This window comes from Dermochelys coriacea, chromosome 2, assembly GCF_009764565.3.
Source record: "Dermochelys coriacea isolate rDerCor1 chromosome 2, rDerCor1.pri.v4, whole genome shotgun sequence".
Taxonomy (NCBI): Eukaryota; Metazoa; Chordata; order Testudines; family Dermochelyidae; genus Dermochelys; species Dermochelys coriacea.
In genome coordinates this window covers 37,431,567-37,503,655 of record NC_050069.1, presented here as the reverse complement: position 1 = coordinate 37,503,655, position 72,089 = coordinate 37,431,567, and the positions used below count along the sequence as shown (strand labels likewise).

General features: G+C 43.6%; 1 protein-coding gene across 6 annotated transcripts; it reads left to right on the top strand.

The window, feature by feature from the left end:
- The first annotated feature begins 12,662 nt into the window (after positions 1-12,662).
- On the top strand, positions 12,663-68,658 carry FZD6 (frizzled class receptor 6). Of its 6 annotated transcripts, none has more exons than XM_038392033.2 (7): positions 12,663-12,851; positions 14,069-14,464; positions 48,526-48,722; positions 56,760-57,777; positions 61,505-61,653; positions 62,984-63,424; positions 65,553-68,658. In XM_038392033.2, exons 2-7 carry the CDS (start codon positions 14,285-14,287, stop codon positions 65,719-65,721), a joined length of 2,154 nt encoding a protein of 717 aa, XP_038247961.1. In that variant the 5' UTR covers positions 12,663-12,851; positions 14,069-14,284; the 3' UTR covers positions 65,722-68,658. The 6 variants fall into 6 exon arrangements, with proteins under 6 accessions (XP_038247961.1, XP_043363400.1, XP_038247958.1 ...); XM_038392030.2 differs by having other exon boundaries at positions 12,820-13,381; XM_038392031.2 differs by lacking the exon at positions 12,663-12,851 and adding an exon at positions 13,413-13,480.
- The last annotated feature ends 3,431 nt before the right edge of the window (positions 68,659-72,089 follow it).

Here is a 72,089-nt window from a genome sequence, read left to right as displayed (position 1 = left end):
TAATATTGCCTTAGCATCCCCCTAGTCAATTTCTGAAGCACAGGACAAAAATCAGTCAAACCCTATATCCAATGATCAGTAACATATGTATGTATGTTAGATTTTCTCTCTTGCTAAATGCTGTGGCAGACATTACATCTCTACTACTGCCCAGGAGAATCACACAATCCTGCAGCTATTAATCAACATCTGAAATATTTGTTAATAGAACACAAAATACTAAGGCATTCTTTTAGGATTATGTAACGGTCTTGGGTTTTGCTTTGCTTGTTTCAAATATGTTTTAGGATTTCTCTATGCAATTGACACAAATTCCCAGCAGCGGGATTAAATAGTAGAGCTTCTACTCACTATCAGGTCTTGGGAGAAAATTGTTTTATTTATAAACTGAAATGTTTTCATCCTTGTCTATTTTTGTATCTTAGTTAAAGTAAATAGTCCTAACACTCTGTACTTTCTTCTTGTATTTTCAAAAATGTATTTGGAAAAAAAAAAAGACAAGGATGACTATTTTTTTTTTAGTTGAAGTCTCACATCAAGATTTACTGGTGGCACCTACTGGTTATTTTATAATGCTTGTTGTTTTTAAATGAATAAAATGACAAACAGTGTATCTCAAAAGTATAACAAAAACATTATGAACTTATAAATGAATTAGCCAACAATAAAATGTATTTAATTGGTAAATCTATAATAGCCAAAGTAAATTATTCCAGGTTTCAGTACAGTACATCAATGGAAAAATACAGTTATGCAATTTTTACTACTGCCCAGGGTGAAATTTGATATTATGCATAAGGCAAACACAAGGCCTCTACACCTATTTAAATCTCACTTAAGTCCGACCTTGAGGACTTTGTGCTGGTCCTTGGAACTAGTGTGACTATTACAGCTCTTCCCCAGTGCATAATAACCATGTAATGCCCTATGTTTCACTTAAGCTCTCTGTAGCATAAATTGTTTTAGTATAAGTATGTGAGGCAATGTACAGCAATATTACACTGGCTGAAACATTACACTAATTTAGGATCCAATTCAGCAAAGCACTTAAGTGCATTAAATTTAAGTACATACTTAAGGGCTTTACAGAAAAAAGATGAGATTACTCACATGCTTAGCTTAGCCTAAAATAGCTAGAACTCAAACTTCTTAGATCATGATTCTGAGAATCTTGATTCCTTAGTTAATAGTTTTCTAAATTATTAGGTTTTGGTTAAATGAAATATAATAACCTGATAGAACAATGGTTTATGGTCTGATCTTTCTGGTAGATGATTATGCTATATGACACACAAGAATCCTGGTAAAAAACCTACATGTTCTTGCCTTAGACCCTAAAAAGGGTTAATTATGTATAAAAATTCACCTGAGGGAATGAGGGAAGCCATTACAAGTATGTATAATTTCACTATGCATATAAGTACACTACAAAAGGGGATTTTAAATTACTCCAGCAATTGCCATTGAAAATATTACTAAGGGCTAGAGACTGCAAATGGAGCTGCACAAGTGAACCACTGTGTTCACCTGGAGCCCCATTGATTTCATTGGGGCTCTATATGGGTTTAATGAATTTCAGGATCAGAGCCTAAATTGGGGTGCTTCACTAGACTATTGTCTAGTGTTAAATGATTGAAATAATTGGCCAGTTAAATATTGAAGACACTACAAATAATGGAAAGTGATGACATTAGCACAAAAAGAAAAGAGGGCATGACATTGCAGAAAGTAGGTGTGACATTGCACTCCATATGATTTTATGAAGATATGCTAATGAGTGTGAATATAATGTAAATGGAATATGCTTCATGCAAAAGGTCTCTGTAAGGTATCATTACAAAGCTTATAATCTACTGAGCGTGGTCATCCTATTTGCATAAATGTATCATTCTTGTATCTAAAACTAGAAATATGAAATATAATTCTGAGATCCTATTGTAATTATGCAAAGTGTGGGCCATTAATGGTGGTTTGGAATCTTGATGGTTCCCATCAACTAGGACAATTGGTTGTAAATGGCTCTGTTTACTTACAAGCCTGTCTGTGAGTCAGGCCAGGAAGAATGAAGGCTTGGGGTCTCACAGGATATGTGACCACGTCACTTAGTACTGGAATCCATCTTAAACCTGGTGCTTTTCCATTTAGGAGGGGTGGGGACCCAGAGAGACAAAAGATTCCCACCTTCTGCCAAAGCTATATAAGGGGGTGGAACAGAACAAAGGAGGCTGCAGTCATGAGAAATTCCCTAGCTACCACCTGAGCTGGAACAAGGACTGTACCAGGGGAAAAGATTGGTCCCAGACTCGAAAGGAGTCTAGTCTGTGAAAGAAGCTTATTGGAACATCTCTGAGGGTGAGATTTACCTGTATTGAGTCTCTTAAATGTATTAGGCTTAGACTTGTGTATTCTGTTTTATTTTGCTTGATAACTTACTTTGTTCTGTCTGTTATTACTTGGAACCACTTAAATCCTACTTTTTATACTTAATAAAATCACTTTTGCTGTTTAATTAACCCAGAGTAAATAATTAATACCTGGGGGAGCAAACAGCTGTGCATATCTCTCTATCAATGTTATAGAGGGTGGACAATTTATGAGTTTACCCTGTATAAGCTTTATACAGAGTAAAATGGATTTATTTGGGGTTTGGATTGCATTGGGAGTTGGGTGTCTGGGTGCTAGAGACAGGAGCACTTCTTAAGCTATTTTCAGTTAAGTCTGCAGTTTTGGGGGACGTGGTTCAGACCCGGATCTGTGTTTGCAGCAGGCTAGCATGTCTGGCTCAACAAGACAGGGTTCTGAAGTCCCAAGCTGCCAGGGAAAATGGACTCAGAGGTAGTTTCAGCACATCAGGTGGCAGTCCCAAGGGGGTTTCTGTGATCAAACCCATCACAGTAGTGTTATAGCAATTTTACAACATCTAACTGTAGCAGTGTTGACTCACCACCACGGCGCCTCCTGCTGGACATGCTGGGAATTAGCTCTCTTGGACCACCGGAGCACCTTTTACTAGCAGTCGCCCTTATTATCACTTCCTCCATCATCTCAACCATCTGGACCCGTGTTGCTCCCAGACCGCGGTGTCCCCCCAGCTTTCGAGAGACAGGCGGTCCTCAGTCCTTCCACTTGTCTCAGCGGCCAACTGCAGTCTTTAGTCTAGCCTCTGGCTTTAGGGCCAAACTGCAGCCTGAATTTAGGCCACTCTCCTCTTTGGCAAGTAAAGAGAAAAGGGGGAGGTGGGACCCAAGCCCGCCCGCTACCCTTGGTCCCAGCCCAGGGACCCTATAGCTGGCAGCCACTTACTGCCCCTCCTCCTATTCCCGCTGCCTACTTTCCCTGGGCCACTTCCTCTGTAGCCCTAGCACCTTCCCTGCCCTTACTTCAGGGCCTCAGTCTGGCCATGGTAAGTCAAGAGCTCCCCTATTGCTCTGCTACACTGCCCAGCACTGCAGTATCTCCAGTCTTCCTCAGCAGACAGTTCTTCCCCCTTGCCCTCATGGAGAGACTGCCTTTTGCTCTGCTGAGCAGCCCTTTATATATGGGCTGTTTCAGCAAGCCTTCTCCTGATTGACTCTCCCAATGAGCCCTTTCCTGACTGGCTTGGTTCTGTGCAGCCTCTCTAAGGCTACCTTACCCTTCTCCTGCCTGCCACAATACTAACTCATTCACACATTCCCAAGAAGCAACATTAGGACATCAGTCATAATAAAAAAAAGTATTATAAATATGTATTAGTCTGAAATAATTTATTAAAAATTATATAGACATTTCAAGATAATATACTTTTGATATAGTGAATTGAAGAATACGCTTCCTTATTCATACTGACAATAGCAACTAAGTTATGTATCACTATATATCAGTGGTTCCCAAACTTGTTCTGTCGCTTGTGCAAGGAAAGCCCCTGGCGGGTCAGGCCGGTTTGTTTACCTGTTGCGTCTGCAGGTTCGGCCGCAGTGCTCCCAGGGGCCACGGTTCGCTGCTCCAAGCCAATGGGAGCTGCTGGAAGCGGCAGCCAGTACGTCCCTCAGCCCGCGCTGCTTCCAATGGCCTGGGGCAGCAAACCACAACCACTGGGAGCCGCGATTGGCCAAACCTGCAGACGCAGCCAGGGGCTTTCCCTGCACAAGAGACGGAACGAGTTTGGGAACCACTGCGATATATAAATACTATATTATAGCCAGTGATGGCAGAGATGCTTAAAGATGATGAACAATTTGCCTAACATTTTCCAATATAAGACCCTGTTTTCAGTTGTTTAGAACTTTAGCAAACATTTTGGCTGAGTTTTTCCATGCCTCAGGGTGATGTTTTTCTTTAAGTTTTAGCCAAAAAAAAGATCAGGTGTTTCAGAGAATGAAAGTATGGGAAAATATGTCATTTTATCCCTGTTAAAAAAATATGTACAACTGTTTCATTGAGAAGTTCTAGCACCTCCATTCTTTGGAGAAGATATTTGACATTTGGCAAGGAGATGCTCTAATGTCAGGGATGTGCCTGCATTGGTTCCCATGAAAATCTACCCACATTCAGTCAAGGTATAAGCATCTGAAAAGTGGAGCTTGCACATGCTCAGAAGAGGCCGGTTAGAGTTTTGCAGCTAAATTCTCCTAAGATTCCAATGGCACTGAGTATGCGTTATTCCCACACAGCTCCTGTGTGCTGGCCTGACTGAGTATGTGCTATGCCCATAAAATGATTGAGCATCCTCTGTCATGGGGTGACAGGGGCTGAGCAAGACTTTTTGTTTCTCCTGGCTGCCAGGCCTGGTGTGCTGCCAGGCATCAGAAAAGAGAGCAGGGAGACTCTCTCTCACTGACCCCACAGCTGGAGCCCAGGCAGCAGGAGGCTGTTGGAATCCAGGAGAAGAAGGATGCACTCTTCCTGGAACGCAAAGAGGTAAGGATCTTGGGGGGCCAGGGAAGAGAACATTCGGATAAGAACTGGTAGGGGAGAAGAATTGGGACAGAGACAAGCCGAAGAGGGCAAGAGAAGAAGAGCACAGAGGTGGATGGGTCTGCAAACATTAGGCACGCTCCCCGCCAGAACCTGGAATTGAAAGCAGGATTGTTCAGTCTTTACTTATGTGACTGGAGGCCAAGGGAGAGGCAGCTGATGTCACTCAATTAGGGTGAACTGCAAAGAATGGGGCACATAATCCCCAAAGCTGGTAGATATGGCAATACTTAGATTTACCAAGCCAGCACTAAACAGCTTCTGTTATATCTTACTGGTTACTCAGAAGTCCAAAACACAGTTCCTTTAAAGTAACCCAGCCTCAGGCCTCCACCCAGATACCCAAATCAAGAATGATGAAGATTACTGAAAATCTTTTTCATCATATAAAAAAAAAGGTTCTACCAATCCCAAAGGATTGGACACATTACCTCCCAGGTTAATCTTACTCAAATACATGCTTACAGCCAGTCATTAACTAAACTAAAATTTATTAAAAAAGAAAAGAGAGAGAGTATGGTTAAAAGATCAATATACATACAGACATGAGTCAATCTTGGGATTCAGATTCATAGCAGAGATGGTAAACTGGTAGTTGCAAAGAGTTCTTTTAGAATTTAGTCCATAGGTTATAGTCCAGTGTTTATCTTCAGGGCAGTCCAGTCAGAACTGGGATCTCAGTGCTGATGGCTTAGGTTTCCCCTGAATGAAACCTCAAGCAGATCTGAGATGACAGAATCAGGACCCAAGGATCTTTTATACAATTTCAAGCCTTCTTTGACAAGTTGGAGTCCCTTGGCTTACAATAGGTAATCAGGTCGACTTTGAAGTAGGTCCATCACCGGTACTTAGCTACACGAATTAACATAAGACAATTGCCTGTTTTTCTGCCATTTGAAGATATACGTTTAGAAGAGAGATGAATACAGTGACATCCTCGTTTATAGTTCATTTAAATGTTAAGATTTTTTTTTATCTCAGAATTAACAGAATACAGCATAGACAGGAACAGTTGATTACATTGTTAACCACTACCAATATATATGTAAATATACAAAACCACAAACATTATCTCCCCATATGTCTTTAAAGATTTAATTTGAGTCATTTATCCTGCAGGATAAATTATCCTGCAGTTTAATCCTTTCTGGCCATGCATCACAACATTCCTCTGCTGTCATCTATGGAATCCACTAGCAAACTTGAATCTCAGATGTCTCTAGTGGCTGGTCCACTGTGGATAACAACCTATTACTGCTGTCAGTTATTCTGTCAGCTCAAGTGGCAAAGGTCTGTGCTGTTAAACCTAAATATTCCAACCCTGCTAATGGATATCATTATGGCTGCATATGATGGAATTTGTTTTAGCTTGATTTAAAAAAAACAAACAAAAAACCACCTTAGGATATTACATACAGAAAAGCTACATTAAAAGAATGTTACAGTTACAAAGCCAAGCATGAAAAGTTAGGCCAGGTCTACACTATCCACGTAAATCGGTATCAATACATCACTTAGGAGTGTGAAAAATCCACATTCCTGAGTGACAGTTATACTGACCTAACCTCAGTGTAGACAGTGCAGTCTTCTCTTGTCGACATAGCTACCGCCTCTCATGAAGGTGGATTAACTATATCAATGGGAAAAATGTCTTCACTGAAGCGCTACAGCGGTGCAACTGCACTGGTGCAGCTGTGCCACTCCAGCATTTTAAGTGTAGATCTGCCCTTAGGAAATGCCAAAATTAAGATTGCCTGAGCAACCTTAATTTGGTCCCTTTGTGCATATGCATTATGATAATAATTAATTTCATGATTACATACCCTTTTTTTACTAATTGAATTAGTAGAGGAGCTGTGCCTCTTTCAGTGTACAGAATGGACAGCGCTCAGGAAATGAGTCAGGGTTGTATAGGGAATGAGGCTGTTGTTTGTAGGGCCTGAGCCTCATTTGTTTCAGAACTTGAAAGGTGTGTAGTGGAGAAGCAGGAGACTGCAGGAAGGGAAGAGATGGTCTCATGCTTTAGACACTTGAAAGTAAACCTGGAGAATTGGATTCTGTCCCTGCCTTTGCCTGAGTTCCTCTGTGATCCTGGGAAAATCACTTAAGCTGAACTTTTCATGGGTGGCCACTAACTGCGTTACACATTTCTGTGTTAAACTTGGCACACCTGGGCTTGATTTGCAGAAGTGTTGTGTTGTCACAGCTGCAACTTAATTCAATGGGATAAGAACATAAGAAAAGCCATACTGGGACAGACCAAAAGTCCATCTAGCCCAATATCCTGTTTTCTGAAAGTGGCCAATGCCAGGTTCCCCAGAGGGAATGAACAGAACAGGTAATCATCAGATTACAGAACAGAGTCTAGGGACACCATCCCTGCCCATCCTGGCTAGTAGCCATTGATGGACCTATCCTCCATGAATTTATCTAGTTTTTTTTTTTAACCCTGTTATAGTCTTGGCCTTCACAACATCCTCTAGCAAAGAGTTCCACAGCTTGACTATGCGTTGTGTGAAGCTGTACTTCCTTTGGTTTGTTTTAAACCTGCTGTCTATTAATTTCATTTGGTGACCCCTAGTTCTTGTATTATGAAGAGTAAATAACACGTCCTTATTTGCTTTCTCCACACAGTCATGATTTTATAGAACTCTGTCAGATCCCCCCTTAGTCGCCTCTTTTCCAAGCTGAAAAGTCCCAGTCTTATTAATCTCTCCTAATACGAAAGCTGTTCTATACCCCTAATCATTTTTGTTGTCCTTTTCTGAACTTTTTCCAATTCCAATATATCTTTTTTGAGATGGAGCGACCACATCTGCATGCAGTATTCTGCAATCTCTGCTCTGAATGTATAAATGTTAAATATTCTGAAAAATCAGGCCATAGGCATCTTAAATTAGGCACCATCCATCCCATGCAATGAATTGAGGAAAGGATCCTCTGGGAAATACAATATGTGATCATGTAATTAAAAACTGTATCATAATGCATATGCACAAGGGACTGAACAGGCAATCTTAATTTTGTCTTTTACTATTTCTGAGTGCTAGATTTTGCAAATTTAATGTTCTTTTAACATAGTTTTTGGATGACGTAATCATAATTACATACAGCCACCTTTAATTATTTTTGTTCTGACTATGGCAGACATTCAAATATTATGTTACCAACTCCCTGTACCAATTAACTTTTGAAGGAGTGACAAATAATCCAATATATACTTTATTTCAAAAGCTATTATCAAAAACAACGACCACCCTTCTGCTATACCCATATAAAGCAATATATATGGTTTCCACACTACTCCCTCTGTTGTTAAATTCTGAATGTTGCACACTTAGGCCTCAATGTTTCAAATACTTATGCACATGCTTAACTTTACTACACTCATTGTAGTAAAGCATACACATTTTTCAGGATTGAGGCTTTAAAATTGTTCCTTGGCAGTCCTAATGGACCAGATCCACAAAAGGATTTAGGAGCATATCTCCTGACTTTAAGCACCTTATGCCAAAATTTAGGCACTTTGCTTAGCTGCCACTTAACTCTGTAGGCACTAAACTGACTCAGCACCTATATTCTGCTGTGAAAATCCCTTAAGATAGGATAACCTCGCTGGCACCAGACCACAATGACCAATGAGGAGACATGATACTTTCAAAGCTGGAGGGGGGGAGAAACAAAGGGTCTGTGTTTGTCTGTGTGATGCTTTTGCTGGGGACAGAACAGGAATGGAGTCTTAGAATTTAGTAAGTAATCTAGCTAGATATGCATTAGATTCTGATTTCTTTAAATGGCTGAGAGAATAACCTGTGCTGAATGGAATGGATATTCCTGTTTTTGTGTCTTTTTGGAACTTAAGGTTTTGCCTAGAGAGATTCTCTAAGTTTTAAATCTAATTACCCTGTAAGGTATTTATCATCCTGATTTTACAGAGGTGATTCTTTTTACCTTTTTTTTCTATTAAAATTCTTCTTTTAAGAAACTGAATGCTTTTTCATTGTTCTTAAGATCCAAGGGTTTGGGTCTGTAGTCACCTATGCAAATTGGTGAGGATTTTGATCAAACCTTCCCCAGGAAAGGGGGACAGATTAACAATATTACCCACCCAGGAAAGGGAGTGTAAGATTTGGGAGGATTTTAGGGGGAAAGACGTTTCCAAATGGACTCGTTCCCAGTAACCGGTGTTAGACATTTGCTGGTGGCAGCGAAAGTCAGCAGTATTGTCTGGCTATGTAGACTCCCTCCTCAGGCCCTATGCTACTAGCACTCCCAGCTACCTTCAAGACACCACAGACTTCCTGAGGAAACTACAATCCATCTGTGATCTTCCTGAAAACACCATCCTGGCCTCTATGGATGTAGAAGCCCTATACACCAACATTCCACACAAAGATGGACTACAAGCTGTCAGGAACAGTATCCCCGATAATGTCACGGCAAACCTGGTGGCTGAACTTTGTGACTTTGTCCTCACCCATAACTATTTCATATTTGGGGACAATGTATACCTTCAAATCAGCAGCACTGCTATGGGTACCCGCATGGCCCCACAGTATGCCAACATTTTTATGGCTGACTTAGAACAACGCTTCCTCAGCTCTCATCCCCTAATGCCCCTACTCTACTTGTGCTACATTGATGACATCTTCATCATCTGTATCCATGGAAAAGAAACCCTTTAGAAATTCCACCATGATTTCAACAATTTCCATCCCACCATCAACCTCAGCCTGGACCAGTCCACACAAGAGATCCACTGCCTGGACACTATGGTGCTAATAAGTGATGGTCACATAAACACCACCCTATACCGGAAACCTACTGACCTCTATTCCTACCTACATGCCTCCATGTAGCTTTCATCCAGACCACACCACACGATCCATTGTCTACAGCCAAGCTCTACGATATAACCGCATTTGCTCCAACCCCTCAGACAGAGACAAACACCTACAAGATCTCTATCAAGCATTCTTACAACTACAATACCCACCTGCTGAAGTGAAGAAACAGATTGACAGAGCCAGAAGAGTACCCAGAAGTCACCTACTACAGGACAGGCCCAAAAAAAGAAAATAACAGAACGCCACTAACAATCACCTTCAGCCCCCAACTAAAACCTCTCTAACGCATCATCAAGGATCTACAACCTATCCTGAAGGACGACCCATCACTCTCACAGATCTTGGGAGACAGGCAGTCCTTGCTTACAGACAGCCCCTCAACCTGAAACAAATACTCACCAGCAACCACACACCACACAACAGAACCACTAACCCAGGAACCTATCCTTGCAACAAAGCCCGTTGCCAACTCTGTCCACATATCTATTCAGGGGACACCATCATAGGGCCTAATCACATCAGCCACACTATCAGAGGCTCGTTCACCTGCACATCTACCAATGTGATATATGCCATCATGTGCCAGCAATGCCCCTCTGCCATGTACATTGGTCAAACTGTCGATTACAGACCTGAGAGTGGCTATCCTTCAACAAAAAAACTTCAAAAACAGACTCCAACGAGAGACTGCTGAATTGGAATTAATTTGCAAACTGGATACAATTAACTTAGGCTTGAATAGAGACTGGGAGTGGATGGGTCATTACACAAAGTAAAACTATTTCCCCATGTTTATTCCCACCCCCACCCCCCACTGTTCCTCAGACGTTCTTGTCAACTGCTGGAAATGTCCCACCTTGATTATCACTTCAAAAGGTCCGCCCGCCCCCACTCTCCTGCTGGTAGTAGCTCACCTTAAGTGATCACTCTGGTTACAGTGTGTATGGTATCACCCATTGTTTCATGTTCTCTATGTATATAAATCTCCCCACTGTATTTTCCACTGAATGCATCCGATGAAGTGAGCTGTAGCTCACGAAAGCTTATGCTCAAATAAATTTGTTAGTCTCTAAGGTGCCACAAGTACTCCTTTTCTTTTTCCGTCCCAGAGCTGTCGCAGCTGGGGGAGAGGCGCCTATCCCCCCAGCCCAGGTGCTGCTGCAGGGAGAAAGAGCTGTGGGGAGTCCTCTCTCCCCACTGTAGCCACGGAGCACCCTCCTGCACCCCAAGCCCCTCATCTCTGGGCCCACCCCAGAGTCCGCACCTTCAGCTGGAGTACTCACACTCCTGCACCCCAGCCCTCTAGCCCAGCCATGAGTCCCTCATCCCTGGCCCCACCCCAGAGCCTGCAACCCCAGCTGGAGTACTCACACCCCTGCACCTCAACCCTCTGCCCCAGCCCTGAGCCACCTCCTACATTCCAAACCCCTCAGCATCACCTCCATATCCATGCAAATAACAAAATTCATTCTGCACATGGGTGCAAAAAATTAGAGGGAACACTGCCCTCCACCCACATTTAGGCACCTAAATCCCAGAGGGGGCAGGGTTTAGGACACACCTCTGTCATCACCATCTGCTATTAGTTAGCTTAGGTAGCTCATTGCCTAGCATGCTGGCTTTTGTGAATCTCATTCTCAGGTGTTTATCTCTTGCCATATATTGGGAGCCTAGGTGCCTAACTCAGGCTTTGTTCATCTCATTGATTTTCTAGATGTCTAAGTCCCTTTGTGGATCCAGGCCAATATCTAAGGCCCTGATCCCGCAAAGACTTATGCACATGCTTAACTTTAAATGCTGAGAGTAGACTCATGCACTGGAACGCGACTACTCACGATGCATAAAGTTAAACATGTGCATAAGACTTTGCAGGACTGGAGCCTAATTCAGGTTTACAAATGTTATACATGGTCTTTCATATTGTAAGTTGTTTGGGGTAAGGACACACCCATATACTGTTCCAGGACAGAGTTGCACATGCAGTATATGGGCAAATTATTCTTTCTTCCATTTTCATATAGGCATGAAAAACCTTCTGCGGGAGAGTACGCATGTTACACTTACAAATTAATTTACACGTGTTCAGTGCAGTATCCTGAACTGACTCACAAAAGACTGGCATGACATGATCACCTAGGGTGACCAGACAGCAAGTGTGAAAAATCAGGACAGGAGATGGGGGGTAATAGGTGCCTATAAAAGATAAAACCCCAAATATCGGGACTGTGCCTATAAAATCAGTACATTTGGTCATCCTATAAGCACCTTTCCTTTTTCTCAATTATCAGCCTCACACTCCACTTTGTAATGATCTTCTTTCAAGCCCTCTATTTGATGTCTCAATGCACTTTCCGTACCCCAATGAAGCAAGCTTCACAAGACGTCTGTAATGTATTTTTATCCCCATTTTACAAATGCAACAAGTGGTTATGTGATTTGCCCAAAGCCATGCAACGGATCAGTGGCACATGAGGAAATGGAACCCAGGAGTCCTGATTTCCAGTATTAGGGTTTATTGCCACCAGAAACTGGCACTGGTATAATTTACAGCGGGCAGTTAAACCGGTGCAAGAGATTATTGACATTCTTAGTTCAGTAAAGTGTGGCTCATCTCCGGGTAGCCTAGGGGTAGGTTTAACAGGACTAAAGGGCAGTAAGCCATCCTCACGCCCAATTGCGGTGTTCACACGGGAGCTTGCACTGGTTCAACTATTATAGGTTTAAAATCCGATTTAAATTATCCCTGTGCATCGCTGGTTCCCAGGTAGCAAGGGCCAGGCCTGCCCCGCAATGGGGATGGGTCTGGGCCTGGGCCTGGGCCTGCCCGGGGCTGACAGGCAGCGGCTCGCGATCGGCGGACGGGCGGGCCGCCTCGCGCCGGGCTGTGCGTGCCACGCGGCCGTGCGGGCACCGCCCCCTCACGCTCCTGCCCGCCGGCTTTCAAATATCGCGGGATTCTGCGGCCTGGGGTGGAGACGCCACGTCCTGTCGGTGGTTCGCAGCGGCCATTGGAGGGGGGAGGAGCCGCCGCCGCCGCGCGTGGCTGAGGTGAAGAACGGGCTTCTGCGCCCTCAAGGGCTGAGCCACCCCGCCGGGTTTTTTCCCGGGGCGGGGGGTGGCTGCGCAGCCGCGGGCGACTTCCGCCCGTGGCGCGGCAGGGAGGGTGTGAGGGCGGGCACGTACCGGGGAGGGTGGCCCCCTTCCCCGCAACGCCGCGTCGCGGCTCCCGAGGGGCGGGGGCGGGGCCCGGGGTCCCCGGATGGCTTGGGGGCAGGGTGCGTTGTGCCCGCTCCCTGGGCGGAGCCGTGTCCATGCCGGCTGGGGCCGCCTGGAGCGGGGCCGTGGAGCAAGTTCCGTGGTCCTGCCCCAGGCGCAGCTTCCCAGGGACGGGCTGGAATCCAAGCCCCGGCGCGGGGTGGAGGCTGCAGCTGTAGCTCCGGGGCAAGGCGGTAGCTGAGCGGTGTCAAAGCGAACCGATCGGGGGGGGGGGAGGGTTACGCTCAGCCAGTCCCGGCGAGCCAGGTACCGGAGCGCGGAGCGGTGTGAGTGCAGAGCCCGCGCCGGGTCGCCTGTCTGCTGTACGTATTCCCCGCTGTAACCTCAGCGGCTGCGTGGGGGTGGGGGAAATTGATTTCTTGTCTGGAAAGTCCCCTTGCCTGCTTGGAGCCATTGGACAGGTACTGGGTGTGATTGAAGATTAAGCTGCCGCTTGACCTCCCCGCTCCGCTTCGTTGGTGGCTCTTGACTTCAGATTTAGCAAACCTGACCCACTGTGAAAGATTAAAAAAAGTGGGTGTGCTTAGTGTTGACAAAAGAAGGGGAGGCAAACACTTGTTGTCAGAGATGATCTAGCTTGATTTTTGTCCTGCAACAGCATAGGGGCTGGACTTGATGGCTTCTTGAGGTCTCCCTTCTAGCCCTGCATTTCTGTGATTCTGTGGAGTTACTTTTTTCAGAGTAGCGGCCGTGTTAGTCTGTATTCGCAAAAAGAAAAGGAGGACTTGTGGCACCTTAGAGACTAACAAATTTATTAGAGCATAAGCTTTCGTGAGCTACAGCTCACTTCATCGGATGCATTGTGGAGTTACTCTTCATTTACACCAGTATCAAGTAAGAGGAGAATGAGGCCTGGGAAAAGTTGTCTTTTCATTTTGCAGATTTATAGAAACCTGCTTTCTCTGCTAGAAAGTCTACTGTTTCATGTCATTTACTGGCTTTTGTACAGATAATTACCACTGAGCTGCAATGTCTTTTTGTTTTTACAGTTCACAAATACGGAGAAAAATTTTTTTCAAGGAATCAGGATTGTACAGATTGGGAAAGTCCCATGAGAAGCAAGGAGCTTGATCAGCTTTTCACTGCTCTTTGTCCATGTTCTTCTGGAAGGAAAAAATGAAGATGAAGATTGACTTCCATATGGAAAAATAATCTCTGTAACCACTGACCAAAATTATGTGCTAAAATCAGAAATCTTGACAAAAATGGGAATATTTGTGTTTTTTGTGATTTACAATCTAATCTTAACCCTGATACAAGGGCACAGTCTGTTCACCTGTGAACCAATTACTGTTTCCAGGTGTACAGGAATGACCTACAATATGACATTTTTTCCAAATATGATGGGACATTATGACCAGGACACTGCTGCTGTCCAAATGGAGGTGAGTTGCCCCTCCCTGTTTTGTAATATTTGTTGCATTCAAGTAATATAACTGGGAACAATTGGAAAGGAATGATTTATAAACCGATAAATCTTTCTGCCATCCTATAATACTTGGAAGGAAAGGTAGGTAATGTAAAACTAGCTGCCCATTTGAACACTTAGGAAGTGCTTCTCCACCCTGTTGCAGCCTCCTGGATGTGCAGATAAGGTGTATGACAGCTGTATGCTGTCCTGTGCAGACCCTTGCAAGCCAATAGTACACATTACTGTGGCTATTCTGGGCCTCTCTGGGTTGCAGAGCCAGGATTTCCAAGATTTAGAGCAACTCCCTGAAATGCCTAAATTATGTCCAGTGACAAGCAGAACCTTGATCAGGCCAGAATCCAAAGGGTATAAAAGTAGCTTAAATTTGCCTTTCCCACCCCTCCCGAGATGCTTTGTTGTGTGCTGTGCATCAAGGAGACTGAGCACATAATCTCATGCCTACTTCCCATTCTTTGTTTCCTGAGGTCTCCTGACTGAACTTTTTTTTTAAAAAAGAAAACTGCATCTGTTTTGAAAGTTGACAAGAAAAGAAGCACTTCGTACACCCAAATAAATTGTTTCTGAAAAATTATAATACACTTAGTTTTTTCTGGGAGCTTGCCATCTGAAGAAAAACCTTGTTAGTTGTAATAGTGGTAGGAAAGCTCTTGTTGAGAGACTTGTAAAACAAGTTTCAAAGCCGTTTTTAAACAGGAGGGGAAAAAGTCATCAAGTCCATTGAAGTACTTACCAGACATGTACTTGCCAGAGGCTAATGCAAAAGATGGAAGTGGCAGAGGGGCACAAGGAAAAACTTGAGTGCTTTTATCGGGGGCTGAGGACCCAATAATGATGCTACCAGCAGGCTGATTGAGTAACTAAAGCAATAAGGTGGGAAGAAAAAGCTCTTTTGTTTTTCCAGTACATTTGAGACCATGACCATCCTCTAGTCAGTTTCACTGCTATGTTGAACCCTTTGTCAGTTCCACTGCTGCCCAGTCATGCCAATTACTTAAGCTTTTCTTGGGATGAAGACACAATAATGGATGCTGGAAGAAGGGTAGAGCAGCAGAGCCCCAGTCCCTCAACAGTAGGTCTATGGGGCAGCAGTGAAACTGACTAGAGTTGTTTAAGGTTGATTCTGCTGCTGCTTGGGACAGCTTTGTCTAGTGGCAGGTGCCCTGGAGTTGAGAATAAGTTAATGCTTGGATGGTCATCTTTGTAACCATAAGAGGTAGAAACAATTCATTTTAAATGAAAGCATAAATTCTGCAGGAACTTGTCTTCATCCCCACCATCACCACTTGCCATGAAAATAATCCTTATCATTATGCATAGCTATTTGGATTTTTCAAGACCCAGAAAGCAGGAATGTTTAAGGCACTGGCTCTAAATTAAGGTGATTCAGGGTCTAATCCTGACTTTGCCATAGACTTGTGTGACCTTGGGTAAACTTGTGCATGGAGGGGACCCTCTGTATGCAGCTGTCCCCAGCTTTGTGTGCAGAAGGGGGGGTCTGGTCTCCTTTGTTGGCCCTATTTTCTTTTGTCTCATTACTTTTGACCTTGTGGAGGCCTCCACACAGGGTCCCGCTTGAGAATAATGAATGGAGACTTGACAGGCCACTAGGGAGGAGTGGGGTGGTCCAAGGATGCATATCATCCTCTCTGTGGCTTTGTAAAAAATCTGTGGTACAGATAATGGAGCCACAGGCTATATTACTGTATCTATATAGCCCACCTTGACTTTTCCATGGCCATCTACAGGGGGAGAGGAAGTTTCTTGTATAGCTTCACTTGAGCCAGGAAGATATGCTGGGGGGAGGGGCAAAGCTAATGCTGAGGCACAGGGCCTCTGCACCGGTGGCTCTGCCTTCCCCTTTGTCTTATCCTTTCCTTTGACAGGGTGATTTTGGGTATTCTCTTTCTTGAGACCTTTCTCCCAAAAGAGAAGATGTGAGGGTGCTCTGCCTCAGTTCACCATCTGTAAATGGGGATGCCACTTCCCTACTTTGCAACAGAGTTGTATGGCTAAGTTCATTAATGTATGTGAGGAGTTTCTATTACTGTGACGGGTGACATAGCAAAGCCTATTAATAAATTGATACAAAATTGGGCCCTGAAGATTCCCCGCTTTCTTAAATTACCGTGAAAACAGACTAAACTGTTCTTTCAAAAGTTTACAACTGAATATTGACTTAATACAGCTTTGAAACGTTACTATGCAGAAGAAAATACTGCTCCCCCTTTTTTTTAGTAATTTAACACAGTACTGTACTGTATGGGGGGGAGGGGGGGCGGGGTTGGTGACTGTGCTGCTGCCTGATTGTGTACTTTGGTCCCAACTGGTCAGTTCATAATACTGGTGTTTGTAACTCTGAGGGCTTCCAGCAGAGGGTAATGAAGATTATTAGGGGCTGGAGCACATGACTTACGAGGAGAGGCTGAGGGAACTGGGGTTGTTTAGTCTGCAGAAGAGAAGAATGAGGGGGGATTTGGTAGCTGCTTTCAACTACCTGAAAGGGGGTTCTAAAGAGGATGGATCTAGACTGTTCTCAGTGGTAGTAGATGACAGACAAGGAGTAATGGTCTCAAGTTGCAGTGGGGGAGGTTTGTTGAAACAAAGAACGTTGCTTCAGCTCAGACTCAGTAGAGAAAATACTAAAACATTGTTTTTGTAAAAATGTTCTGTATTGTGGTATTATAGCTATGTTGGTCCCAGGATGTTGGAGAATCAAGGCAGGTAAGGTAACGAACCAACTTCTGTTGAAAGACAAGCTTTCTAGTTTACACAGAGCTCCTTTTCCGTGTCTGGGAATTGTATTTAGCTGGGACTCTGAGTACAATGTGGAACAAAAAAGGCTTCAGAAGTGATCCTTGCAATTATAGGCCAGTAAGCCTAATGTCAGTACCGTGCAAACTAGTTGAAACTATATTAAAGAACAAAATTGTCAGACGCCTAGATGAACATGATTTTTGTGGAAGAGTCTGTGGTTTTTGTAAAGGGAAATGATGCCTCATGCATCTAATAGAATTCTTTGAAGGGAGGATCAACAAAAATGTGGACATGGATGATCCAGTGGATATAGTGTACTTAAATTTTCAGAAAGCCTTTGACAAGGTCCCTCACCAAAGGCTCTTAAGCAAAGTAAGCTGTCATGGAATAAGAGGGAAGGGATGGTCCTCTCCTGGATCAGTAACTGGTTAAGACACAGCAAACAAAGGAATAAATGGTCAGCTCTTGGAATGGAGAGAAGTAAGTAGTGTGGCCCGCAGGGGTCTGTGCTGGGACCAGTAATGTTTAACGTACTCAAATGATCTGGAAAAAGAGGTAAACAGTGAGGTGGCAAAATCTGCAGATGACACAAAACTACTCATGATAGTTACGTCCACTGCAGACCAGGAAGAGTTACAAAGGGATCTCTCAAAACTGGGTGAGTGGGCAACAAAGTGGCAGATTAAATTCAATGTTTATATATGCATTACTTTGCATTCATCATATGATGGAGTCTAAATTAGCTGTTACCACTCAAGAAAGATCTTGGAGTCTAGGTGGATAGTTCTCTGAAAACATCCACTCAATTTGCAGTGGCAGTCAAAGAAGCTAACAGGGTTTGGAATCATTAAGAAAGGCGTAAATAAGTAAGGCTAGGATTTAGTCACTGGTATTTTTAGTAAAAGTCATGGACAGGTCACGGGCAATAAACAAAAATTCATAGCTCATGGCCTGTCCATGACTTTTACTAAAAATACCTGTGATTTAAAATCTTGGGGAGGGGGTGCTGGAAGGTGGTGGGGGGTTGTTGGGAGAGGCTAAGGGGCATTGCTCTTTGGGGTAGCGAGGGTGGCACTATGGGCCAGTGGCTGGTGTGGCTGTCCCGGGGGTCACCGACCAGCTGGCCCTGGAGCCATCTGCTAGGGTGGTCCTTGAGTCAGCCACGCTGGCCCCTGGAGAAGTCACAGAGGTCGTGGAAAGTCACAGTATCCGTGACTTCTGCAACTTCTGACAGACACGGCATCTTAATATTAAAAAACAAATGATATTGTCTCTCTAAATTCGTTACACCTACCTCTTTAATACTGCGTGCAGATCTGGTCACCCCCTCTCAAAAAAGATCTATTGAAATTAGAAAAGGGCAACAAAAATGATTAGGGGTATGGAACAGCTTCCATATGAGGAGAGATTAATAAGACTGGGACTTTTCAGCTTAGAAAAGAGATGACCAAGGGGGGATATGATAGAAGTCTATAAAGTCATGACTGGTGTAGAGAAAGTAAATAAGGACATGTTAGTTGCTCATAAAACAAGGACCAGGGGTCACCCAATGAAACTAATAGTCAGCAGGTTTAAAACAAACAAAAGGAAGGACAGTCAACCTGTGGAGCTCTTTGCCACAGGGTGTTGTGAAGGCCAAGTCAATAACAGGGTTCAAAAAGGAACTAGATAAATGCATGGAGGATAGGTCCATCAATTGCCATCAGCCAGGATGGGCAGGGATGGTGACCCTAGCTTCTGTTTGCGAGAAGCTGGGAATGGGCGACGGGTTGGATCACTTGATGATTACCTGTTTTGTTCATTCCCTCTGATGTATCTGGCATTGGCTACTGTCATAAGACAGGATACTGGGCTAGGTGGATCTTTGTTCTGACAGAGTATGGCTGTTCTTATGACTTGTCAATAACAGGGAAATTGTCCATAATATTTAGAGCAGAATAAACTATTATAAAGATGGAATAAACTACTCTACTACAGCTATAGTGGTCAAGTTCCCTGTGTAGACAAACCCTATATCTTTAGTTTCCCCAGGTCACCTGATTACTGGCAATAACCTGCACAGTTTTTTCAGCCTTCATAGTATGCACATCCTTAAGATATCTATACACTTTATTTCTAGCCTTTATTTGTTGGTAAGTTGAAATGTATGTAAATCAATCCTTCCTGCTGATCTGTCACTTTTGTTTTTCTTTGAACTCCCTTTATTTTGTCAATGTCTATGTGCTGATAGTGTAAAATTGTGAGCATTACTTCTAGAGATACGAGGTGGGTGAGGTAATATCTTTTCTTGGACCAACTTCTGTTGTGAGAGACAAGCTTTCCATCTTACACAGAGCTGTTCTTCGGGAGTGGGAAATGTACTCAGTGCCACAGCTAAATAAAAGATGGAACAGATTGTTTCGAACAAGTAAACACATTTCAAAGGACCATTCAGGGGGAAGTGGCCTGCATTTCTCCCCCTCTTATGATTGAAAGGATTTGGGGGGGGGGGGGTGAAGCTGGGAAGGGTGGTTAAGTGGGTCATAGATTGTTGTAATAAGCAATAAATCCAGCATCTCTCTTCAGTCCATGATTTTTAGTATCTAACAAAGTTATAAATTTAAGCTCCTAGGCTCATCTTTCAAAAGTGTTGTGCAGGTTTCCTTTGAGGAGGAGAACTGAGGTCATGTGTAGAGTGATGGCTTTGTGAAGAATGTTCACCCACAGGTGGTTTGGTGTTTTAACAAAAGACAAGCTTAAATTAATAACTTTGCTAGATACTGAAAATCATGGACAAGAGATGCACTGGATTTATTGTTTACTATAACAATCTGTATAACCCAGTTACTCTTCTCTTCTTCCCCCCCCCCCCCCCCCGGCTTTTCCCCCCATTTCCCCTTCTCCTTGAATGGTCGATTGAAATATGTGTTAACTACTTATGCTAAAACAACATAACAGCCATACTGGGGCCGACAAGTCCATCCAGCCCAGTATCCTATCTTCTGACAGTGTCCAATGCCAGGAGCATCAGAGGGAATGAACAGAACAGGTAATCAAGTGATCCATCCTGTCACCCATTCCCAGCCTCTGGCAAACAGAGGCTAGGGACACTATCACTGCTTATCCTGGCTAGTAGCCATTGATAGATAAATTCATGGAGAATAGGTCCATGTGGACAGAGTTGGCAATGGGCTTTTTTGCAAGGATAGGTTCCTTGGTTAGTGTTTTTGTTGTGTGGTTGCTGGTGAGTATTTGCTTCAGGTTGGGGGGTTGTCTGTAAGCGAGGACTGGCCTGTCTCCCAATATCTGTTAGAGTGAGGGCTTGTCCTTCAGGATAGATTGTAGAACCTTGATGTTGGGGGCTGAAGGTGACAGCTAGTGGCATTCTGTTACTTTCTTTATTGGGCCTGTCCTGTAGTAGGTGTCTTCTGGGTACTCTTCTGGCTCTGTAACCAGCTGTTTGCTATTACAGATAAGTAAGTACAATAACATTAGCATCTTTTTTGATCTCTATTAGCATACAAATGAATTATAGATTCATAGATACTAAGGTCAGAAGGGACCATTCTGATCATCTAGTCCGACCTCCTGCACAGCGCAGGCCACAGAATCTCACCCACCCACTCCTATGAAAAACCTCACCTATGTCTGAGCTATTGAAGTCCTTAAATCATGGTGTAAAGACTTCAAGGAGCAGAGAAGCCTCCCTCAAGTCAACCATGCCCCATGCTACAGAGGAAGGCGAAAAACCTCCAGGGCCTCTCCAATCTGCCCTGGAGGAAAATTCCTTCCTGACCACAAATATGGCAATCCGCTAAACCCTGAGCATATGGGCAAGATTCACCAGCCAGATACTACAGAAAATTCTTTCCTGGGTAATTAGTTTGAATACATACTAATACACTTCTTTAATATTCACATACGAGTGAATTGGCCTATGGCTATGGCCTGAGCTAGCCTGTCAGTGTGTCGCATATTTTATAGTAAGTACCTCATAGTTATCAAATAACTGAAACTAAACAATACAATTTTCTTTAACTAATGGATGATGTAATGGGCCAAATTCTAGCTCCATAGTCAACATTAAACCTAGTTTAAAGCCCTCCTCACTGTTAGCCAGCCTGCTTGTGAAGATGCTCTTCCTTCTCTTCGTTAAGTGGCGCCCATCTCTGCCTAGCAATTCTTCTTCTTGGAACACCGTCCCATGGTCAAAGAATCCAAAGCCTTCTCTAAAGACCACCTGCATAGCCGTTCGTTGGCTTCCATGATTCGACTGTCTCTACCTGGGCCTTTTCCTTCAACAGGGAGGATGGACGAGAACACCACTTGCGCCTCAAACTCCTTTATCCTTCTTCCCAGAGCCACGTAGTCTGCAGTGATCCGCTCAAGGTCGTTCTTGGCAGTATCATTGGTGCCCACATGGAGAAGTAGGAAGAGAGAGCAATCCAAGGGCTTGATGAGTCTCAGCAGTCTTTCTGTCACATTGTGAATCCTAGCTCCTGGCAATCAAGTGGTCAGCCAAGACCCTCAGTAATTTTTCAAGTTGTCCGTGGGAGGGGAAAAAGTTAGGACCACTGATCTAGACCATCCCTGACAGGTGTTTGTCTAACCTGCTCATAAAAATCTCCAATGATGGAGATTGCACAACCTCCCTAGGCAATTTATTCCAGTGCTTAATCACCCTGACTGTTAGGAAGTTTTTCTTAAATTACAGCAAGAGCGATTTAGGTTGGACATTAGGTCCACTGCTTCTTATCCTATCCTCAGAGGTTAAGGAGAAGAATTTTTTCTCACTCTGTGTATCAACCTTTTATGTACTTGAAAACTATCATCATGTCATCTCTTCTCCTGACTAGTGACTAACTTCATTAACATCTCCTGTTTTGAAGAATGTTTGTTTGAAAGGTTTGTCTTTAACCTGGGGTGGAGGGAGACAGAGGAAGCCTGTGTATTAGGAGCATATACAAGTCTTATCTAGATTCAGATTCCTTTAGATCTGATGTGTCTTGGTGGTCTTATTCAGCTTTTTTTAATGGAAGTCAAAAATATAAATTCAAACTAGTCTATACAAATTCTGATTTTAAAAATTTAAACCATTTTGTATATGAGGGTGATGAGCGACTGTAAAATCAAGACTTCTTACTCCATAGTCCACATTAGGTATAGCACTGAAATATTATAAAAGTTAAAGGAAAATACAGCACCAGAAAACCAAGCTTTTAAAGTAATATTAATTTAATACAACTAAAAATGAGCCATGTTAAACAGAAGAATAGTAGACTGAGAGCACTTGTAGTACATTGGAAACACACATGCATGCATCCCATCTTTAAAAGACCAACTTAATTTTTATTTCTGTGAAACAAGATTGTGATTTTTTTTTTTTTTTTACCACATCTATTAGTTACTAAAAGTTTAGTTCCTGCTTGACTGCACAGATAAATACTTTTGCCCTTCACTGAACATTTAGGCTAAATCTACAGACCTCCAACTTTTCAGAGTTTGAGCAGCTGCCCTCTGGCAGTGTGTTCATGTAGAAAAAAGATGGGACAAATCACAAAATAACAGCTGTTGTAGAGTTGTGAGGAAAGGACTTGGTTTCCTGCCTCCATCCCCTTCATCTTTTTAATATTTAATTGTGGGGGAGGGATAGCTCAGTGGCTTGAGCATTGGCCTGCTAAATGCAGGGTTGTGAGTTCAATCCTTGAGGGGGCCATTTAGGGATCCAGGGCAAAAATTGGGGATTGGTCCTGCTTTGAGCAGGGGGTTGGACTAGATGACCTCCTGAGGTCCCTTCCAACCCTGATATTCTATGAATATCTATATAGTATATTTAAAAAATTAACTATTAAATTAGTTTAGAAATCTTGGTATACGTAACTGTGCTTGTATTTTAAAATGAGGATTGGAATCAGAAAGGTGTTTCCTTGCCTTTCTGTTTCTTAGGATTGGGGTGTGTCTAGAATCATAGAAGTTTAATTACTGTGTGTATGTCTATATAGCAAAAATGCCCAGTCAGTCATGTTAAAATGCAATTTTAGACGTGTCCTGTGTGGGGAAAATTCTGATCTCTCAAACTATTTTAAAAATACCCATGTGAAAGATGTGAACAATTTTCCTATAATTGAGACATAAGTAGTTTTCTCTCAAGCAAAAACTTTTATGTAACTTTTATCAAACTTTAAGGACACGCACAGATTCACAAGGGGGGCTTAAACACTTAACTGCCATGTTAAGGACCTTAACATTTAGGTGCTATTGGCATTCACAAAATGACTGGTGAGCTGCTGCCTACTCCTGTAAGTGCCTAAGTTTCCACTAAAAGAAAAGGAGTACTTGTGGCACCTTAGAGACTAACAAATTTATTAGAGCATAAGCTTTCGTGAGCTACAGCTCATGCTCTAATAAATTTGTTAGTCTCTAAGGTGCCACAAGTACTCCTTTTCTTTTTGCGAATACAGACTAACACGGCTGCTACTCGGAAACCTAAATTTCCACTGTTAAAGTCCCCCAGTTGCCTATATTTCTGTGCTGGGGCATGCACACAGCCTAAGTCCTGACAGCACCAAGCAGCTCAGGGCTTAGCTCTCACCTAAGCCCCAGTGAAAGTTCCCCTACCTATCTTGCCTGCAGGGACTGATCTGTTAGCTATGCTCAGTCTGCCTAAGAGCATGCCTACCAGATCAGGCCCTTTGAACCCAATAACCCAGTAGTTAGAGCAGTCACCCAGGCTTTGGTGTTCAAATCCCCAATTTGCTTGTTTTGGAGCAGGGACTTGAACTCTGGTCTCCCCATCCCCATAGGTGAGTGGCCTAACCAATGAGTGTTAAGTGTTCTGGGGTGGGTCTCTCTCATTGAAGCCATTCCACTTTATATAAATAAGTATTCATTGGGCAAGAGAGAGTGAGAATGACACTCTAGCCTCTGTGGTTAGTACGCTCTCCTGGGAGACCCAGGTTCCAGTCCCCGCTCCAATGGATATTTAAGTATTTTATACAAAGTGGAACAGCTTCAGAAGGAGAGACACAACTCTTCCCTCCTCACCCACAACTACCTTATAGCCCAGGGCACTCACCTGGGAGTAGGGGAGACCCGAGTTCAGTTCAATTCCCTAGTCTACCTGACTTGGAGCAGGGAACGGGGGTCTCCCACATCTTGAATGGGTGCTCTAACTACTAGGCTGTTGGGGACAGGCCTCTTCCTCCCCCTCTGGCTTTTTTTTTTTTTTTTTTTTCCTCCTTGAGAAAGGGCTGACTTGGCTTTGGTGCCTAACTCCATGAATGGGTTAATAGCTGGAATCCTGAATAGAGAGAGGCACTAACTCCAGGCCAAAGGCAAGCGCATAATTGCCTTTGAGGGATGGGGCTTAGGCCACACTCCTCTCATTGGCATTTCCTACTGCTTGTTTAGATGGTTCTCAATTCAGCTTGCTGACTCTTGTGAATCCCTTTTTTGGCACCTAGCTTTCCCCATGCATCGTGAGGGAAGCCTGAGCCCCTAACTTGCTGATGCGAATTCCACTATGTGCATACCTAAAGATTAGATGCTGTAACTTTCAGCATTTCAGTGCCCAAGTCCGTCTTTTGAATCTAGCCCCAAATGGGTGGGTTTTTTTTTTTTTTTTGAAGTAAAGTAATTCAGTGGTGCACTTTGATTCAGTAACAGTACTTTCCACATATTTTAAGTTTTCAAAACCCTATACAAACATTAATTACACAGAAAATATACTTAAAAGCCAAAGAAAAGACCTGTTTTTGTGTTTGTCTGCTATCACTAATGTAAACTTTCATCCCAGAAGCAGGGCCATCCTTAGGATTTATGGGGCCCTACGCAGTATTATTAACCTGGTGCCCCATGCCCGATGGCAGCCTGAGCTTGCAACCCGACGGCAGGGGAGAGGCAGCAAAGGATAACAAAACACCTGGCCCACCTCTGTACCCTCTCCCTGCAGAATGGACATGCAGAAGGTACCTAATTAAAAGCACTAAACTTGGGAATAAAAAATGTCAGTCACAGGTTTTTTGATATGCCCTGAAGTTTGTAAGACATTTATTTGCAAGAACTTAGTAGTAAGGTTGAATCAGCTGTCTTGCTGAATACAACATTCAATACTATGGAATACATGATGCAGCTCTTCTTTGTTTTACACTTTCTTAATCAGTAATTGATTTTGTATTTTAAATGTACTCAGCCTTCTTAAAGTAGTAATTCCAGATTACTACATATTTAACTCACTAAAACAAAAACATTGTATTAAATCAGAGGTTTAATGTGTTCATAACAATGTTCATTGCTCTTAGAAAAAGGAACGCTAATTTACTTGTTGTGATCTCTATAACAAGAAACAGGTTTATGAAATTTCACTAACTTTAAAAAGTGTGGCAAAGAGTCCTGTGGCACCTTATAGGCTAACAGACATATTGGAGCATAAGCTGTTGTGGGTGAATACGAAAGCTTATGCTCCAATATGTCTGTTAGTCTATAAAGTGCCACAGGACTCTCTCCTGCTTTTACAGATCCAGACTAACATGGCTACCTCTCTGATACTTTTTAAAAAATGTTTCCAAAGATTTTAGGTATAACAAAGGATTTTAGATCTTACTAAGATACTGATTTTTCTGGAGGGTTCTCCTAAAACTAGTTATCAGATAGAAGTAAAGAAAGGGAAACTCCTTCCAGATAGATGGACAAAGGAAGGGGTGTTGTCCCTTAAAGGGACCTCTTCAATGGGGGGTGGGAGGGGGTGAAGGGAGAAACGGATGGACAGGAAGACTTTGGATGAAAGTGTTTTTTACTATAGTAATTAAAATGTGTATTTTTAGATAAGGGTGGTCTTTTGAAGGATTTATTTAAAAAACTGTATGTCTGAAGATCCAAGCATTTAAGGCTAAAGATTGTGCATCTGAAAATCTATACAAGGATTTTTTTTTTTTTTAGAGATGTGATTTTATAATCTTCACCAACACTCTAATGAAATATTCTTAAAGCAAATTTTAAACTAAGGTCCTGTAGACTGACATTTTCTGAGGTAAATATTACAGTAATGCACAACTGTTTGTCAGTAAAGTCAGAAACTGACATTATATACCTGGGGTTTGGCAAATGCCTGTTAAATAGCTTCTTTACCCCTTGAATGGCTCTTTAACCGTTTCAATGTTGTGCTAATAGGTCTGGCAGGCTGGAATGCTTTTTCACCTTTAACTACTAGATCCCCCTCCCGAGGAAGACTCACCAGGCTGTAGCAGCCAGCTGTGGGAGCCTGCAGGAAGGGTCAGAACAGGGTTAGGAAAGCTAGGAGGGTGGACAGTAAGACCCAGTGGTGCCCCAAATTTTCAGGAGCCCTGCACAGCCGCTTATGTTGCGTGTACCTAAGGATGACCCTACCCAGAAGCACTGGTTATAAAAAGAAAAGGAGTACTTGTGGCATCTTAGACTAACAAATTTATCTGAGCATAAGCTTTTGTGATGAAGTGAGCTGTAGCTCACAAAAGCTTATGCTCAGATAAATTTTAGTCTCTAAGGTGCCACAAGTACTCCTTTTCTTTTTGCAAATACAGACTAACACGGCTGCTACTCTGAAAACTGGTATTATAGAAAATTACCCTGGATTCAAATGTACAGCAGTTGGTGGATCCTACATATATATATAAAGACGGCAGCCATCATACAGTCAGTCTCCAAAATAAAACCACACCAAAAACGTTGTTCTTTTCAGCTGTATCTCTAGTTGTGTAATTTTATATATTCAGATTATTCATCCAACAGGGGCATCCTGTATAGTTTTCACTTTGGTCAGTGCACTTGCGAAACTAAGAATTCAGTTTTAGGCCCCAAACTTGCAAACTGATCCTTATTGATGCAGAAACCCTCTTGCAGGATAGGGGCCTATGTTTGTCTATAGAAGGTAGCTAAACTGCATCAAAATGGTTTAAACATAAGTTTAGTGAGTTGCAAAAATTTTTGTTAGAAGGAACCATGTGTGTAACGTACATTTGCATCTTGAAATCTAGAAATAGTGCATTTTAAGTTGTCAAACAAAAGGAACCGTGCACTAAAGCTTCTCAAAACAGATAATGGTTTTGCTTTCTCAAACCTCCAAATTTATTTTCTGTCATTCCTTGTCTAATCCATAAACAATTCACTTAGGGCAGGATGTTTGCTGGGCTCTGAAGCTTAGGGAGTTACTCAAGTCCTCAAATCACAAATGGTGTGGAGAAAGTGAAAGTGTCATTTATCCCTTTGCATAACACAAGAACCAGGGGTCACCCAGTGAAATTAACAGGCATCAGGTTTAAAACAAAAGAGGAAGTACATCTTCCACAGGCTGATTGCAGTGTGTGAACTCATTGCCATAGATGTTGTGAAGGCCAGACCTTTAATGGGGCTCAAAAAAGAATTAGATAAGTTCATGGAAGATTGGTCTATCAATAGCTATTAGCCAAAATGCTCAGGATGCAACCCCATGCTCTGCGTGTCCCTAAACCTCCAACTGCCAGAAGCTAAGACTGGATAACGGAGTTGGATAACTCAAAGTTACCTTGTTCTGTTCATTTCCCCTGAAGCATCTGGCACTGACCACTGTCAGACGCCAGGATACTGGGCCAGTATGGCCATTCTAACACACTTCAAGAGAAACAAAAAAAAAATTATAGAAAATAAAAAATTTCACCAGATTCTAATAATTGAATTTCTGAATTTTGCTATGTGGCACCTATTTTTTTTAAATATCTGGTATACTGGATTGCTGGTATACAAAGAAATCTCACTTGCGGGGTCTTACAGAAGTAGTAGTAGTTAACCTTACAAGCCTAATACACTGAAGAGCCATTAATCTTCCATTTGCCTCTGTGATTAGAGAGGTATATGCTGATGGGATGGCACAGGATGAGGCTTGGGGGAAAAGAGGAGCTCTGGCTTCACCAGTATGTTTCCCTTCTGCCCCCCCACCACCCACAGACATGCTCATTAGTATTCAATGAAAGCTTATCCAGCAGAGTTAGTGAGGTTGGCCCTTCCCCAGAATTCTGAGGTAGCAGGTAGAGGAACTGAGGAACAGCTGCGCACCATGATATACTTTACTCCACCTGTCACGGTCCTTGGAGTACCCAGGGCTGAGAGTCACCTTGTTACCTCTGGCCTCTAGCAAGAAGTAGCCTTGCCCGTGGTGGCTGTTAGCCACTCAAGCACTCTCCTCTGGGCTATACAAACCCTGTCTTTGCCTAGGTGCCTAACAATAGATGCACCTCAGCCCTGAGTTCGTTTGAAGCATTTCCCCTGCGATATCCAGCATGTGACTGATTACTCACATAAATCCCAGATCCTCTTCCCCCAAAGGAGCAGTGTATCCCAGTTTACTAGTTTTACCTTATATCACCACTCCTACATAACACACAGCACTTGTAATAAAATAAATGAAGGTTTATTTAAGAAAGAACAGAGATTCAACTAGAAACGAGAGTGATGGAAACAAATGATAATACTACACAAAACAACAAAATGCAAACTAGGACCTACATTACTAATAGTTTCCTATTTAGTAAAGTAGGTTTTACCTCAAAGTTCAGTCTTACAGAGCTGCTGGCTTCACAGGAACCAAGATCCAAACTATTATGAAAATACCCCCGTGCCATTAGATATATCCTCAGTGAATGGATACAGAGTGCCTCTCCCCATCTTGTTTACTAAAACAGTCTTCTGTCTTTATTCATAGGCAGGGCAAGAATCCAATTAGAGAGCTGGAAATCAATGTTCCTTTTTTATCTGAAAGTGGTTTCATTTATTTGCAGTTGTGTCTGATGGTTTTCCATTGACAGTTGTGGGATGGAGCAAAGCTAGAAAACTGAGAGGAAACTAACCAAGGAGGGATGATAACTCAGTCTTGCTTGAATGGGCCATCACCAAGCTATATTATCCGCAGGTGACTAACTTTTACTCCAAGTCCATAAAGCATACCTTCAATATACTTACATACATCTTGTAATGATTATGAGTCTTGATAAGTTATGAGTTTTCAATAGATACCGTACGTTACCCTTTACGGGTAACTACCCTACAAGAGGTGTGGCATAATGAGTTTGTCAGGTCTGAGACAGGAGTTGTTTGAAAAGAACATGGGACCCTTTACCAAGGGGCCTACTTGTCACATACACAGCCTAAAAAAACTGAACACTTGTACCCTGACCTTCACTGCTGCCCAGATGAGGAAAGGGTATGAACGGGTGCAGGGTGGCGGAGGGGGGAAATCAGGCATTGGTGGGAAGAAGTACTGAACCCCATATATAAACTGGAAGATCCTCTGGTTTAGGAGGCTGAATCCCATCACCGATCAAGTACAGAGATAAATGCTGAAACCTGTCCTCGACCCACACAACAAGACGACCAGAAATCACAAGAGTTGAAATTCAAGGAATTTCCGACACTCTGTAGAAAAAAATTCATGAGAGAACATGGACTTTAGGTTAATTAAGAGTCTGTCACGTCACAAAGTAAAACTGGCTGGGTTAGCTACAAGTCTACAAAAACTCTGATCATTCTAGAAAGAATACACACAAAGCATCTCAGAGCCACAATGCAATTTGCATAACAAAAGATTATTTGACTCTTAGGTTATTCTCTTTGTATGAAATAACTGGTCTTGATAAAAGTATAGGAATTTAATAACCAGTTTTCTGGAGATATATAGTTAATTTTACCCAAACTATGAAGTAACTTTAAAAGAATCCAGTTAGAGAGCTGGCAATCAAGTTACGCTGAAGACAATTTCCATTGCTGATCAGAGAGACGAGACAAAATCAATTTTTCTAAAATTGATGAAATACTTAAAGTTGGCACAGAAGTTTTCAATGTTAGGTTTCAGAGTTAATTTAGATTAATCAAAACAAATGGCTACTTTAGCAGAATGATAATGAAAAATTTCTCATGCTCTGTCCCCTTAAATGAAAGAATATTATCTAACCTAAAAGTACATCTTTCTAACTCAGAAGCACTGCTTTAGTAAGGGTAACTAAAAAGGTCTTACCAATCAACTTTCAGGAAATGAAGCACTAACAGGGACCAACCTATTTGGAAGATGCAACACCCCAGCATGATGGCCTACTTAATAATAGGAAACTTGGTGTCCACTAACAAGCAAAATATTTACAGATCTTACAGGGTATGTCTACACAGTATTTTGAAGCAAGCCTCCCAGCATGGGTCATCCCAGAGCTCCCCGGAGCGGGAGCATCAGAGGGAATGGGTCTATTAAAGAAGTGGGTGGGTGAGGTTCTGTGGCCTACAATGTGCAGAAGGTCAGGCAAATCAATGGTTTTCAAACTTTTTGTTTTGGTGACCCCTTTCACACAGCTAGCTTAAGAATGTGACAACCCCCCCACCCCCATAAATTTAAAAACAGGACAGGGAGAGTTGATTTAATTTAATGGAGGCTCGGGGCTATCAGCCCCACGGAACTGACAGCTCCTGACCTGGATATAACCACTTATGACCCCCTGAGAGTCACGCCCCCCAGTTTGAGAACCTCTGGACTAGATCACGATGGTCCCTTCTGGCCTTATAGTCCGAGTCTGGGGCTGGATCATCTCTGTCCGCATGCTTGTTGAATTCCAATAGATTAGTGAGGCATGATTTCCCTTTACAAAAGCAGTGTTCACTCTTCCTCAGCATATCGTATTCATCTGTGTCTGATTCTGTTTTTTTACTATAGTTTCAACCAATTTGCCTGGTGTTGAAGTTAGGCTTACCAGGCTGTAATTGCCAAGATTGACTCTGGAGCCTTTTAAAAAAAAATTGTGTTTATATTAGCTACTCTCCAGTCATTTGATACAGAGGGTGATTTAAGCAATAGGCTAATAGCACGTTAATAGCTCTGCAATTTCATATTTGAGTATTGTTTTGTTCCATGGGGTGGGGGGAGGTGAGATTGGGCCTGTCACCAGGTGGTGGGACGCAGAGCTGGAGAGCTAGTTTACCCTCAAGAGCAAGCCCATTCCATGCTCATACCACAGCAGTGGCTCCTATTCTGTGGAGCTGGGCCTGGCTCCCCACTCTGGACATTGTGACCTGGCACGTGGGGCTGCAGTACTACACAGGTTTGGCCTGGCCACCCCTCCATCATAATAAGTATGGGGGCAGCTATTTGAGTGAGTTGTGCTACAACCCTTTGCATCAGGTTGCAATGCTACTCACTGAGATTTGGCGTGGTCAAACTTGAGTGGCGCTCTGACCTTGCGTGCCAGAATTATATTATTTTTTATTTAATACATTGTTTTATGTTTGCAAAAAGCATAGAGCTCGACCATTTATTATAGTATGGATATAAATATATGAAGGAGGACATAGCACCTGAACCCTGAGTTAGTTTTATCATCAGCTAGTTGAGGTTTGCCCTCCCATTAGAACAATTTACAAAGTTGTGATGGGTCACTGGAAACTTTTGTATTGCAATTGGATGTTTTTCTAAAAAATGTGCTCTAGTTCAACCATAGGCATTGGACTTGAAGCAGGAATTAATTCAGAGAAGTCTATGGACTGTATTATGCAGGAGGTCAGATTAGATGATCATAGTGGTCCCTTCGAGCCTTAAAATCTGTGAATCTAGGGTATAAAATAGTTATTTGAAGGTCTATAGTATATTTTTATTTTTGTCTCACATTTATGCTCTGTATAATCTACATGGAGAGAACTATATATAACAAAGTTTTTCACAAAGATTTCAGATCTGTAGTGCTTAGAATAGAAGCATTCTGTTACGATTGTTTTGAATTGTAAATTGCAGATAGTGACATCTATAATTTGGGTTCACATCTCAAAATGCAGTGTGGTCTTTTTTGGTAAGCTGTTTTGGGAAAGCTGGGATTTTAAATCACTACTTTAGTTTGTTTCACAGCAGCTACTTTTATTAAGATTTAAATGATTTCATATTTATACTGTTTCTAAACTTTGACAGTTATAATTTTTTAAAAAAAATTTTGAACTTTGGAAGAAGTATATTAGGGAGGGCATCTTTACAACAGTTAAATTATTTTAAAGCTCCTACTCTTACTACTATGTGTGTAAAATAATTGCAACATGCCAAAGCCTAGAGAAATCTAAAGCAAAACAACCTGCCGTGTGTGTGTGTGTTCAGAAGCACAAGGCAGTTAAGTGGCCAACTCCTGTTGGCCTTCAATGGAGTTAAGCATCTAACTACCCTTTATGGTTTTGAAAATCTTTTTCCAGGTACTTTGTTCCCATCCTACTTGGAATTCTGACTAATGAAGGATGGGGATTTGAATGGAATTGTTAATACTCATAGCTACAGTAATGATAGAGCAAGAGTTCTCTAATTGGGGATCGGGACCCCTCAGGGGGTCACAAGGTTATTACATGAGGGGGTCGCAAGCTGTCGGCCTCTACCTCAAACCGTGCTTTGCCTTCAGCATTTATAATAGTGTTAAATGTATTAAAAAGTGATTTTAATTTATAGGGGGGTTCACACTCACAGGCTTGCTTCTTGAAAGGGGTCACCAGCACAAAAGTTTGAGAACTGTGATAGAGTTTATAGGTACGGTTGCCAGACATCTGGTTTTCGACTGGAATGCCCAGTCGAAAAGGGACCCTGGTGGTATTGTGCGGAGTCTCCCCTGGCCACCCATGCACCATGGGGCTGCAGGATCCTGGGAGCCACAGAAAGCATGGCTGGGACCCTGAACCCTGTTCTGCACCCTAATCTCCTGCCCCAGCCTGGAGCCCCCTTCCGCACCCAAACTCCCTCCCAAAACCCCCCAACACCCTGACCTAGCCCTGAGCCCCCTCCTGCACCTCAAATCCCTCATCCCCAGCCCAGAGCCCTCTCGTGCACACTGAAACCCTAATTTCTGGCGCCAGAGCCCTCACCCTGCTCATGCACCCCAAACTCCTGCTACAGCCCAGTGAAAGTGAGTGGGGGGAGAGAGCAAGTGACTGGGGGGTGGTATGGAGCAAGCAGGGGCTGGCCTTAGAAGAGGGGCAAGACTTCGGGGAAGGAGTGTTTCGTTTTGTGCAATTAGAAAGTTGGCAACCCTAGTCATAGGTTACAGGGCCAAAAGGGACCGCTATAAGAATGCTGTCTGACTTCTTATTTAACACAAGCCATAGCACTTCCCTGAACTAACTCTTGTTTGAACTAGTGCATCTATTTTACATTTTGAGACTGTCCAGATAGTTTTTAATCCATTTACTGTGTCATGATCATTTGTATCATTCTGATTTTTAATCAAAAAGTTGTGCTGCACCAACTCAAATGCCTTACAGAAGTCTATTATTTATTAGTATGACTATAGCATGTATGAGACCCTGTCAGGGATCAGGACCCATTGTGCTAGGCGCTGTACGGACAGTGAACAAAAAGTCCCTGCCCCAAAGAACTTACATTGTAAGTATATAAGACCAGAGACAACAGATGGATACAGACAGACCAACAGGAAAATACAAGGAAACAAGAGGTAGGTCTACACTTTGAGCTGGGGGTGTGATTCCCAGCTTGAGTGTTACCCAGGATTTTTCAGAATCCACAGCTGTGGCAAGTTAACTGTTTCACTCCTGGTAGTGTCAGGAATAAATCAATGGGAACACAGAAATTCCGTCTGATAAAAGATTAATTGAAATAAGCATGCTCTATCTAATACTGCAGTTTATTAGATTTAATACACAACAATAAAAAATAGGTTTAGAACATCCCAAATATTTACCTAAAATTTGGAACAGTATTGAGTAATTAATAGCAGGTTCGCAGTGGCCAGTTGCTCACCTGTTGGGGAGAAAAGGTGTCGGGGGAAAAATGTCTCTTAAGATGGCTTCAGAGGACTGCTCCAAAGTACAGGGCATTAGCTAGTCTTTTATAACCAACTTCTACAAAACACATAGGTCATAGTGACCCCTACTAAATCAGCACTTTTCCTAACTTTCAATAAACTACTTATCAACGAACATCCCTAACAATGTTATTCATCATAAACTTCTGTATCAGAGGCACCCGAATCCAAGATTTTCATCCACCAAGGTTTTCAGTCTCAGTTGTTGACTCTTCTTTTCCCTCCTCCCATTCTGATTAGCAGAAACTGCCAGTTAGTTTTGACCTTGCTTCTAAAAGCCTGCTTTCAAATTAACCCTTAACTGCGTGGTTATCTATTTATTAATTCATGGTGGCTGAATACACGCAATATAGTTGCAGTTAGCTTGATCAAATCCTGGGGTATGATAGAGAAGAGGGAGCTAGTGGACTGATGCAAAGAGAGGGTTCAAGGCATGGTCAAAGCTATGGGTAGGAAAATTATCTTTGCAACAGTATTCTGAATGGATCTCAGCGGGGTCAGATTGCATTTGTCAGGGCCAGAGAAAATATTGTGGTAATCAAGATGCGAGATGATGGCTGGGCAAGAGCTTTAGCTGTGTGGGTGGATAGGAAAAATTGTATGTTAGAGATATTGCATCAAGACTGTTGTCTTTATCAACCAAACTTGTAATCTCATGAAAAAAGATACCAGGTTAGTTTGACAGGATCTGTTTTCCATAAACCCATATTCCGTGACTTTCCATGACTTCTGCAGTCACAGCAGCCAGTGCGACTTCTGCAGTTGCAGCAGCCGGCAGTGCCGGCCCCAGGGGCTGCCGGAGCAGCTGCAGTCCTGGGTGTGGCCCTGGAGCATCTGTCTTGGAGTAGTGATGCGGCCATCAGGCCAAAAAATTTGCCCTCCCCGTAATAGATTAATGTGCATGGACGAGGAATCAGGGAGTTTCTCTGCCATTGACTCACTGTAGAGCCTTGGACAAGACACATAGAGCTCAATCCAACCCCCATTGACCTCAGTGGGAGTTAGATAGAGCTGCTAATCTCTGGGACCTGATTTTGATCTTCTTTACATCAAATCTGGGGCAACTCCATTGAAGCAGTGATCTGATATTAGATTCAAGCCTGCTGTGTTTGTTAAATTGGGGGAAATTACACTTTTCTACCTTTACCAAGGTGTTGTGAGGATTCATGGTTTCTATAGCACTATAAGCACCCAAAAACTGATTATTGCCTCGTCTTTTTTAGAAAAATGTATTCATTACTTAAATACAATTGGCTGAAGGAGTCTCAGTCCTTGTTGGCCGCCTACTAGGAGTTAAAGCAGACCACAAAAATTATTTGAGTTTAGATTCTGAGGCTAAATTTTAGTTCTAGAGTGATGCCTGCTGAAAGATATTTGTGTTTGCTGCTGGGGCTATAAACTATTTTACATAAAGAGTGCCTTTCAGATGAGATCTCCTTTGCTCCAAGCAAGAGAAACATTGGTGAACTAAAGTCAATAATATCGGTAATGTAGATTTGAATTTATGGTTACAATGCAATGTGTTTATACAAATTCAAGTACAAACTCCTTTGATGCTTCCAAAAGTGAAATGTAAAGAATTCTACAAAGTAACATTCTGAGAGATGCTTGCTCAATTTTAAATATGGTATAGGTTATAAATATTCTCAGACTATGTTGTATTTTTTTATTTTGGAGCAAGGGCATATTTTTGACATGATAGTAAAGGAGTTACAATGTTTTCACTTTGTCACAAGATTTATATCCTGTTCGACAGGTAGGGCTAGATCCACAAAGGGGACTTAGGCATTGCAACACTGAATCTAACTTTTAGGTGCCTTGCTGTCCTAGTGGAATCTACAGCCCTGAGTTAAGCACCGAGGCTACCTAGACAATGTAGAGTCGGAGGTAGGCACTTAAGAATGGGATTCACAAAAGCCAGGATTCTGAGTGGGGAGCTGCCTAGGCTAGCCAATAGGAAATGCTGAGTAGAGGGGTAAGACCTAAGCAGAGCCGGCCCTAGACCATTGCAGGCGAGGAGCGTCTTTGGTGCACCCGTCCATTTGTTAAACTTTAGAATACCTTTTTTTTTATTGCATTTATAGCCCATTTCATGGCTTTGATACATGATTTGAATGCATGATTTATCCCTGTCATATAAGACAATGAATTTGCACACTAGGATCTGTAAATCTGTATTTATTCATGCCATATATAAGCAAAGAAAAAAAAACCCATTTCCTCTAAGCCAGTTCTCAATTGATTACACATTGTGGGCCGCATATGTTACCTGAGTCACAGGGGCTGGGTGGCAGGGCAGCAGCAGCCCCACCCCTTGCTGCGTGGGGCAGCCGGCTGCCCGCCAGGATGCTTCGGGGCCTGCCAATTGCCCTGGACCCCACCACACTGCTATCCCAGACCTCCTGCAGCTGCCCCAACCCCGGATCCCATGGGGATGGCTGGCTGCCCTGGACCCTATGGCAGCACTTGCGCTGGGTGAGAGGTCTCCCAGCACTCCTGGCAATACTCCTCCAGTCTCCAGCGCTCGGAGCCTGTCTACACTAGTGCTTTAAGGCTCTCAGACTTGTTGTGCTCAGAGAGGTGATTTTTTCAGACCCCTGAGCCAGCAAGTTAGAGTGCTGTAAAATGTAAGTGTAGACATACCCTAGAAAGTCATCAAACATTACGTGTTAAGCATGGCAAAAGAAGTAAGAATTTATTTTATATTATTGTGTACTTCAGACATTCTATTTTCCCTTTTGTTGCTATCAACAAAAACAGCACCCCCCATGCCCAGCACCCCAGTCGGCTGCCTGCCCCTAAATCCTGTCCTGGGTCTAAGCCTTGCTCCTCAAAGGAAGCAAGGACTGCAATCTACCTCTCTTGCATCCTAGGGTAGTGTCCTCTGTCCACTGGACAATGGCAGTCGTTCTCACTCTTTTTCTCTCTGGCCCATTGAATATTTATTTATACAAAGTGAAACAGCTTTAGCAGGAAAAATTGAGATGGTTAATAATCTCCTGTAATGTTACTCTTGAGGGATGCTAGGAGGTGATTGTCGCCCAATTGATTAATCTCTTAGACCCCAGTGGTCGGTAAAGGTTTGATCTCCTGAACTGCTACTACATCAGGAAAATTATTACCAATATTATTAGAATAAGAGACCTGAGGAGCACATGAGAAACAATTGCAATTTAACCCAATTCCTTTTATTAACAAATGAACTATCCCACAAACTCTGAAATACAACAGCAGATAGAGATAATATAAAGTTCATTCACATTCCCTGCTGGGCAACTCCAGAGTATCAGTCCCTCATTACCATCCTTATCATCATCACCAGTGGGTATCATCTGGCATCTACCAAGGAATGCAGGCTGGGATACAGCTTTTATAATATGTTATACTGATGCCCACTGGGGTTGTATATATTTAGAAAGGTTTCAGCCCCTTTTCCTCCTATACCTCTGTACCCCACTAAATTTGGGGTGCCCTGTTTTTCATAAAAACGAGTAGTCCTTGTGGCACCTTACAGACGAACAAATTTATTTGGGCATAAGCTTTTGTGGGCTAGAACCCACTTCATCAGACGCATGAAGTGGAAAATACAGGAGCAGGTATAAATACATGAAAAGATGTGAATTGCCTTACCAAGTGTAAGGTCAGTCTAATGAGACAATTCAATTGACAGCAGGATACCAAGGGAGGAAAAATAACTTTTGAAGTGGTAATGAGAGTGACCCATTTCAGACAGTTGAGAAGAAGGTGTGAGTAACAGTAGGGGGAAATTAGTATTGAGGAAATTAGGTTTAGGTTTTGTAATGACCCAACCAATCCCAGTCTTTATTCAGGCCTAATCTGATGGTGTTCAGTTTGCAAATTAATTGCAGTTCTGCAATTTCACGTTGGAATCTGTTTTTGAAGTTTTTTTTGTTGAAGAATTGCAACTTTTAGGTCTGTTATTGAGTGACTAGGGAGACTGAAGTGTTCTCCTACTGGTTTTTGAATGTTATGATTCCTGATGTCAGATTTGTGTCCGTTTATTCTTTTGCATAGAGACTGTCCGGTTTGCCCTTCTGACATGTACATTGGCCATTGCTGGCACATGATGGCATATATCACATTGGTACATGTGCAGGTAAACGAGCCTGTCATAAATATAAAGGGAAGGGTAACCACCTTTCTGTATACAGAACTATAAAATCCCTCCTGGCCAGAGGGAGAAACCCTTTCACCTGTAAAGGGTTAAGAAGCTAAGGTAACCTTGCTGGCACCTGACCCAAAATGACCAATGAGGGGACAAGATACTTTAAAATCTGAAGTTGGGGGGGGGGCAGGAGGAACAAAGGATTCTGTCTGTCTGTGTGATGTTTTTGCCGGGAACAGATCAGAAATGCAAGCCTTCCAACTCTTGTTAAGTTAGTAAGTAATCTAGCTAGAAAATGTGTTAGATTTTCTTTTGTTTAAGGGCTGGTAAAACAGCTGTGCTGGAGGGAATATATATTTTGTAACTTTTTGTAACTTAAGGTTTTGCCTCGAGGAATTCTCTGTTTTGAATCTGATTACCATGTAAGGTATTTACCATCCTGATTTTACAGAGGTGATTCTTTTACCTTTTCTTTAATTTAAAATTCTTCTTTAGAACCCGATTGATTTTTCATTGTTCTTAAGATCTAAGGGTTTGGGTCTGTGTTCACTTGTACCAATTGGTGAGGATTTTTATCAAGCCTTCCCCAGGAATGGGGGTCTAGGGCTTGGGGGGGATATTTTGAGGGAAGACATCTCCAAGTGGTTTCTTTCCCTGTTCTTTGTTTAAAACGCTTGGTGGTGGCAGCATACTGTTCAAGGACAAGGCAAAGTTTGTACCTTGGGGAAGTTTTTAACTAAGCTGGTAAGAATAAGCTTAGGGGGTCTTTCAGGCAGGTCCCCACATCTGTCCCCTAGAGTTCACAGTGGGGAAGGAACCTTGACAGAGCCCCTGATAGAGTGACTGATGTGGTTAGGTCCTATGATGGTGTCCCTTGAATAGATATGTGGACAGAGTTGGCACCGGGGTTTGTTGCAGGATTGGGTTCCTGGGTTGGTGTTTTTGTTGCTGGTGAGTATTTGCTTCAGGTTGGGGGGCTGTCTGTAAGCGAGGACTGGCCTGTTCCCCAGGGTCTCTGAGAGTGAGGGATCGTCCTTCAGAATGTGGTTAGGTCCTATGATGATGTCCCTTGAATAGATATGTGGACAGAGTTGGCATCGGGTTTGTTGCAGGATTGTCCTTCAGGATAGCCTCATTCTTCAGGATAACCTGAGGCCTTCTTTGGCTAAGCGTAGTGTTAAGATGTTGCTTGTAATTATTAGAATTGGGAGCACTGGCTGTTGGGAGCCTGAAAGGACAGGAAACAGGAAGGAGGGGTGAGGAATTGAAGAGGCTGAGGGAGAGCTACTGAGGGTGCAGCAGCAGCTTGGAAAAGAGGTTTCCACTTTAAAAAATAAAGTCCTGTTGAACTTTGTTAGTACTTTTGCTTGGCTACTACAACACTAAGCTAAATATTTCACAGGCCTGAGGCCTGTTGGCACTGTTAAAACTTAAATTAATACTTCACCTCTATATCTTCAATATACCTGAATATCTTTTATCCTTGGCTACATGATGCAGAGCAGTATCTCTACCCTAGATACTGTTACCTTGTTTCTGTCATGTTCCAATCTTTGTTGGCCTGCTAAACAAAAGGCCAGAGGAACTGGTCTGTCATGATGTCTCAGAGAATCTAAAAATATAGTAAGTCAGGTGCTAATGTTTTTGTCCAGGCTCAGGAGATCATTCCCTCTCACTAGCCCAAAAAATTTCTCTCCCACTGCTGAGAATGTTTAGGATGTTTGAATTTATGGGAAGCAGAGGAATTACATCTGTCTTGCCAGTGCTGTGCTTGGAGAGAACAAAATCTTGAGAATGGACTACAGAAACAGTTGAGCCCCATGACGTGGCTCAGGACAGCCATGTCTTGAAGCAATTAACTCTCATTTCCAGTGGACTTTTGACCTCGGTTTTACATTTCGTTCCCCACAAACAGGCCTACAGCAGGAGAATACTTCTCCTTAACTCTTGGTGAGCTTTTGTTTTAATGGTCCTCCAGAAAATGCAGACTATTTATTTTTTGTAATAGAACGTTTCCAATTTGGCTAACTGGAATGCTCTACAGTAACTCCACACTTAAAGTTGTCCCGGTTAACATTGTTTCATTGTTACTTTGCTAATCAATTAGAGAACATGCTCGTTTAAAGTTGTGCAGTGCTCCCTTATAATGTCATTTGGCAGCTGGCTGCTTTGTCCACTGCTTGCAGGAAGAGCAGCCTGTTGGAGCTAGCTGATGGGGGCTTGGAACCAGGGTGGACCGGCAGCCCCCCATCAGCTCCCCGTTCCCCTAAGTTCCCTGTGTGGCAGCCGCCCAGCAGGTTATCAATTGCAAGCAGTTCAGCTTTCCCTCCCCCCAGTGCCATGTGCTGCTCCTGGGAGCCTCCCGCTTCCTATGTGGGGAGGGGGGTGAGAAGGGCTAATGTCAGGGTGTCTCCCTGCTCCTGCACCCCACTTACCCTATTTTCCATAGAGCAGGGGGGACACACGACAGGGCTCAGGACAGAGGGAGATTCCTGGCAGTAGCTGCCATCTCAGCTTGCTGAGCTACTTAAAAAGACAGTGTACTTAGAGTAGGGTCAGCATACTTAAAGGAGTAATGCGCATCTCTCTCTCGCACACACATGGTGTATGTCTCTGTTTCTGTCTGCAATGCTGTCTCCTCTCCCTCCATTCGTGCTGCCTTGTATAGTGTGAGGCTACATTAACAACAATGGGTTAACCCTTGGGGGCTCAACCAATTGCTAGTTCATCATTTAGCAGTAAGACATTCCCTGGGAAATATCCCACCCTCTGACTTCACCACCTCAACCAAGCTTCACAATCATCATTGTGTACCAGTATTAAATTGTTTGTTTAGAACTTGTACTCTGTGTGTGTGTGTAATCTTTTGTCTAGTGAAAAATATTTCCCTGGAACCTAACCCCCCCCCATTTACATTAATTCTTATGGGGAAATTGGATTCACTTAACGTTGTTTCGCTTAAAGTTGCATTTTTCAGGCCAGGAAAGGTACATGATGCTCGCATCTTCAGGAACTCTGGTCTGTTTCAAAAGCTGCAGAAAGGGACTTTCTTCCCAGACCAGAAAATAACCATTGGGGATGTTGAAATGCCTATAGTTATCCTTGGGGACCCTGACTACCCCTTAATGCCATGGCTTATGAAGCCGTACATAGGTAGCCTGGAGAGTAGTCAGGAGCTGTTCAACTACAGGCTGAGCAAGTGCAGAATGGTGGTAGAATGTGCATTTGGACGTTTAAAAGCACTCTGGCGCAGTTTACTGACTCGGTTAGACCTCAGCGAAACCAATATTCCCATTGTTATTACTGCTTGCTGTGCGCTCCACAATATCTGAGAGAGTAAGGGGGAAAGGTTGGGGGGGGGGGAGGTTGAGGCAAATCGCCTGGCTGCTGGTTACCACCGTCAGACACCAGGGCGGTTAGAAGAGCACAGGAGGGTGCGGTGCGCATCAGAGAAGCTTTGAAAACCAGTTTCATGACTGGCCAGGCTACGGTGTGAAAGTTCTGTTTGTTTCTCCTTGATGAAAACCCCCCGCACCTTGGTTCACTCTCCTTCCCTGTAAGCTAACCATCCTCCCTTCGATCACCACTTGCAGAGGCAATAAAGTCGTTGTTTCACATTCATGCATTCTTTATTAATTCATCACACAAATAGGGGGATAATTACCAAGGTAGCCCAGGAGGGGTGGTGGAGGAGGGAAGGACAAGGCCACACAGCACTTTAAAAGTTTAAATCTTATTGAATGCGAGCCTTCTGTTACTTGGCCAATCCTCTGGGGCGGAGGGGCCCCCCCACAGCGTTCTTGGGATGCTGGGTGAGGAGGCTATGGAACTTGGGGAGGAGGGTGGTTGGTTACACAGAGGCTGTAGCGGTGGTCTGTGCTCCTGCTGCCTTTCCTGCAGCTCAACCATATGCTGGAGCATATTAGTTTGATCCTCTAGCATCCTCAGCATTGAATCCTACCTCCTCTCATCACGCTGCTGCCACCTTTCCGCTTCAGCCCTCTCTTCAGCTTGCCACCTCTCCTCCTGGTCATTTTGTGCTTTCCTGCACTCTTACATTGTCTGCCTCCATGCATTCGTCTGTGCTCTGTCAGTGTGGGAGGACAGCATGAGGTCAGAGAACATTTCATCGCGAGTGTGGTTTTTTTGCCTTCTAATCTTTGCTAGCCTCCTGGAAGGAGAAGATCCTGTGATCCTTGAAACACGTGCAGCTGGTGGAGGAAAAAAAAGGGACAGTGGTATTTGAAAAGACACATTTTATAGAACAATGAGTACACTCTTTCACAGTAAACCTTGCTGTTAACATTACATATATAGCACATGTGCTTTTGTTACAAGGTCGCACTTTGCCTTCCCCCCACCGTGTAGCTAACGGCGGGGAACATTTCTGTTCAGCCATAGGCAAAAAGCCCAGCAGGAACGGGCACCTCTGAATGTCCCCTTAAGAAAAGCACTCTATTTCAACCAGGTGACCATGAATGATTTCACTCTCCTGAGGATAACACAGAGAGAGAAAGAACGGATGTTGTTTGAACGCCAGCAAACATACGCTGCAATGCTTTGTTCTACAATGATTCCCAAGTATGTGCTACTGGCCTGGAGTGGTAAAGTGTCCTACCATGGTGGATGGAATAAGGCTGCCCTCCCCACAAACCTTTTGCAAAGGCTTTGGGAGTATATTCAGGACAGCCATTAATGCCAGGGCAAATTAATCATTAAACATGCTGGCTTTTAAACTTTGTATAGTATTTTTAAAAGGTACACTCACCAGAGGTCCCTTCTCCGCCTGGTGGGTCTGGGAGGCGGCCTTGAGTGGGTTTGGGGGGTACTGGCTCCAGGTCCAGGGTGAGAAACAGTTCCTGGCTGTCGGGAAAACTGGTTTTTCCGCTTGTTTGCTGTGAGCTATCTTCCTCGTCCCCAAAACCTGCTTCCGTGTTGCCTCCATCTCCATTGAAGGAGTCAAACAACATGGCTGGGGTAGTGGTGGCTGAACCCCTAAAATGGCATGCAGCTCATCATAGAAGCGGCATGTTTGGGGCTCTGACCCGGAGCGACCGTTCGCCTCTCTGGTTTTCTGGTAGGCTTGCCTCAGCTCCTTAAGTTTCATGCGGCACTGCTTCGGGTCCCTGTTATGGCCTCTGTCCTTCATGCCCCGGGAGATTTTCACAAATGTTTTGGCATTTTGAAAACTGGAACGTAGTTCTGATCGCTGTATGGGGAAAGGAATCCGTGCTATCGGATCCCGTACCTCCTGTTCGGTCCATGCTGGAGCTCTTTTGCGATTCTGGGACTCCATCATGGTCACCTCTGCTGATGAGCTCTGCATGGTCACCTGCAGCTTGCCACACTGGCCAAACAGGAAATTGAAATTCAAAAATTCGCGAGCCTTTTCCTGTCTACCTGGTCAGTGCATCTGAGTTGAGAGTGCTGTCCAGAGCGGTCACAATGGAGCACTCCAGGATAGCTCCCTGAGGCCAATACCGTCTAATTGCGTCCACAGTACCCCAAATTCGACCCAGCAAAACCGATTTCAGTGCTAATTCCCTTGTCGGGGGTGGAGTAAGGAAATCGATTTTAAGAGCCCTTTAAGTCGAAAAAATGGCTTCGTCATGTGGACGGGTGCAGGGTTAAATCGATTTAACGCTGCTAAATTCGACCAACGCCTAGTGTAGACCAGGGCTAAGATATTTCCACTTCAGCTACATGAATAGCATAGTGGAAGTTGCATATCTTAGTTCGAAACCACCCTCCCCCCAACCCCCCATTGTAGCCCAGGCCTTAGACTCTGTTGAAAACCCAAAAGTTTTCAGTTTGCAGCCATAAAATGAAAACGTTCAGTTTCTGTTTTTTCAATGAAATGTCAAAATTGACAAAAAAAAATTTTCCACTTTTTTTGTTGAAATTTTCTGTAGGGAAAAAAATCTCCCACTAGCTTTAATAGTGGCACCTAGAGGTCCTAATCTAAACCCCATTGTGTTAGGCACTGTACAAACTGGAAATACCATGTACAAGTAAATAGAGAGCCCCTGCCCTTAAAATTCACAAGCTAGGTTAATGACAAGATGTGACTGGTGGAGGAAACAGAAAACTTGGGGGTGGAAAGGATGAAGTAAAAATAATATATTTTTACATAAACTAGCTATATGACCAATGTAGAATATATACTAATTTCACACATTCCTAAAGTTTTACCTGTCAGTTGAAGCTTTCACACTGCCTTATCCAAAGAGAAGCCTTCTTTTAAATCTGTAATAGTCTTACCTACACAAGGAGAATTTTTGAGCTCTATATTTTTATGGGATGGTATAATACTCTTTCATTAGGAAATACAGTAAATATTTCAATAGAACCACTTCAAAAGTAAATTGTTTCCATAGGGGCCAGATATTAGTAGTTCCATTATTTTTAAGGTTACCAGGCGCACTGCTGACCAGTTGGTGGTGCAGCGGGGGCCTGTGGCTAAGGTAGGCTCCTTGCCTGCCATAGCTCCATGCGGCTCCCAGAAATGGCCACCAGTCCCTGCAGTCCTTGATGCATGAGCAGCCAGGGAGGTACCGTGTGCTGCCCCCACTCCCAAGGACTGGTCCGCAGCTCCCATTGGCTGGGAACTGCAACCAATGGGAGCTGTGCAGGCGGTGTCTGTTTGTGCCAGGGCAGCGCGTGGAGCCTCCCTCATGAGTCATGGGGCCGGAGGAGCCTGGCAGCTGCTTCCTCAGAACCATGATAAGCACCGCCAGGACCCTACACTCCGAACCCTCTCCTGCACCCCAATTCTGTCCCAGCCCAGAGTCCCCTCCTGCACCCAAACCCCTGTCCTAGCCCGGAGCCCTCTCCCACACTCTGAACCCCTCATTTCTGGTGCCACCCAGAGTGCACACCCCAAGCCCATACCCACTCTGCCCCATCCTGGAGCCCTTTCCCACAACCCAAATTCCTCATCCCTGGCATGACCCCAGAGCCCGCACCCCCAGCTGGAACATTCACCTCCCTCTCTTACCCCATCCCCCAGCCCAAGCCCAGTGAAAAAAAGTGAGCCTGGGGAAGAGCAAGCGATGGAAGGGGATGGAGTGAGTGGGGGCGGGGCCTCAGGGAAGAGGCAGGACCTCAGGGAAGGGGTGGGGCAGGGGGTTTGGGTTTTGTGCCATTAAAAAGTTGGCAGCGCTAATTACTTTATGTCCTCGTGCAATAAAGAAATGGGCCAGGGTAAACTGAACATTAGGACTAGAGCTGGATGGGAAATGATTTTTCTCTGTCCCTTGCATTGGGACAAAATCGAGACCTTTTGACGTTTTTGACAAAATTAAGAGAAACCCGAGAAAATCCAATAGCCTGGTGATTAGGGTACCACCTAGGACGTGGGAGACACTGATCTGGAGCAGTGACTTGAACCTGGATCTCCAGCATTCCACCAGGCTATTGGATATTCTGGGGTCTTTTGCTTGCTGCACATTATATCAGAGTTGTGCCTGCCTCCTCAGCAGAAAGTACTCAAGTCTTAGGGTTCCAACAGAAGACAATTGCAAAGACAGCTGGTCAAGTGCACATACTTTCATAAAGCATTGCTTTCTGTAATGGAATCTGCAGATGAAGTGCACAGCCAGAATGTTCCATGGCGTAGTCCAACTTAACATATTTTTTATTTTTATGAGGGGCTTTTCTGTTGTTCTTACTGTTTTATCTTCCCCATCCCAAACACGCATCTAAATTTTATTACTTATGTACCATGAAGATTGTTGGACATGTAATTTTTTGAGGAAAAAAAGTTGTAGTTTGTCAATTTATTTTCTCTTAAATAGCATGTCCACGAATCCCACTCTCCCTCAGGGGATCTTTACTGTTGAAGGTTAAAGCATCTTGGTTTGAAAAACAGCTTGTTTATGTTAAAAGTTTCCATTCTAGAGTCAAAAATTGACTTCTCCCTCTCCCAATCACTGACTGGCAGCTTTAGAATTGTTTCTAATTGCCAGAAGGTATAATAAGGATTGGGAGACATATCCATTAATTGGAAAGAAATAGCTAGGTAACCATTTTTCCTTTCTGTCCACATTTGCTTATACCATACATTCTGCTCCACTGTGAGAACTCCTCATATTCTCCCTATTTATCTATAGATTTTCATATGGGTCATATTATTTCAATTTTCCTGCTATACATATTTGACTACTAGTTGAAGACGTAACTTAGTACAAATATTACCTGAATCTTGGAGGATGTGGTTGGTTCCCCCCCGCCCCAGTAACCCAAAAATAATCAAGTAGCTGTCCTAGTCTAGGTATATCACTCGGTATATATTGTCAATATAATGGCAAATGGACTCTCAAAAATTAGCAGTAACTAGTGGATGGGACTGCAGTCTGTTAAGCTAAACCATGTTTTTACCTAGTAATCAATTTGGTATACCATAAATAACAAATTATTTTTTCCTCTGGTAGGCCATCTGCCTGAAAACAGTGCATTAAGCTGTTACTAAAGTTGTATTTAATTTTATGCTAGTTGCCAGGTAAAAGTGGTTACCAGTAATTTAATGTCTGTCTTTATGTAGTGAAGATATAAACTCGGAATACTTTGACAGAGGAACGCTGGCCTCTTTTTGAGTTTTGGAATATATTATACAGAAAATCAATAGTTACTTAATTACATGAATTATAACAATTCTCAGACATTCAGATCTCATGGTGATGAATGTGATGCATCCTGGTCAAGTTTTTTAAGTAAATGGGAGCTGCTAGGTTGTAAATGCTAGGTGTTTAAGTAAATGCTGGGCTGCTAGGTTGTCAACAGTTCTTAAAACCAGGCCACTTATTTAGGTGCCTAACTATGAAATTAGGATCCTAACATTAGGCATCCATTTTTGAAAATCTTAGTCTTAGAAAACACTTGTCGGTGTATAGTACTATCCTCATTTCACAGATGGGGAAATTGAATTAGAGAGGTTGCCCCTGGGCTAAGATATCAGAGCAAAGTTACGGTTAGCAATGTTAATAGAACTCCGAAGTCCTTCATTCCAGTCATTCAGATCACTAGTTACAATCCTTTTTTATAATTGTCAAACAAGTAGTTTTTTTTCATAATATCTTTTCATATCCACATGAAAGTAAAATGTGAACCATAGTGATTGAAATTATTTGCAGTATTGTTGTAGCTGTGTTGGTTCCAGGATATGAGAGAGACCAAGTAGGTGAGGTAATATATTTTATTAGACCAACTTCTGTTGGTGGAAGGGATAAGCTTTCAAGCTACACATAGCTCTTCTTCAAGTCTGGAAAAGGTAACCAGAGTGTCTGAGCTAAAATACAAGGTGGAACAGATTGTTAAACACAAGGGGCTCACACATTCTGTAGGAGACCACTTACAATGAAGTGGACAATTAAGGGTTAGCAGGCTGTAGGGCAGGAGTAGTCAAAAGGTGGACAGTGGGCCTAATCCAGACTGCCAAAGGCTTTTAACTGGACTGTGCAATGCTGGGGGGCCATGGGCAGTTAATGCAGGAGGGGGGAGTGTGGGTAGAGTGGATAGAGGAGTGATTGGCCATGTGCTTGAGCTTCGGGGAGCTGGGGCTGCGGGGTAAGGTGGAGGAGCCTGGCACCAACACTCACCCTGCTGCTGCCACTTCCACCATCCTCTGGCCACCGTCGGCCTGCAACTGAGGAGCAGGAGTCAAGGCACCTGCCTGCCTGCTCCACAGGGGCCACAGCGTGTTCAAGTGGCTAGAAGGCACAACTTCAGCTCAGTCCTGCCTGCAGTTTAGCCCAACTGTGGCAACCATGCTTTGTGTGCCTCTGGTCAAGGGGGTGTCATTTAGGGAAGGCAGAGGGAGCACCTGCCCCCTGGGTTTCATGTCATCCCCTGGGTGGCTGGGGCTCCCACTGCCCCAGAAGGTTCCTGGGACAGACATGTAACTGAGGGGGGCAGATGCCCTCCCCCCCCCGCCCTGCCTAAATGGAGCCCCAGCCAGTGCCCAGGGCTGACAGCGGGAGCCCTGGCAAGCACCCGACGCAGACAGCGGAAGCCCCAACAGGCAGCCAGGATTGACACATAATTCAGGGGGTGGCTGACACATAACTTGGGGGGGCGAGTGTGCCCCCCCACCTGCCTTCCCTAAATGGAGCTCTGCCAGGCTGGAGCCCCTGCCACTGGAGTCCGGACCTTGACTATACCTTGACCAAGAAATTTGGACCGTCACAAAAAATATTTGACTACCCCGCTGTAAGTAAGGTGTGTTACAAATCCATAAAACCAGTGTCTCTGTTAAGCCCATGGTTTTTAAGTTTGCTGATTTTTTTTCCTTTTAAAAATTACTAATCAAAATCTTTTTTTTTTGTAAAGCCTTTTCTTCCTCTTGTGAATCTCCACTGTTCTCCAGCTGTCCACACATTTCTGTGTAAAGCATTTGTGCCTGCCTGCATGAAGCAAATTCATGTGATTCACCCTTGTCGAAGACTTTGTGAGAGAGTATACTCCGACTGTAAACAGTTGATAGACACTTTTGGGATCACCTGGCCGGAGGAACTGGAATGTAACAGGTGTAGTACCTTTTAATCTGACATGCAATGAAGGTGACATTTTCAAACACTCCTGATTTGACCCACAGCTGAACTGAAAATCTAAGACAGAGAATGTGTTAATATCTGTTAATGGGCAGTTAATGCAGGAGGGGGGAGTGTGGGTAGAGTGGATAGAGGAGTGATTGGCCATGTGCTTGAGCTTCGGGGAGCTGGGGCTGCGGGGTAAGGTGGAGGAGCCTGGCACCAAAAGTCTAAGACAGAGAATGTGTTAATATCTGTTTCAGAGTAGTCTCCACATCAATGGGGACCCTGAAAGGCTACATGAGAAAGAGAGAAATTTCTCTTCAAGAAACTTAACTAAACTGATCTCCTGAATTTCCTCTTAGTGATTTTGTCTCAGTACAAAATGCTTAAAACATATATTTGACTGCTTCTTTATCTGTAAAATGGGATAATAGTACTTCAGAGGTTTTATGAAGAATTATAGAGTTTTTAAGGTCAAAAGGGACCACCATATCATCCAATGTGACCTCCTTACTCCTGAGGGAATTCTGCGCCAAAAAAAATTTTGCATACAATATTTTAAAATTAGATACAATTCTGCAAATTTTGTTTGTCAATAAATAAATGTGGAGGCTCCAGCATGGCAGTGGGGAGCATAGACCACTGGCTGCACAGAGGTGGAAGATCACCCTGCAGCCCCTCCCAGAGGACACGGATTCAGCAGTGAGGCAGCACCTGACCCTGACACAATACAAGGGCCAGGCCTGCCCCAGAAACACCACAGGACCCTGCCTCTCCATACGAGACACACTAGGTGTGGGACAGGCAGGTTCAGCCTGGCAGGATCCAAATGTGGAGGGGCTTAGTGTGGGGGGGATCCAGGTGTGGATTGAGAGGGTTCTGTGTGTGGCAATTTGTGTGCGGGCAGCTCGGGGAGGGTCCAGGTGTGGGGGGATTGGATGCACAGGAGCTTGTTGGGGGGGGGGGGGAGGTTCCAGGTTCGGGGTAATGGAGCTCTGCAGAGGGGTCCAGGTGAAGGTGGTTGAAGTTCAGCATGGGGGGTCTGGATGTGGGGGATGGGACTCAGCGGGGGGGTGAGATGTAGGGAGCTCAGTCGGGGGGGGACTGGGTGCTGGGGGAGTGGGACTTGGTAGGATGGGAGTTTGGGGCTCAATGAGGGGTGGTCCAGGTGCAGGAGAGTGGTGGTTTGAGTGCGGGGGGCTCAGTAAGGGGTGATCTGGGAGCAGGGGTAGGGATTTGGATGCAGGGGGTGAGGCTTGGCTGGGCGGGTGAGGCTCCACAGGGTTCTGTGTATGGGGGGGGTTCCAGATGCACTGGTTGTGGGTAGTGGGAATAGCTCCCCATACAATGATCCCTACCCCCACAGCTGAGGAGCAATGTGGCAGGAAACAGGGTGTATGTACGGAGTTTCCTGCAGCTGGGGAAGGTTTTTGGGGGTGAGTTTGACCCGGATCTGGCTGTTCCTTGCAGGGGAAGTGGAAGTCCCATCCTCCCCAGCCCAGCTGGGACTAGCAGCTGGGCCCAGCACAGGGTAGGTGCCACTGGCCAGGGCGTACCCAGTCACACCCCCTGCAGTGATTTATCTCTTCGCCAGCTGCTCTGGGTGCCTGAAACACACCCGCTCTGCTGGAGAGGGGCATGTGACCACTCTTGCAGCTTTCCTTTGCTTCCATGTTAGAAAGTCATTTTTCTGCAGGGAAGCAAAGAAATCTGTGGGGGACATGTATTCTGCACACACGCAGTGGTGCAAAATTCCCCAGGCTTAACCTCCTGTATATCCCAGATCATCTCTCTCTCTCTCACCACACAAAATTAGACCAAAGTATTCCAGCCCACAAAGAGTAACTGAACGGTACTATGAAATATAAAGCACTCTGTCTATACATCACTAAGTATTAGAAGGCTTTTATTTTAATCTTAACCACTTAGTTGAACAAATTAAACCTCCCATTACTTTATCTATGCTGCATGCCAAGATTCAGTATTTCATAAAAATCTTATCTTTTGTCTGTTTCTTCTAGCCCCCAGAGAGATAATCATAAATTTATAGATTTTAGGGCGTGAAGGGATCATTATCATCATTTAGTGTGACCTACTGCATAACACAGGAAATCGAACCTCACACAGTAATTTCTGTTGACAACTGTAGCATTTGTTTTTGAAAGGTATCCAGTTTTGATTTAAGACTTCAAGTGATTGAGAATGCACGACATTCTTAGGTAAGATGTTCCAATGGTTAATTATTCACTAGAAACGAAACATCCACCTTATTTAACAGTCTGAATTATCTTGATTCAATTTCCAGTCATTGGATCGTTATGCCTTTTTCTACTAGATTATTGGGCCATCTACTATCAAAAATCTCTTCCCCATTTAGGTACTTGTAGATCATGATAAGTCACCTCTTTCCTGTGCATAGCTACAGGGAAAAGAGACTGTGATAGTATGGACCCAAGGGCAGGGGACAGGTTGAGCAGCAGCATGGAAACACGGTATGGAGGCTCATGGGATATTCAGGCTCTGCAGCATTTCACACACTCACCCCTGCCCCTCTGTAGAGCTACAAACCTGTCTCAGAATTGTTCTGTAGAATTAGCCATCTTAGAAGCTTATTCAGATATTCAGTATATTTTCTAAATTATATTTTAAAATAAAATACTCAGTTTTTTCCAGGAACTGTTGAATCTCTAAATTATTCTACTACTGACAATAATGACTTAAAGTTAACACTATCTACTGCTCATATGTGAAGTGAGATGGTATTCTCTGTCCAGATCTTAACATAGAGTCCATAGCACAAAAAATACCCTTTGAGTCAGCAGTAACTGGCACTGTTGGCAGCCTCAGAAAGGCCAAAGACTGAATGAGCCTAGAGTGTTGAGAGAGAGGCACTAATGAGAACTCCTGACTCCTTAGAGATGATCCCAACAGAACGAGGATAAAGCAAGTTGGTAAATTGGTGAGATAAGCGTACTGGTGCAGTGCATGATGTTCCTGTTGTATGGTTAAAAAGAACTTCAGCTTCTAGAATTCTCAGGCCAGCCCAATTTGTCCAGAAGAACCTTTATTAATGGTGGTGATGAAACAGAAAGCCCAAGTTGAGTTTGTTCATCTGGCATTTAGGGAAAAAACCTTACTTTTAAACTGAGCACATTTGTAATGGAAATCACTGAGAAATCATGATAATGGAACTCCACCATGCCATTTTTAGAGGCACTCTTAATCTGATCTCACTCTCATGGATAAATTGTAGAACTCAGACTCATTGCTGAGTAGTTGCACACATGGGTAATCCCATTGTGAGTAAAGGTGCTTCTACTCAAGTAAAGATTGCATAATCTAGCCATACGATAATAAGTCCATCACCTGCTAATGCAGAAATGGTCATTATAAAACAGATTGTTATTTTGTCCAATCAAATTCTAAATGTCACAAGCTATAGTTAATTTAACTTTTAAAAAATGTTAGAGAAAAAATAATTACAATTGTGTTCAACTTTTATACTAGCTCTCTTTTTATTTTTCCTGTCTGTTAGGTAATTTCCAGTCATATATTATGAATATCAAAGTCCTTATTAGTTCTATGACAGACAATCCTCACCATTTGACTGCTTCTGTAAATATTTTTCCCCTGAGGTAAAGTGTTATCAACTGATATGAAACCAAGCAGATCCATTAGTGAAAGCAGATTTAATGTTAAAAAGGTCATCTCTCCATTTCTAATAATGTGTCTTTTCCTTTTTGAATGGATTTACATGGCTATTATTGTGGGACTTCTACAAAATGTTCTAAGTTCCCACTGGCCTCAATTGTTTATCCCTTCTTTGATCTCATAGTCTTGATCTCTCGATTTCAAATTAATTAGCACTGTAAGGGGCCTTACAGAGCTGAGAACAAGAACAGTGGCTACCTTGGGAAGAGAGCTTTCTGAGAGTAGGTGATTTGAAACACAATCAAACCACTATTGTCAGCAGTTAAATATTTGACCTGGTCCAATAAAAGCAAAGATATTTCCATCTGTATATCCCAGATATTCAACATTTCACGCCTGTATTTGGATTGGAGCTTGCATTATCTCTACTGAATCTCAAACAACAATTTGTCAACCAGATATAAAAATCTATGATGGGTGTTTTTCACAAGTTTACATATTGTGACAGAGCTCTGTCCTTGCCTCCATGGGTCCCACGTTTCCTGGCAGATTTAGCTAGCCTCGGAGGCTCACCGTGACCCTGCATGTAACCCATCTCTCTCTAGAGACAAGGGTCACAGTCTACTGAGCCATTTTCATCATAAGCCAGGAAGGGAGGTGAGGAAAAGTTATCCTTCCTTGCACAATCTCGGTGGTCTCCCAGTCTCAGTGATTAATCAGGGGGCAAAGGTGTGGGGGGCGAGCCCGAGCCCACCCTGTACTCCGGGCTCCAGCCCAGGGTCTCTAATAGTATCAGCTATGGTAGCTGACCTTTTAGAAACATGATATGTACAATTCCCTGGGCTACTTCCCCCACAGCAGCCCTCACTTCCTCAGGCTCCACTTCACCCTTACCTCAGGGCCTCCTTCCTTGTGCCTGATATGGTGTGTACTACTCAGCCTCTCCAACAGCACAACTTCCTCCCACAGCTCCTGACATGCATACCCACCTGACTAACTGGGAGGATTTTAACTAGTTTCAGCCAGCCCCTGATTGGCTTCAGGTGTCCCAATCAACCTTGCCTTCTCCCTGCCTTCTGGAAAGTTCTTAACTGGCCCCAGGTGTCTTAATTGACCTGGAGCAGCTGCCATTTCACTTATCCTGGTACCAGGGGTTTGTTTAGCCTGGAGCTAATATATCTATCTCCCACTACTTTTTTTTTTTTTTTTTTTTTTCTATATCCTGCGCCGCTTCCGAGGGCTCCGATACGACCGACAGCTCCTTTATCTCCATCCGAGAGGTCTTCCGCGAGACCTCTCCGGGCTGCCGGTCTTCTACCAGGACCTCCTCCGGACCTGGAAACTCTTTACAACGAGCAGGTCCGTGGCGGCCACCGAGGGGGCAGATCTCCTCGCGGAGCCCCTGCTACACAACCTCCAGCTCCGTTTGCAGGTGGCGGAGTCCCGCTCGGTGCGCCAGAGGTTGGTCCTGGCAGAGGTCACAAGAGTCGGAGACCTCCTGGACTATGACCGGGGAGACTGGCTGGATCCCCTAACCTTCGCTCAGCGCATGGGGCTTTCCAGACCTTGTACTCCCCGACGCATACTTCAGGAGGTGAAGGCCGCTTTGCCGCCCGCTGCTCGGGTTTATCTCGACCGGGTCCTGCACGAGGGCACGCCCCGCCCACCCACTACCCCAGGCCCGCCGGACCTTTTAATTGGACCCCTCCCCCGTGGACCCAACCGATCCCTTCACCCCTTCACTAGAAGCCGGCTGCACGAGATGCAGCCGGTCTGTTTTCAAACCGCGCCAAGAAAACATCTCTACACGCTCGTGCTCCACACCCTTCACGCCCGCACCCTCGTGTCCCGCCCCGATACAAAATGGCGGGACCTCCTGCCACCTTTGGAGGGTGCAGAGCCCCGGTGGGGCAGCCTATATTCCATCTTAGTCCCAAAGCCCGCCGGGGATGTCAGTTGGCGGCTCCTTCACGGAGCCGTGAGCACGGGCGTGTACTTGGCGCGGTTCACCACAATCCCAGACACCTGCCCCTTTTGCGGCGTGAGGGATACCCTGGCACATGTCTACCTGGAGTGTGCCAGGCTGCAGCCCCTATTCCGGCTCCTCACCAATATCTTATTACGTTTTTGGTTGCACTTCTCCCCTCACCTTCTCATTTATGCACTCCCTATCCGTGGCCCCACAAAGTCCCGGGATCTCCTGGTCAACCTCCTCCTGGCCCTAGCTAAAATGGCCATCTACAAAACCAGAGTGAGGAGGTTGGCCGATGGAGTCTCCTGTGACTGTGGGGCCTATTTCCGATCCTCGGTCCGTTCACGTATCCGGGCAGAGTTCCTCTGGGCGGCGTCCTCTGACTCCCTTGACGCCTTTGAGGAGCAGTGGGCTCTGTCCGGGGTTCTCTGCTCGGTGTCCCCGTCCGGTTCCCTTCTTTTGACCCTTTGACCGCACTCCTGTCCCTGTTCTTTTATTAGTTGTCCCCCGGAATTATTTGGGTATCTAGGTCCTGTGGATCCCCCTTTTAGGCTGGGGGGGACCCTTTAGCAGTGGACGGGCTTCGCCCGCCCACTTCCCGGATCCCAATAAGACTACTTTTTTTTTTTTTTTTTTTTTTCTATATCCTGCGCCGCTTCCGAGGGCTCCGATACGACCGACAGCTCCTTTATCTCCATCCGAGAGATCTTCCGCGAGACCTCTCCGGGCTGCCGGTCTTCTACCAGGACCTCCTCCGGACCTGGAAACTCTTTACAACGAGCAGGTCCGTGGCGGCCACCGAGGGGGCAGATCTCCTCGCGGAGCCCCTGCTACACAACCCCCAGCTCCGTTTGCAGGTGGCGGAGTCCCGCTCGGTGCGCCAGAGGTTGGTCCTGGCAGAGGTCACAAGAGTCGGAGACCTCCTGGACTATGACCGGGGAGACTGGCTGGATCCCCTAACCTTCGCTCAGCGCATGGGGCTTTCCAGACCTTGTACTCCCCAACGCATACTTCAGGAGGTGAAGGCCGCTTTGCCGCCCGCTGCTCGGGTTTATCTCGACCGGGTCCTGCACGAGGGCACGCCCCGCCCACCCACTACCCCAGGCCCGCCGGACCTTTTAATTGGACCCCTGCCCCGTGGACCCAACCGATCCCTTCACCAGAAGCTGGCTGCACGAGATGCAGCCGGTCTGTTTTCAAACCGCGCCAAGAAAACATCTCTACACACTCGTGCTTCACACCCTTCATGCCCGCACCCTCGTGTCCCGCCCCGATACAAAATGGCGGGACCTCCTGCCACCTTTGGAGGGTGAAGAGCCCCGGTGGGCCAGCCTATATTCCATCTTAGTCCCAAAGCCCGCCGGGGATGTCAGTTGGCGGCTCCTTCACGGAGCCGTGAGCACGGGCGTGTATTTGGCGCGGTTCACCACAATCCCAGACACCTGCCCCTTTTGCGGCGTGAGGGATACCCTGGCACATGTCTACTTGGAGTGTGCCAGGCTGCAGCCCCTATTCCGGCTCCTCACCAATATCTTATTACGTTTTTGGTTGCACTTCTCCCCTCACCTTCTCATTTATGCACTCCCTATCCGTGGCCCCACAAAGTCACGGGATCTCCTGGTCAACCTCCTCCTGGCCCTAGCTAAAATGGCCATCTACAAAACCAGAGTGAGGAGGTTGGCCGACGGAGTCTCCTGTGACTGTAGGGCCTATTTCCGATCCTCGGTCCGTTCACGTATCCGGACAGAGTTCCTCTGGGCGGCGTCCTCTGACTCCCTTGACGCCTTTGAGGAGCAGTGGGCTCTGTCCGGGGTTCTCTGCTCGGTGTCCCCGTCCGGTTCCCTTCTTTTGACCCTTTGACCGCACTCCTGTCCCTGTTATTTTATTAGTTGTCCCCCGGAATTATTTGGGCATCTAGGTCCTGTGGATCCCCCTTTTAGGCTGGGGGGGATCCTTTAGCAGTGGACGGGCTTCGCCCGCCCACTTCCCGGATCCCAATAAGACTACTTTTCTATAGCCATCTGGCCTTGCTCCGTCACAATATATATAAATAATTTTGATGTGGAATAAGACCAGTAAAGAAACAACTGCAAAATGTCTTTTTTAATTTAAGAATTTGAAGTGTTTCATAACCAACTGAATAAAAAACCAAGGTTTTGTAATGAATAGTTAAACGGCTTGTGTTCAACTGTTCTTCTAAACTTAACATTAAAGATTTTATTTGACTCTACTCAAAATTTTTTCTAAATGCCACCTGATTTTGTTCTCATAAACTAATTTTTGGATCATGTATAAAATATATTACTCAGAAACAGCTTTTTCACACTTAGGAAGAATAGCAGTAAAATAAGGGAACATTTGACAGTGGAAGAGTATTAATGTACATGCACTTTTCTTAATCTGTGTAGACTGGAGGATTGTGATGAAACTGCTCCTGTCACTGCTGCTGTAACCACAAAGGTCCATGGAACCCAGAAGACCCCAGGGCAGGCTCGAAGGGACTATGGATTTTGGTGTCCGCGGCATCTGCAGACCTCCAATGGACAAGGCTACAAGTTTTTGGGAATTGATCAGTGTGCACCCCCATGTCCCAATATGTACTTCAAAAATTATGAGCTGGATGTTGCCAAAAGCTTCATTGGAATAGTTTCAATTTTTTGCCTTTGTGCTACTCTGTTCACATTCCTGACTTTTCTGATTGATGTTAAAAGGTTCAGATATCCAGAGAGGCCAATTATATATTATTCAGTCTGTTACAGTATAGTGTCTCTGATATACTTCATTGGCTTTTTGCTGGGAAATAGAACTGCTTGTAACAAGGCAGATGAAAAGTTAGAAATTGGAGAAACAGTTGTTCTTGGCTCTCAAAACAAAGCCTGCACTGTCTTTTTTATGGTTTTGTATTTTTTCACTATGGCAGGAACAATATGGTGGGTGATTCTTACGATCACTTGGTTCCTAGCAGCAGGAAGAAAATGGAGCTGTGAAGCTATTGAACAAAAGGCAATTTGGTTCCATGCAGTTGCATGGGGCATACCTGGTTTTCTCACCATTATGCTCCTTGCAATGAACAAAGTTGAAGGGGACAATATCAGTGGAGTTTGCTTTGTTGGTCTCTATGACCTGGATGCATCTCGATACTTTGTCCTTTTGCCTTTGTGCTTTTGTGTTTTTGTTGGTCTCGCTCTCCTTTTATCTGGAATTATTTCTTTAAATCATGTGCGGCAAGTCATACAGCATGATGGCAGAAACCAAGAGAAGCTGAAGAAATTTATGATTCGAATTGGAGTCTTTAGTGGCTTATACCTGGTACCACTGGTGGCACTTCTTGGATGTTATGTTTATGAGCAGATGTATAGGAGAATCTGGGAGACCACTTGGGTCTTTGACCATTGTAATCAGTACCATATTCCCTGTCCTTACCAGGTAAGGAGTAATGTTTTGTATAATTCATATTATAATAAGAAAAGGAGTACTTGTGGCACCTTAGAGACTAACAAATTTATTTGTGCATAAGCTTTTGTGAGCTACATCAGATGCATGCAGTGGAAAATACACTGGGGAGATTTTATATACACAGAACACATGAAACAATGGGTGTTACCATACACACTGTAACGAGACTGATCAGGTAAGGTGAGCTATTACCAGCAGGAGAGAGGGGGAAAAGAAAAACAACCTTTTGTAGTGATAATCAAGGTGGGCCATTTGCAGCAGTTGACAAGAATGTGTGAGGAACACTAGAGGGGGGAAATAAACATGGGGAAATAGTTTTACTTTGTATAATGACACATCTACTCCCAGTCTTTAATCAAGCCTAAGTTAATGGTGTCCAGTTTGCAAATTAATTCCAGTTAAAACACTAACCCAGGAACCGATCCTTGCAACAAAGCCTGTTGCCAACTGTGTCCACATATCTATTCAGGGGACACCATGATAGGGCCTAATCACATCAGCCACACTATCAGAGGCTCGTTCACCTGCACATCTACCAATGTGATATATGCCATTATATGCCAGCAATGTCCCTCTGCCATGTGCATTGGCCAAACTGGACAGTCTCTACGTAAAAAAATTAATGGACACAAATCAGACATCAAGAAATATAACATTCAAAAACCAGTCGGAGAACACTTCAGTCTCTCTGGTCACTCGATTACAGACCTAAAAGTGGCAATTCTTCAACAAAAAAACTTCAAAAACAGACTCCAACGAGAGACTGCTGAATTGGAATTAATTTGCAAACTGGACATCATTAACTTAGGCTTGAATAAAGACTGGGAGTGGATGTGTCATTTTATACAAAGTAAAACTATTTTGCCATGTTCCCCTCCCCCCCCCCACCGGTTTCTCTCACGTTCTTGTCAACTGCTGGAAATGGCCCACCTTGATTATCACTACAAAAGGTTGTTTTGTTTTTGTTTGTTTTTTTTCTCTCCTGCTGGTCATAGCTCACCTACCTGATCACTCTCGTTATAGTGTGTATGGTAACACCCATTGTTTCATGTTCTCTGTGTATATAAAATCTCCCCACTGTATTTTCCCCTGCATGCATCCAATGAAGTGAGCTGTAGCTCACAAAACTTGCGCTCAAATAAATTTGTTAGTCTCTAAGGTGCCACAAGTACTTCTTTTCTTTTTGCGGATACAGACTAACATGGCTGCTACTCTGAAACCTGTCATATTGTAATGTTAACATAAAAAAGGCACCGAAATGCATTATGATATTTGTAACAGCATTTAGTGGGTAGACTGTAAGTTAAGGAAGCCAATGAAATACACACAATGTAATATTTATAGACCAGTTAAACATTTAAATTAATGGACTGAACCAATATTTATGTTGAAATCTCCAGCTAATCAGGTTGGTGGCACTTAAAATCTTTTTAGAGTCATGAGTTTTTAAATTTTTAATAAAAAAAAAATGGTTCATGGTGGAAACTTTCTACATAATAGGCAGCTATTCCTAAAAACTACTTCCTCAAATTTTCTAATTTAGGTGCCTAAAGTTACTCAGCATTTCTGAAAATGATGCTGCCTTGAAATATGTACCTAAGTATGGATTTAAACAACTAATTTTAGCCATTCGAATGAGAACATTTTGGTCAGAACCACATTTGATTAAAATCAGTTTTGTCTTTTCTTAAATTGTATAAGTACAAAATACTGAGCTTTTCACTCTTTTTCTCACACCTATGACTGCATATTTGCAAACTGATTTTTGGTAATGTGGACTTGTTTTAGAAATTTTAAAAATATACATCTTAAATTGCTGAGATGTTCAGGTTTAAAATTTGACTTTTGATTAAAAAATTGTCTTCAGAAAGACTTTAATATGCATACCAACTGCACATATGCAGTACTCTCTGTTTCACATTTTGTTTTAATGCATAAAATTCTCTGTCATATCAAGTAATTTTTGTTTTATGTCTCCCCTATTTATGAGCTGGTGTTTAAGAAGGAAATAACAGTAAGGGAACTGTTAGTTTTTCATGTCAAGTTACAAACTTCAGTTGCCTTGCATCCCACCATTAATGTTTATACTGCAATGAGCTACCATAAAAACAAGGAAAATAAACACAGAATTCATAGAATGTTAGGGCTTGATCCTGCAAGTTTCTGAGTACCCTCTACTCTGATTGACATCAATGACAGTTGAGTACAGCCCCTCATAGGACTGGGTCCTTAATACTTATTCTTGCTCCTGTTTAAAGTCAGTGACAAAATATCCACTTCAGTGGATACAGCATTGAGCCCTTTTATCAACTTAAACCCTCCAAAGTAAGAAAGTTCAGAGTTGAGGTATCTATTCCTTCTTTAACAAATTTGCCTTGCAATGTTTACCTTGCAGCACAGGTAATAAGAAATTAATGACATAATTCTCAAGGATTATTTAGTTTATTGGAGAGAGTAAATAGCAACAGAACAAACATATGCAATCCAAATATTATACCAAGAAATATTTCAATTGGATATGTTCTTTGTGTTGTACTTGTTAGTTTCCAGTGACAAAAACCTATTAACTACAGAGTGGCTTCTCTTTTTACTCTGATTAGTTCAAAACGAAACAAAAAAACTTCAGCTTCAACAATTATGGGTACCTAGCTAACAAAAAGAGTGACTAGTGCTTTGAAGGCCAGGATACACAGACAAGTGGATTTACCAAGAAAACATAAATTATATTTGGGGCATGGGAGAGGAAGTTAAATAACCACTTAATGAGTTAAATGTCTCAACAACTAAGACCCTGTTCTGCACATAGGTGGATTAATTTTGCAATAAACAGCAGAAAACACTGGTATACTGGCAAGGGTGAAAGTAACTGAAGGAACTTACTGGTATGCAGGGCCAGGGACCTGAGCAAGGGGGGGCTCAACCGGAAAGGGTGGGACCTCAGGCAGAAGGGGCAGGGCCTTTAAATTGCCACCACTACCCCAGGGCTCTGGCAGCGATTTAAAGGGCCTGGGGTTCTGGTTGCGGTAGTGGCGGCTGGGAGCCCCAGGCCCTTTAAATCACCACCAGAGCCCCATGGTAGGGGTAGCTGTGGCAGTGGCTGGGAGCCCAGGGGCTCTGGTGGTGATTTAAAGGGCCAGGGGCTCCAGCCAGTGCCAGGAGCCCAGGGCCCTTTTAAATTGCTGGCCTGGTGAAGCTGCCCCCTGCCAGTATGGTCGGCTATGTACAGGACCGGACCAGCTTACTTTCACTTCTGTATACTGTCCTGAAGCTCTCTAAAGATCCTGATTCATGTAATTAAATCTAACTCATCCACTCCATCATCTCCTCTGTATCCAGAGGAAGCTCCCAATTATGCAGTGTTTCACTGGAGAAACTGCTTAATAATACTGTTCTCCCCTCCAAATAATCTTTTCTTCCAGTTTTTAAAAAATTCTTCCTTTATGCCTCACCTCCTGTCCACACCTTCAGCTATATCTCCATAAGCAAAGATTAACCAGATCTGACTTGACTGTGCATGTTTTAGTTCAGTCCATAGTGTGTCTGAATGCAGTATAGCATAGCTGGTGCAAAATAGAAAGTACCTCAGTATGCTCTTGTACATGGTTTCTGTTCATTTTATGCACTTTGTCAAGAGTCAAAGTGTGTGTGTGTGTCTGTGTGTGCATGTTTATGTTTATTGAACTTTGTTATCTTCCAGGCAAAGGCATTAGCTAGACCAGAAATATTTTTGTTTCTGATGAAGTACCTGATGACGTTAATTGTTGGCATCTCTCCAGTATTTTGGGTGGGAAGTAAAAAGACCTGTTCTGAATGGGCCAGTTTCTTCAACAGAAATCGCAAGAGAGAGTAAGAGCAACTCTTTGTATATGGTACTGATAAGCTTTAAAAAAATGTATTTGTAACATGTGTCCCTTTAAATATATGTCAGACAATATAGAAAAAGTATTGTTGTTTGTTCTCTCGGGGCCTAATCCTGCAGTTAGACATAGGTAAAATTCCCACTGGAGTCAATTCAAGTTTTACCTGTGCAATGACTACATGATTGTTTTCTATCTTATTAGGGCCCATACTTCCCTACTGATCTGGTCCTTTAAATTGAGCAAAAGGGATTTTGTTGCTTTTAACACTGACTAACATGGCTGTAACTTTCAATCAACAGGGAAGACCGTTTGGCCCATCAACTCTGACTCCTTTCATTTTCCAGGTCTGCTGCTTACATCATTTGCACTCATGCTTTAACCGTATCTTGCAGTGATGGTCCCTCCACCATTTTTCTTAGTAGCTTACTCTGCTGCCCTTATTTTCTTACTATTTCTAATGTCCTACGTTAATTTTTTCTTCTTTTGTTTCAGACCACTGTTTCTTGTTCTATCCCCTTCTGCACAAGAGTAATTCCATTCCTTTATTTAAACTTACCTAGAATTCTCTTTTGTAGGAGATGCATGGGCCATATCCTTTTCAATATAAGCAAACTGTAAGTTTAGGTCCCATCCCTTGTAATTATTGTATCCTTTTCTTTTCCCCTGATATATTTTTCTTTAGATTTCCTATATTCTTCCTAAACTGTGGATGTATTTTTAGAACTCTTTATTTCCTTGGACTTGCCCAGCCAACATTACTTTGGTTTTCTTTAGCTCCTTTTATTTTAAGTCTGCATTCCTGGATGGTGAGCTTATAGCTTCCTTTCCATCTCCCTACTTTTCCATTTCCTGTACAAGTCTTTCTTATGTTTCAGCTGTAAACTACTTTCAGCTAAGTGATTAAAAAAATGTTGCCCATTTTATACTATTCACCATTTTTTTCACTTTAACAAAGTTTGCTTTAGGAAAACTTAATGGTGACATAGGTAGCTATGAGCTAATCCTGCTGTCCTTTCTCACATGGTTAATCTCATTCAAGTTATTGGAACTATTTGCAAGTATGAGGCATGTAGGATTTTGCTCTGTTTCTGTAAATTTAATTGCTCCACATATATAATTACTTAGTAGCCACTACCCCCAGATTTCCTCTCAATCATTAGAGGTTATCATTTCCTCAGTATTGGTTAACATTGGAGCCAGGTTTGGTATATTAGAGCCACCCCCTTTGTTACTTCCTTCACATTTTGGAATAAGAAGCAATCTTCCGCTGAGTCTAAATGATCTTTGATGAACTAGTCAATGCTTTTGTTTTTCAGTCCAATCAGTGAGAGCCGAAGAGTGTTGCAAGAATCATGTGACTTTTTTTTGAAGCACAATTCTAAAGTTAAACATAAAAAGAAGCACTACAAATCCAGTTCACACAAACTGAAGGTTATTTCTAAGTCTATGGGGACTAGTACAGGTGCCACAACAAATCACGGAACTTCTGCAGTGGCTATTACTAACCCTGATTACTTAAGCCAAGAGAACTTTCCAGAAATTAACACCCCTCGAGAAACATCTGAGAAAGAGATGGAGGCAGATGCAACATCCACCCAGAAAGTGGAGGAAGGGGAGAATGCTGGTGGTGAACATGTACTACAAATATTATCTACTTCTAAACTGGCTATGGAACAGGTGGAAAAGAGCAGCAAGGCAGACAACACGTTTGATATGATTAGCTTATCTGAGAGTATGAAAAGAATGGGTGAAGGAAGGTAAGATGCTTAATTTTTATCTAATTTTGGACTTCAATTTTCTGGTGTATGTTCATACTACCAATACTATGATATATTTTTGTGTCCTTTTCCTTTGAAGACAGATTGTCCAATAACAGTAGCTGCAAGGAAAAAGTAATTGTTATAAACTACCATATATACTTAATCATAAGCTGGTTTGTTTGTAAGATGACACCCGCCCCCAAGATGGATAAGTAAAAATGGAAAAATTTTATGACCCATTCATAAGCCGACCCTATAATTCAGGGGTTGGCAAACATTGGCTCCCAGGCCATCAGGATAAGCTGCTGGCGGGCCGAGACAGTTTGTTTACCTCGAGTGTCTGCAGACACAGAGGTACACCTAAGTAAACAAAGTGTCCCATTACGCCAGCTGCTTACCCTGACGGACTGGGACAGCAACTGGCGGGGAAATTTTTTTGGGGGGAGAGATGGGGGGGAGAAGCTGGGGGTCAGGGGAGTAACCCCTGTGACCACCCCCACATGACCACACCCCTAGCACGGGACCCCCACACTCTCCCCATCCCATTCCTTCCCACCTTAGCTGAGGCTGGCCAGGGGAGGATGTCTCTGGCCTGGCCGGAGCTGCTCCAGCAGACTGGGTGGTGCGGCTGCAGCGTGCTCCAGCGGGCCAGACTGATTACTTAAGCCAAGAGAAGGCCAGACTGGGTGGCACGGCTGCAGCGTTCTCCGGCGGGCGGGGCTGAGCGGCGTAGCCACAGCCTGCCAGCCCTGGAGCTGCAGCTGCTTTGGAGGCTGGGGGAAGAGCAGCATGGCCAAAAGCGGAGAGACTCAGGCCCTGCCTCTTCCCTTCTGGCTCTGCTGGCTGTGCTGTCTCTCCTTGCCCCCTCTGTTGGGGGGAGGGGCTGTATCCCACCTCTCCCCCTTCTATCTCCATTTATAAGCTGACCCCCTTCTCTTATGCTTCTCTTTTTTACTAAAAATAATTCGGCTTATGAATGAGTATATATGGTACTTTCCAGATGACCATGCAGATGATGTGTTTCTAAATTAGGATATATGATTTGGGGATTTTTTCTAGCAGAGGTTTGAAGTAGAGCGTTTATCTTGGGATAGGATGTGCCTTATATTTAGGGCCCTACCAATTTCACGGCCATGGAAAAATGTGTCATGGACTGTGAACTAAGCCCTTCCCCTTGAAATCTGATCTCCCCTGTGCTGCTGGAAGCACCCCAACCAGGGGCTCCTAGCTGTGAGTTCCAGCAGGGCTGGGGAGGAACAGGACTTGTCCTTTCCCTGCATAGCCGCTCTCGGGGGGATCAGACCCACTTCTAGGGCCCCCCGCTGGGACTGGGCAGTAGCCCCGGAGGTTCCTGCAGCCAGAGGAGACTTGTGGAGGTTGGTCTGATCTCCCACTGAGAGCTACTGTGTAGGGGAAGGACAAGTACTGTCCCTCTTCAGCCTGGCCGAGACTTACAGCTAGGAGCCCCTGGCTGGGACACTCCCAGCAGCAAGGGGGCGATCGGACCCACCTCTACTTCTGGATGACTTCTGCAGCTGCAGGAAGCTCTGTAGCTGCTGACATCAGCGCAGAAGTGAGGGTGGCAATCCTATGACCTCCCTACAACAGGTTTGTGACCTCCCACAATGCCCTTTTGAGTCAGGATCCCCGTGGTTACAACACTGAAAAATTTCAGATTTAAACATCTGAAAATGTGAAATTTACCAAATTTCAAATCCTATGGCCGTGAAATTGACCAGAATGGACCATGAATTTGGTAGGGCCCAAAGGCTTTTATTGCTGAATAGTGACCTCTAAGACAAATAAAAGAACAGCACTGAAAGATTGTGAAAAGCATTCCCTATCCAATGCTTGCCAAGACATCTGTGGCTGCCATACAGCTTCTTTGGATGGGTGGCTGTTATAAAAAACATTACTGATTACCCTCTGGACTCAGGAACACAAAGGCCTATTAAATGGCTAAGGAAAGAGTATTCAGAACTATATTATTGTCTTTTAAAAGGAGTGTTGTAAGTTCAGTGTATATTGTCATTTTGTTGCCAAATATGTTTGTGTTTCAGTCTAAAACATTATATGCTTAAAATTGTTTCAATGTGTTTTGTTTTTTGTTTTTAATTACATATAGGGTATCTCCTAAAAGTGATTTTACTGAAACTCATCCACTGCAAGTCAGTAATTCACAGCTACCCAATGTTTCACAACCAGGCAGTATCAGCGGCTCCATATCAAGGCTTGTCCACTCAGCTTCAGACACTAGAAAAGATCAAGATTCTGGAAACAGTTCAAATCCTTGAAATATTAGACTTTCTATATGAATGATTTCAGTTTATGAAACTGTTACGGATTTGTATTAAACTGTGCCTTGTAAAAATACCACATACATATCCTTTGTTTTGCACTTAAAAGTTACACTGCATAGTGGGGAGGTCTAGCAATAACCACTGTATTTAACCTCATAGGAGAGTAACGGAAACTGGAGTTCTAGTAGCACTCGACTGGGCAGGTCAGCAGTAATTTAAAAGAAATGAGAGAAATAAATCTTTTTCTCTTCTAATACATGAACATACTGTTAAATTACAGTAAAAATAATTTATGGAAGACAGTTGTGTTATTTTGAAGCATAAAAATTTAATTTGCTTCACTGGTGTCTTTCAATCTTCCTATTAACATTTCTTTTTCATTTTAAAGTAACTGCATCTTAAACAGCTGTGTCATTTAGAATAATTAGAAGTTACACAAAACTATAGATATCTTTAATGTGTAAATGACTCATGATGTACTAATCTTAGCACTGTATTATGGTAGTTTCTACACTGAATCTGAAAAGGACTCTGGAATTATAGTGATTTATTTTGTAGTTCAAAGTGAATTTTGTAAATAACTTATTTTTATAAACTCAACGTTAAGAACTACTGTTTTGTTTATGTTGCACAAATCTGATAACTAAGGTGCTTCCTTCTAGTACCAATAAGATGAACAATATTGTGCTGATAAGATGACATCATTTCCTTCTGAGCAATAGTCACTACAGGATAATATAAGCACTAATATAATCTCCACATCTAGGGCAAAATTGTGTCTGGTCCCTCCACAAATGAGAAAGGAGAGACACCCTTTACTTTTGCACACCTACTGTTACCCCAAAAACAGACCCAGGGTATCCACAGAATAGCTCATCTACTATCCCACTCCCTGGTTTACCAGATGGTCCTTTCAAGGTAACCTTCTAATCTGTTAATCTATTTATGCAAGGTAAAAAATGGGCCCACCCTAGAGGAACTACTTGGGTTTACCAGGTTCTGATCAAGAGACTCCCCAGAATAGCTTAGACCTGTTATCCCTGGGATATGGATATGGATGTGGATATGGCCTTCCGTTATAACTGATCGACACACAGGCAATACTTTTTTCTAAAACAAAATATTTTTTATTTAGCATAAATTATATTCCCTGATACAATAATTACTCCTGGGAATTCTGCACCACTGTGCATGCGCAGCATTTATGTCCTCTGCAGATTTCTTTGTTTCACAGAAAAATGACTTTCTGACAGAGAAGCAAAGGGACGCCACAAAAGCAGTCATGCGACCCTCCCCAGCAGTATGTTTCGAGAGCTCTGGGCAGCCGGCAGAGAGGTAAATCACTGTGGGGTGGAGGCAGGACTGGGGAAGACACGGTTGTGGCTCCTACCCTGCACTGGGCTCGGCTGCTAGGCCCGGCTGGGCTGGGGAGGATGGGACTTCCTCTTCCCCTGCAAGGAATCCGGGGCCGGGTCAGACCAACCCCCAGATTTCAGTTCGCATGAACACATTCCAATTGTCAGTTTATTAACTTCAATATTATGGTCTGCTGTTGCCACTCTATTTCCCTGCCAATTTAGTTAATCCTACCTAATTTTTCCCCCTATTTTCAGCTAATGGTGGCAAAATGATGTCCACCTAGGGTTGTGCTGAGAAAACAGAATAGAGTAGTTCAAAAATCTCTGATATCTCTACACAAGGGTTGAGCTAAGGGCTGGGAGAGATCAGTGTCAGCATCAGTGCAAAGAGATGGGGCAGAGAAGTGGCAGAGATATAACCCTGCCTAACTTCTTCACTGACTGTTCTCCTCAAAAAGATGCAGCCTTTGTGCATTCTGTAAAGGAGTGGTACATGAGGTGCAGCTCCACTTCAGAAAGGATGCTTCCCAGAGCTTCTGCTGGAGTGGTGTTCCACTCACCCCCAATGAGGAGGCACAACAAAGCTCTAAGTACACAAGGACAGCATGTTCTGAAGCACATTTTTCTAAAAATCCAATGTTAAAGATCCTCTGTAGAGAAGTATGATCTTGCAGAAAAAGCAACTTTTGAATATTAACATGCAAATTCATCAGATGAGGTTTTCACTTAAAACAGGACAATAATGCATTTTCCATGTGCCATAATTTTTACATGCTTTAACGGTCTGTGTGTATATACAGAAATGCCACATTTTCTTTAGATTTTTTGGTATTAGGGCCAAATTACCCAGCTCAGAGTAGTCCTTACTAATGGAGGAGTCCCATTGTTTTCAATGGGACAATGCACATGAGTAAGATGACTGATGTGGATAAGGGTTGCAGGACAGGGCCCTTTGGGTGAAATTCTGTCTCCAATGAAATCAGTGGGAGTTTTGCTGTTTCAGTGGAGCCAGGATTTCACCTTCCATCTGTAACACTAATGTTGATATATTCTATAGGGCTCTTCTGCATTTTGCCTTATTGCTAACTGGAGGGCTCTTAGTGTGACACATCCACTTTGATATATGATACAGTGAGGCTATTACATTCCACTTTGAACAGCTTTTTTGGGTGGTGGTTTGAACACTCAAGCAAAATCACATAACTGAAAGGTCATGTATATACTGCATAAGAAATTGTAGTTCTGATAAACCAAAGTTACTCATTTTATCCAAGATCTATTGAAATTTAAATGTGTTTGTTATATTGAGTCTTCTGCATTTTATAATTTGTAATTTATTGCTTTAAATAAGGGATGTTCTTTTTTTTAGTGTTCCCTTTTTATTTTTAGCACACAATATTCTTGCTGCTGAGATAGAGAATGAGAAAAATCTGAAATATCCTCTGTGAAGAAACACACTAAATATTCTTCATTGTCTTGTTCTCCTGTTTGTAAACTGAAAACTTTATCTATTTTTAATAGTTTTGTTTTTACTATCTTTGTTAGTAATAAAATATTATATTGTACAATAGGAGCTCCTGAGTTGATTTTATAGTTAATACTTAGTTCTCATTAATTGGCTTTATTTCCCCTATTGTCATAGTATCTGAGCACCTCACAGTCCCTAATGTGTTTGTCCTTACAACACTTCTGTGAGATAGGGAAGTACTATTATCCCCATTTTGTAGGTGGGGAAATGAGGCATAGAGAAACAAAGTGACTTGCCCAAGTTAACTGTAAATGTGTGGTGGAGCAGAGTTTATCCTAACCACTGGACCATTCTTCCTCTCTCTGGTCCTAATCAAAGACCTCCTTTAGAGTACAGTATATATATCCTTACATAGTGTCATCTTGGCGAAGTGTTCTGTCAGTGCACAAGTACATGTCAGTAGTTTGACTTGAGATGCTTTTATTTTAAAACTCATTTAAAAAAATTAGGAAAAGGAGGAGTACAAGAGCACTAAAAAGTTGAGTACAATAAATACTTCGGATTTGTATTACACTGCATTTTCAAAGCAGTGTACCAATGTTAACTAATTAATCGTTACACCCTTTTGAGGTATTGTAAGTATTCTTATTTTACAGATGGAGAACCAGACACAGAAAGTAAGTGACTTGCTCAAGATAGAATCTCAGCAAGTCAATAGTAGAGCCATATTTTAGACCTCCATGACACAATCAATTGAACATGGGCTTCTAGTGCAATACAGTAGCTAAGATGGTGAACATGATCCTTGGATATATAAGCAAGGGAATATCAAATAGCGGTAGGGAGGTAGTATTACGACATTAGTGAGACTATTACTGGAATACTGTGTCCATGTCTGGTCTCCATGCTTCAAAAAGGATGTTGAAAAATTGGAAAGGCTTCAGAAAAGAGCTACAAGAATGATACAAGGTCTGGAAAACCTACCTCACCATGAGAGGTTTCCTCCCAGCACACAGCTCCTAGCTATTCCCCTGCCTGCATCCTGAGCTACCCCCTGCTTACACATAGCTCCTAGCTACCCCCTCCCTGCACCCTGAACTAGCCCCTGCCTGCCCACAGCCCCTAGCTGAGCTAACTCTCTCACTGCACCCTGAGCTACCTCTGCCTGCACACAGCTCCTAGCTATGCCATCCCTGCACCCTGAGCTATACCCCTCACTATGCACAGCCCCTAGCCAACCCCTCCCTGCACCCTGAGCAGCTTTCAAAGTTTGAGCTGAGCACCCCCCACTTTTGAGTTACAATTTTTGGTTGCATGTCACTCCCCGCTCCCCAACCGAGACAAGCTGGGTCTGGGGGTGGAGGTGGTGGTCCCTCCCCGGGCCCCACCATGCAGATCTGACCCCCAAAATAGCAGTCAAACTACACCTGTGGAGCCCCACTCCCTCCCACCCCAGCATCCTGCAGGGCTAAAGCCCCAAGCTCCCCCAGCTCCCGCACACATTGGGCCCTGAAGTTTTTCTAGCACGTGGGGGGTGGGGTTAGAAAGAAAAAGGTTGAGAACCCTTGGCCTATATTAAGTAGGTCAGACTAGATCAGGGGTGAGCAAATTATGGCCCCTGGGCCACATCCGGCCAGCCAGCTGATCTAATCTGGCCCTTGAGTTTCCCACTGAGGAGTGGGGTCTGGAGCTTGCCCTGCTCCCACACTCCAGCCGGGGCGCGGGTTGGGGGCCGCTCCGCGCGCGCATGCCATAACTACCAGAAGCAGAGGCATGTCCCTGCTCCAACTCCTTTGTTTAGGGGCAGCCAGGGGAGCTCTGTGCACTGCCCTGTCTGCAGGTGCTGCCCCTGCAGCTCCCATTGGCTGGGAACTGCAGCCAATGGGAGCAGCAAGGGCGACGCCTGCGGATGGGGCAGCATGCAGAACCGCCTGGCCATGCCTCCGCATAGGAGCCAGTGGAGGGACATGTTGCTGCTTCAGGGAGCTTCTTGAGGTAAGCACTGCCCAGAGTCTGCACCCCAGCCCCTACCCCACCCTGATTCCCTCTCTCATCCTTTGAACCCATCAGTCCCTGCCTGGAGCACCCTCCTGCACCCCAACCCCCATTTCATGAGCATTCATGGCTCACCATACAATTTCCATAACCAAATGTGGCCTTCGGGCCAAAACATTTGCCCACCCCTGGACTAGATGATGATGATGATCCCATCTGGTTTTATAATCTGTGAGCCCCTGCAATACAGCAGGATACCGCTCTCTATTTTTTTTAGTTTACGCAAAGTGGATCTCCATGATAGAGCACTTTAAAAGTGCATTACAATTAGCCTTCAGGTCACATGTGAAATAAATTTCAAAGGCCAAGACTTAAAAAGAGAATACTGTCATAAATCTTGTGTGAGAGAACCTGTCTGCTAAATTAGCTGTCCTCCAGTTAGTTTTGCAACAATGTGTTTTCCGTATAATCTATTTTACTTTCCTTTTTTATTTATCGTTTAAGAGAGTTTTGGGCTGCAGTTTACCAAAAAGTTGCAGTACAAAATAATGCTGTAGGATATATAAACTAACTGGAAATCATCTAGTTTTGGAGCCAATTTAGTGGTGAAATGCAAAAAGTAAACCAGCAAATGGCAAAAAATAAATTAAATAGTTTTTTAATTCTCTGACTTGTAATACTTTTAAGTGTTGTTAGTAAATTTGGTAAGAAAAACAACTGCATATGATTTATAGTTTTATACTATCCTTTTAAATTTACAAGGAGCCTGACCATTGCAAAGCACTCCTGGGCTGAGTGGAAAGAGACAGTTGAGACATCATTGCATGTTTTTAGTTTAAAATTTGGTCAGTTGCTTCACAGGGAAATGCAGGTCCTTCCTCGTTCATAGCCACCGAACTCACCAGTGCTTTGTAGGTAGCCAGGTCACCTTTTAGTTGAGTAAGAAACTAAATCAGGAATTATTTAAATGTTCCCAATTCAACTTCCTAAGTAAAACTAAAAGAGCAAACCTTGCTTTCTACAAAGCACTGAAGACTGCAGGAGCTGAATGGAATGAGGAATCATATTTCTCTTTGAAGTTTGACCACCCACTCTCACCAGACCATATGATAAAGCCACACATCACAGGAAAATGCTACATCCGTTGACTGGCACTAGCTGCTGTGCTCAATAGTGCTTTGAAGGAGTCAAGCTGCTTTTTGTTTGGCTGTGTTTATTAGTAAAAATCTTTGCCAATACTAGCCGCTGGTATTAGCAAAAACTTAGAGGACTGGCACCAAAGGTGATTCATGGTTTAGAATCTCACAGGATAAAATGTTCCTTTCTGCTGTAGCTGTTTTTGCATTTATGCTAGCTTTCTTGTTTCCCCTTCATCACGTTCACCCTCTTTCTTATTTTATTTTTTCAGATAGAATAAAAGACTCATTATACAAGCCTTGAACTTTTTTAGTCTTAACATAATTGTGTTTAAAAATCAAAGAAGTCCTGCTCCCTACACCTCCCCTTAATGTGCTGCCTGCTTTGTACGTCTGGAAGCTGAA

Excerpts from the sequence above, each read along its gene's own strand:
- FZD6 (XM_038392033.2), top strand. The coding sequence starts at position 14,285 with ATGGGAATATTTGTGTTTTTTGTGATTTACAATCTAATCTTAACCCTG. Across the intron at positions 14,465-48,525 it reads CTGCTGCTGTCCAAATGGAG|CCTTTTCTTCCTCTTGTGAA; the intron begins GTGAGTTGCCCC and ends TTTTTTGTAAAG. Across the intron at positions 63,425-65,552 it reads AAAAGAATGGGTGAAGGAAG|GGTATCTCCTAAAAGTGATT; the intron begins GTAAGATGCTTA and ends AATTACATATAG.